A 64818-nucleotide genomic window follows, 5' to 3' on the forward strand; every position below is an offset into this window, starting at 1 on the left:
ACCCTTCAACACCTCCATTTTGTCCAGTGTAAAATGTGTAACACTAGTTTAGGGATCCTTTATAAGTGACGTTATATGTGAATCATGTACAGTAACAATATATAAAGTGCATAACATATGTATAGCTTATCTATAACCACTTATAATAGATTGTTTAACTGAAGTGTTTATTATAAAATTAACTTTATGAATAAAAGCAATTTGAGAAATAATTCTAACATGTGTAGAGATTAGAATTGTTTGATAATATACTTGTACAACAGGACAGTGGCAACTTGTTTTGCTGAGTGAGAAAACGTATGATTGTTTCACCATGCTCAGCTGTACTTATATGATTAGAGTCACTTATTTTTGTGCTAGTAAGCCCCTTTAGAAATGAAGTGTGCATGTCCCTTTCGGCACTGTCTATGTATTACGGCTGAGAACAGAAATACAGTAAACCAGCCACTGTCTGTCAAAGTGCCAACTGATTAACTGAGAATACCCATAATAAATCAAAAGAGCTCATATTAATGAAGACTTAATGTCTAAACGCGATGCCAATTCCATTCATCAATTTGCATTATTTATTTATTTGTTGCTTTTAATTTCACCCAAGCTATTAGCACATCTTTACCTCTGCCAGTGCTACAATATTAAAAGCATATTTGCATAAAGGTTGTTATCCATGCACTGCCTTCTGTTATTTGATGTCACCCTCTTGGGAAATCATTTCATCCTCAATTTTAGAGGTGCAAAATGTGCAGAGAATGTGCAGAGATAAAGCATTATGCAATATTTGTCTGTACTCATACCACATCCAGAGCAGGATTTGGTATATAACTATATCTGCATAAAAGGTGATTCAGACTGCCAGGTGGAAGGTCCTTATTGCAGTTTTAATCCAAATGGTGATTGCAGTCCAGTGACTTCTCTATTGCTTAGCATGCTCTGATGAATGTTGCAATCTGAAAAAAAACACATGTAGATTCAAATATTATTATTGCATATTTGGAAAAGGGAAAGTGCAGTAGTGCTGTTCATGCTGTCCTGAAAACAATTCCAAATAAAACAATACAAAAGTTAAGGTCTTAACTATAGTGGTGAAATAATCAGGAGTGTTTAAGATTTAAAGTAGGTGCATAAGCAGGGCACTAACAACCTTTATATTAGTAATTGTAATGAACATATAATTAATCTGAATGAGGTAGTAAAACGTGAGTATTAAACTCATGGTAACAAAATTATATTATCATATTTTAATGGCATGTCAATTTCCATCCCATACAACAACAAGCACACCCACATTGTTATTACCACTACAATTTAACTCATTAGACTTAATGGAAATTTCAATTTCCAGGAAATTTAAACAACAAAAATATGAGATGATTAATGTATTAACTCAAATCAATGGCATTAATTTAGGTGAAGTTGAAAATTTCTTTGGCAAGCTATTAACCCTTTCCATACTAGGCATGTTTCACCACCAGACCCTAAAAATGTGTCCTCAAAGAATGATAATACATTATCTTATTTTAGTGAAAGTGGCAGTTGACGTGCCACAGTCTAAAGCATTGGGATCTGTTAAGTCTGTGTTTTGATCTTTAGTGAAACCACTGTTTAATCTATTTTGGTTTCACAACAGTTGCAGTTGAGTTATTGCTTTAGGGCTGTCATACTACACAGTATGTTTAACACTGAGTACAGTGCCTATAGAAAGTCTACACCCGCTTTCAAAATGTTCACCTTTTGTTGCCTTATAGCCTGGAATTAAAATGCATTAAAATAGTTTTTTTTTTTTTTTTTTTTTGTCATTTATCTACACATCCTACCCTACAACTTCCAAGTGAAAAAAATATTACTGAAATAGTTTGGTTGGATAAGGGTCCACGCCCCTTGTAATAGCAAAATTAGTTCAGGTGTAACCAATAACCTTCAAAATCACACATTAAGTTAAGTGGCCTCCACCTGTGTTAAATTGTAGTGATTCACATGATTTCAGGATAAATTCAGCAGTTCCTGTAGGTTCCCTCTCCTGAGTAGTGCATTTCAAAGCAAAGACTCAACCATGAGCACCAAGGCGCTTTCAAAAGAACTCCGGGATAAAGTTGTTGAAAGGCACATATCAGCGGATGGGTATAAAAAAATATCAAAGTCCTTGAATATCAATTGGAGCACAGTCAAGATGATTATTAAGAAGTGGAAGGTGTATGGCACCACAAAGGCCGATCAGGCCATCCCTCCAAACTGGATGACCGACTAAAAAGGAGACCGATCAGAGAGGCTACCAAGAGGCCAATGGCAACTTTGCAAGAGCTACAGGCTTTGATGCCTTGGTCAAAGTGTACATGTGACAACAATATCCCAAGCACACCACAAATCTGGCCTGTATGGTAGGGTGGCAAGAAGGAAGCCATTATTCAAGAAAGCCCACCTTGAATCCCGTTTGAAGCATGCAAAAAAATACTCAGGAGATTCTTTAGCCATGTGGCAAAAAATGTTGTGGTCTGACAAAACTAAAATGGAACTTTTTGGCCTAAATGCAAAACGTCATGTTTGGCTCAAACCCGGAACACAGCGCATCACCCAAAGAGCACCATCCCTACTGTGAAGCATAGTGGTGGCAGCATCATGTTATGGGGATGATTCTCATCGGCAGGGACTGGGGCACTTGTCAGGATAGAAGGGAAAATGAAAGGTGCAAAGTACGGAGAAATCCTTGAGGAAAACCTGCTGCCCTCTGCAAGAAAGCTGAAACTTTGTCGCCATTGTTGCTAGCCTGTCCTGTTTGCTACTGGCAGGATTCATCAAGAAATCGGCCCATAGCCACTCACACACTTCACGAATTGCTTTGTCGGGGACTAAAGTTTTCTGACATGTTAGAAATTTTTGGGATGTCGTAAGAGCGTTGGGAGATCGCAGAAGCTGTTAACGGGGCATCATAGACCCTCTCACACTTGTCGACCATTTTGTCAACCTAATTTTGCCCCAGATTTTAAGAAATTAGTGATGCAGCAAACTTCCAGATTTCGATACTGTAAAGAATACAAATGTCCCAACCTAATTTAATCTCAGTGAAATAAAGTATTTAATCAGTGAAATAAAGTATTTAATGTCAAGTGAAAAAACACATATATATATATATATATATATATATATATATATATATATATATATATATATATATATAATTTATATTAGACTATTTAATAGTATATATATATAGATATATATATATATATATATATATAGCATATCACGTATAGTGTAATATATGGCTGACCCTTCATAGTTGAATGTATTGGGTCAGATGCTTCTGAACACTAAAAAAGTTGCAGGTCTGCAGGTCTTTTCCTCTCCTTTAAACAGTCTGTTTCATCTGGAGACAATTATACATTGGGTTTAAAACAAGTGCTACCGGAAGAATAAGTGCTGTCACCTATGCTCCTCTTCAAATCAATTTTCAAGCACATTATATACTTCAAAACACAGAATCAATTTCTGAAGCACTTCAGAGGTAATTATTAGAATGTTAAAAACCTATGCAGCTCAAGATCTAAGATATTTGGACTGTGTCAAGGGCACCATAGTGTTTCTGATATACACACTTGTACATACAGTAGGTGAACCGTATGCTAAACGTGTGCATGCATGTGTTCTGTTTGCTTTTCAAGCTGCTAAATTTTATTTTGACCACAATCATCATTAATATTACAATCACAATATTCTGTGAGAATAATTTTCATAAGTGCCACATGGTATTAATTCAAAGATGTATTAATTCTTGTAAAACTACTGTCAGCTTGAATCAAAGTTATCCAATTAAATGGACCATGGCACTTTTCTTGCACCTTCATTAATTAGAGCTTGTGGTATTACAGATTTTAAGTAATGCTTAATTGTTTTCTGTCACAATTTATATGTGATAAATTGGTATTGACAGCTAGCCTTGATACGTTTTAACTAGAAAACAGTCATTACCAATTCCCAGAGGATTAAAGTGTGGCTTAGGGAACCCAGCACTTACAAACCCATTGAAGAAAAAAAAGTTGTGTCTAAAGTGGTGTCTAAGAAGTCTTTACTCCAGCTCCTGTTGAAAGTTTTCATGGTTTTACGTGAGAAAAAGAGGATTTGTTCAACTTTATCTTTTTGTTGTGTAATCTGAGACATTGCTCTGAAAGAACAGTCAGAAGGAGGACCTAATATTACATAATACAGTACAGCTGTCTGCACATATAGGAGAACCTCCTAAGAGAGCATTTTGGCTAGAGAACACCCTTGTGGTGAAATGGATTTTTCCCATTGTAAATGCTCCGCCTAAAGGAACAGGAACTTTAGTTAAAAGAACACCTTTTTGGTTCAGATAGCAATTCATTGCCAATTGATTCAAAACTGATACAGTACTGTTTTGTAGCATGATAACTCAACATTATCAAACACAAATTGAAATGGTAGTGTGGGTAATTTATAACATGATCTGCCTACCTTCAAGATTCAAATTGGAAAAATGTTCGCCTGAAAGGGTAGATAAGTCATGCCTTTTATGTATTAATCAATCAATCAATCTTTATTTTTGTATACGCGAAAATTGCCCCCCCCCCAGCGGGGGGTCTCGCCACAGAGAGCTATTTTGTGCCATGTGTTATATATATAAAATTATGTAAATATATATATATAAGTCGCATAATATTTATATATTTTGTGTGTATTTTATATATAAATATCTATATATATATAATATATTATTATATATATATATATATATATATATATATATGTGTGTGTGTGATAACACATATATATATAGTATATATATATATATATATATATATATATATAATCAGTCAATAAAATGCACATACAAATAAATAAATAAATAAAATAAAATAAGAATGCAGAAGCGAGAGAATATCACTTTAAAAACTTGTGTAAGCCAAGTTATACAAGTGTGTTTTTAAACAAGATTTAAAAGCATAGGCAGAAGGAGCTTCCTTTATAGTACTAGGCAAGTCATTCCATAATTTCAGTGCAATGTAGCTGAAACATCAACTAAACATTTTAATAGTATGTAATTTCAAAACATAACTAACTTGTTAAGAAGCCTTTTTTCAATTGTTTATAAAGATCAATCCTATTTTTAACGTTAGATGCTAATTAAAGTTTATTTTGAGAGTAAAATGGCAGTTATTTTAAGGAAGTTGAATTAATGCTCACTATATAATCAAATGTATTCTCTTCAAATGTATATTTTTAGAAATGAGGTTCAAGTCCTGATTTTCTTTCTGCATATGTATACTCTATATGCTCATTTAACTGATTGCTAAACAGAGATTATATATATATATATATATATATATATATATATATATATATATAGCGTTATAAAGATATAATATATGTATAATATATATATAATAATTAATATCTAACTGTGCTTCAAAATAATGCAGACGTATTTGTTGTGTTCCCAAATGTAAAACATAAGGGGTTTAAACTGTTGGAGTCTGATTTCTGTAAAAGAAACCCCATGAGCACAGAAAGTGCTTATTGTGGTGCTTTGAGACAGCGTTATTAAAAGCTGGCCTGCAACTGTAATATGCTTGTCAAGTACAAAGACACTTTCATGGCTGTTTTTAACTTATTGCAGTGGCTTTTCAGTGTTGAAAACAATGTTTTCTTTGTTGTTCAACGTGTTTTTGTTAGGATTTTTTGTTATATTTTGTATCGATCGATGATATATATATATATATATATATATATATATATATATATATATATATATATATATATATATATATATATGTATGTATGTATGGCGGGTTGTAACAGAATGATTGATATCTAACGTCTCTCATCTTCCTCCCACTCGTCTTGCATACTTTATTGCAGCTGATCAATTAAATAGACTCAAAATAAATACGTTAAGGTACATGTGGGAGGGTGTGGGAATTCTATGGAGCATCATTTGTGCCAAAACTATCCAGCCATTGATATGTCAATTTGTTTGTCAATTCGTGAATTGGTCAATTTGTCCAGAAATTCGCCCAGAAATTTGTCAATTCATACAGTAATTCATAAACATATTTGTTAATTCATCTAATAATTCATTCATTCATTTGTCAATTCATTAATACAAAAGTCTGTACGGCCCTTTCAAATTTCCAATCAACCAGACAAACTTCCTAACAAACAGACAAACTTCCAACTGTCAATCTTGCACTGTGGCGAAAACACTTCAACCTTTCTAGCCAATGGGAGCACACACACACACACACACACACACACACACACACACACACACACATTAGTATTTTAATCAATGAAAATCCAGCCTAGCTCAAAACTGCTTCAGCCAATAATATTTAGAAGGGCATTTCAAAAGATATTCTATTTAACAAGATGCTCGACTCTGTTGATTTTCAATGGAGTTTTCCGTCTCACTGCGCATAAAGCATTAGGGTATATAGAGAGTAAGGCAAAAAAAAAAAATTCTAGGGAATGTTGCTGGGTTTCACCATGTTAAAAAAATGAATAAAACTTTTGAAGTAGAATTCACATTTGCCCAAGGCCTTTTGAAGAAAATGGCACCATTAGCAAACTATGACAATACCACTCAGAGAGAGGGAGAGAAAACACCCTCACCCAACCTCTCTGTGTCATCGCCATGAACGACAGACGAATCTTGCAGCGCCCCCAACCCCTCCTCTACAAGATCATGCATACGTTAGATAGCCATGCACAGGTCTCGCCCTGCTACAGTGCGTGATTTATTCATGTATTTTGTGTGCTTGTAAAAAATAATAATAGTTTAGGTGCTAATTAGAGCTTAAATCAACTTAATAACCAAACTAGTATCTAAACTGTAACTTTAGGGTTTATATTTATGGTTCAAGTGGGGTGGCAGTGGGGCTGTGAAATTTGACCAAGTGCAGAATCTAATTGCTCATCTAATTGCTCATTGCCACACTACCATGTGGGCAAACTATATGGTGACTTGTTTTAACGTTTAACAATTTCCTGTGCTGGCCTTATGTTAGCAGAGTGATTAAAAGTTTCTGTTTTGTTTCTAAGATGCACGTGGCATCTTCCAGTGATTGTCTCAGGAGCCACATGAACAATGAAGGCTTCTGTAAGAGTTTATGGCTGGGACCAAATCAAAACTTTGACAACCCGCTAATCGCACTTGACGAAACTGTATTTAACAGCGTTTTATTTTTATGGGTAGAAGAAATAAGAAAACATTACTAAATACAGTTTTGTTAAGTGTGATTAGCGGGTTGTCAAAGTTTTGATTTGGTCCCAGCCAAATCAAAACCCAAAAAGCAATAAATGCATTTTATTATTAAATGTTTGATTTGTCATAAGAGTAACAAATTGATCAAAAACACTGAGGGAGGGAACATTGAACACCAATTTATAAGCCAAGTTTGGTTTGCTAATCAATGTTGACCATCACTTCTTTACATTACAGTTTTTGGAGCCATATCAAATCAATCAATCAATCTTTATTTTATATAAGGCCTTTCCTAGTGGACCACCATCACAAAGCATAAACGGATGACATGGCAATACAAGAAATAATCCTCAATGTCATTTTTTTTTTCTTTAATTAGGGGTGAGGGTTGCTTACTGCATTATGCTTAAAAACTCTTTCATCTTAATGTTAAAATCTTTTGGAGACACGGATCTCAAGAGGGATCCAACTAAAACATGATTTATTAGAATGAGATCTTTATGCCATTATTCCAATACAGCAGCTGACCCAGGGACCTTGTCTCATTAGTGCAAAGATCAGAAATGTTAGCAATCGCCTGCAAATGTGTCATTCTATGACTTGAATTCATATCATGTTTTCTTGTTGGATGCTGTTTAAAACCTACAGGCTAAGATGAACTGACCTGATTATTTTTGCAAGGTTGTGGGGGAAAAAAAGTTTGTACAATATATTTTCAGCTTTTAGTTTCCAACAATATATTTATATTCTAAAGTATTACAAAAAGTTTAGTAATTGTTCATACCACTTTGTTTCTAACTGTATCTGAATGCCTTATTGCATAAAGCAGTAATATGAATAGTACCAAAATTAAGGTGTGTGTTAAACGTGTATGTTTTAGTCAGTAAATTTATTTGGCTTTGACTGTCAGTGTTCTTTTTGGTGTTTATATATATGAGAACTGACAACAATACCCAGCCATTGACATCATTGACCGCAAATTGTGGGCAATGTTATTTTCGTAACAGAAATGTAGAGTGCTTCAGTCATTGACGGGTCATTGTCAACAATGCCCAGTGAATTGCTGGCAATGGTGTTACTGTCAACAGCTCTCCTCTCATCAATCATTGTTTATAGCAGTGCATTGTAGGCTGTCATGCTGCAATAAGTAGCCTACACTGAAAAGAAAAAAAAATTGTGTTGTTACTAAAAAAAAAAAAAAAGAAAAATGTTCTTGCAAAATGATGTTTTACAATAATTATACCTAAAAAAAAAAAATCTAATGGTAAACTATAAGTGTCATAGTGACCTCTTATGTTGCAATGTTGATTTTAACACTAGCTCTGTGTTGTTGGTTCTATTAACATTGAATACATTTGGTTGAATACAGCTTTAAAAAGTATAAAACACTCATACACAATGTACTTTTGCCAAATCTCGCTTTTACTGTTTAAAATGAAAGATTTCATCATGGCATGATTTGGTTGAATAAAGCAGTACATTTGTACGCATTAGAACTACATTCTGCAACACCAAGTTTCATTCATGCTTCCTTCTCAAGACTGCTTTCTCAGCTAAGGTCTACTTTTTATTAAATCCCCTTTTCCATTACATGGACCTTTTTCATAACAGATTACACTGCTGCTTCCATTTAACCTAACCACAGTGTTACTCAATTTTCATTCAGGTCTCTACTGATACTTCAGCGACCAAGCTATTATGCATATTACAGATTGTGTCAAAACACATGCCTTGTTTTTCACTGATAACATTCTAAATGGGATGTTTTTGAAGTACAAATGTTTGTTTCATAATATTTCCCTTAGCCGATGTTAGATACATTAGAAAAGAAATAAAAATAAAGCAACATAAAAGTAAAAAACATGTCCTTGTTGATTGCCATTTAAAAACAATTATATCTCTAATATCGCAGCACTAATAACTTTAATAAGTTCTGCTAGCAGTGCAAGAACAAAATATTCATGCATTTTCTTTGTACCTAGAACGATCACTTCTCATTTTCACAGTAACCGTTGCTGATCTCATCTCTCGAGAAGATCAGCAATTGTGCATTCCAATGCTGGTTTACATTGCAGATCACAACACAGAGCTCTGCAGCTGTCACTTGGAGTCTGAGTAATTAGTAACCAAGTGTCATGCTGGGATATGCTAAGATGCCCAAACTGTATTTTGGAAATTGGAACCCAGAGCATTTCCTTCATTCTTTGAAATCTTGAAATGTCCATAAAGTACCATATTTGTGGTGTATGTGAGTTACAGCTGTTGAGCATTAGGTTCTATTGATGAGAAATACTGGTAAACACAATAATTCTGAATAATGACTCTCTATGTGTTTCCCTTATTTTAATTGTTAGCTCATAAATCACTAGAAGGGACTTGGTTTTGTAGAGGAAAAATAACTGAAATTTGACTTCTTTTAATTAACAATTTTTAAAAAAATACTTGAAGTTGGCCTGCACATGACAGGAGATATATCAAATTGCTTTAAAGATATATGAAGAAAACACCTTACTTTTTCATCATCTTTAATCCCAAGAAACTGTTTAAAGAGTAGGTAGCATCAGATCGCATTTTAATTCCTTTTTCACATTTGCCACATTTTACAGTGCTCATTGTCAGTGGCTCTGTGTTTTCATTATCATTTTGACCTATACAGTTGTGTGAACATTTATCAGAACACTCCATTGCTTCTGTAGTTTACTGGACTCCATGCTTGAGAAAAGTACCAACTGTATAAAATAAAGTCTGTGGATACAACTTCAAGAAAAATGTAATCAAATTACTCAAATTAAAAGTACACAGACACATGCCAAAAAGAGGCAGCTCTGTTATTTATGCTAAAGGTGGCCATACTAAATATTAGCATTAAAGACACTTTCAAGCATAACTGTGTTTTTAGTTTTTAATTAGTTTCATGTAAAATGAGTTTGCAAAAATGTACAACACATTTATGTAGTGCAAATCTCGATAAATGACCAATTGTATTATGTTTTATTACCTTTGAACACTATTGTAAGTGTCTTGGCTGTAAGCTTGCTAAATCTAGAATAAATAAAGGGTATTTTCCAATATCAAGAAAAATTATTAAAAAAAAAAAAAATAACCCTACTAAATACAAATAATTTACCACCACTTAATATCTGCATTATTTATTATTTTTATTTCCTGGATGCATTGCTGTGCCTTTTATATTTCCAAAGAAAATGTAGGTCTTAGGATCTGTTTACTTGTTTGAACATTCCCCTGGCACATCCTGCCATGTGCATACATTTGAATGCAGCATCACATCACCCTAATTATAATTTAAAAAAAAATGAAAGCTGTCAGATAATAGCTGCTTGGATCTATTTTATCATTCAAGATTGTTATCCTGTTCAAAACATTTAGGTAGGAGAAGTGATACAGCTGAAATGTGTTCTTTAGAGTCACAGTCAATAACCCTGCTGACCTTCTGCTCAAGTTTTAAGAAACAGCATGGCAAGTCTTACAACTGTCAGGCCTGTTGCTTAAAGGCAGGTTACTATAATCCCATGCTGAGCTGTGAGATACATCTGACAGGTCACTTGTCAAACATCAGTCAGGCATTTTCACAGAACATAATAAACAGGGGCGGTGGCAGAAAATAACACAGAAGTGGTACTGGTAATGTACTGTAAAACCTGGGTTTGTATAAAGTTTGATTTTACAAATACCTTGGTTACAGACCCATGGTAACCTGTCTTGTTGTTTGCAACGTTCTTCATCCCGGTTGTCAAGGAGAAAATAAACAAACCAACATTCTATCTGATATTTATAGTGTACAATGGTTCTGTAGCCATTATGGATCCACTTCAAAATACAGGTACTACAATGTAGCAAAACTGAACCTTGGTATATTATTTAATAAATGTAAATGATATGGTCAGGAAAATGTTTTTGTTAAATGCATAGTGTTAATGTATGTAACACTCTATAACAGAGAGCTCCATAACCTTGTGCTGAAATGTCTTTAAATTATGAACCTGTAATTTTCACAGGGAACTTTCATGGGAATTAATTTCAAATGTCTTGTTCACAGTTCACTCTCTCATTTAAATTAAAATCTCTTTCAATCCTCAACGGAGAGATCGGTTAATGAAATGAAACTAGATTCAGGATATTCAGTAACACAATTAAAGGAATGTTGATTTTGCATATTAGTTGAAATATGTTGGAGGCATTTCCCTTCAGCTTGTCATCCTCTTGAGTTGATTCAAGTGAATGATTACTGTCTGAATAACGGTGTTTAAAGTGAACAACGGAACAACAAAAAATGATGAGTGGAAAACCATTATGCTGAGTAGAAGGAATCTGGTCCTTGGAGCAGGAAGTGCTAGAAAATGCTACTGTTGTATGAAATGTTCCTTGATATTAATATATCAAGTAATGGATTATGAAAAGGTATAGGAACACATGAAATCAACATAAAATCAATGCCTTTCTTTTATATTGCAGTGCCGTACACTGTACTGGAAAGCTCAAACTGTTAGTCCTGCAGAATGAAAGTTGTCTTTTGGAAATGCATGCTGCAGTAATAGAGCTCCTTAAATTTATTATCATTTGCATTGCTGCTAGCTCTGGGATTTCACTTCACAGCACAGTGATCAAAAGAAGCAAGCAATGGGAATGAGTGTTGTACTTTCTAAATAGGATTTTCCTAAAATATAAAGGCATAAATAAATAAACATTGATTTTTTTTAACGATTTGGGGTGCTGATTAAATAAAGGTGGCTCCTAAAAGCTCCCTTGCTGAATGACTTAGCTGTGAGTTAAATCTTGGTACCAGATAGATTGTGTTTTGTTATAGACATTTTGTACGAATTTTGTAAACATAAACATGTGTACTTTTATGGTGTACTTTATAGACTGCTCTTTGTTCACTGCCAAACCAGGTTTTAACTAAATTAAAATGATTTAAGCATAAGTTAGTGTGAAAAGTTAATGGTTTTTTTTTGTTTGTTTGTTTTGTTCTTTTTTGAATGGAAGTCTGAGAACTGTCCAAAACTATTGTTGTCTGGCATTCTATATTGGTCAATGGAGTTACTCTGCATGATAGGGGAATGGTGAACACCGTATTAAAGCAATACACAATACTTTTCGCTTTATTTATTTCTTACTACTACTGAAAGACAACATACACAGAAAACACATTCCAGCCTTTTTCAGCTTTTAGCTGCTATTTTGTAAGTTTGGCAATTTGAGGATCGATTCTCCTTCTCTAATGACCCTCACTGTTAATATTTTATTCAGTGTTTTAAAGGTTATTTTTATACATTATAAAGAGTTTTCCTTCCTTATTTTAAAGAAAACTTTCATATCTTCAATGTCCGTTAGTGAATGTATCTAATTTTTCCACTGACTGCTCAGCTACTGTATATAATATCTACTTTTGCATCATTGGGTTTATCTGCTTAATGCTCATTCCCCCATTGCACGTTTCTTTATTTTGCCTTGTTTTAACATGAAATCCGAGTTTTAATCTCTTCTATAACATTTAAATGCTGTAACCTACCACCGTCAACTGTGTGAGTTGCTAGTTGACAGTCTTTGGCTTGAGTAAAAGTGCTCTTCTGTAGTGTTATTAAGGACAAACTGCTTTTTTTTTCTTCTTTTTTTAAACATCTTATCTCCTTTCCTCTTTTTCCCGATATGCACCTTTCACATGTTTCTGTGTCTGTCACATTTATATATATATATATATATATATATATATATATATATATATATATATATATATATATATATATATATATATATATGCTGTGGTCACAAGAGTACTTTTCTCTATGAGTAAATGCTGTGACAGCGATCTTATAGTATTAGTTGTAGGCACTTTTGTATAGTGGTTAGAGCAAAAGGGCTGAGAACGAAGAGATCCTTCATTAGACTTTTAGTCACCCAGTGCTTCACTGTGTGACCTTGAGAAAGTTATTTGACGATCCTTTCTATCTGGCTGTAGAATGACATAGAAACAGGATATGGTGGTAAATACGTTATTCTATAAACAAACGGCTGTCCCGTGTTAAAATTACAAATGTGTTCTGCAGGATAATAGATCACTGTTAATACTTGAAATAGAATAGTGATAATCTTGTGTTTAAAATAACTAATGAAATAAATCAAATAACTGAAAAATTCGCTCCAGTGGTTTTGTTTGGAAGAGATACAAGATACTCTCTTGGACTGAGGCCTAAGGCAGGTCATGAATTCATACCTGTGTTTATGGCCTGACACCAGTTCACATCCATTGAAGAATGAAATTGAAAATAACTTTTATCACTTCTGTAATTGACTGAGTCACACTGACCTGATGGAAACGCCAGAGACTGCAAAAGTTGAAAATGAGAACAGATAGGTCTGTTGTAAGGCTGAAACCAAATTCTTATTCAGATTTGTTACGGTTATGACTTCAGCCCTTTCCTGAATACTTATGAGCAGTTTTGGCCTGGTTTGGGCTAATCATCCTTAAAGATTCTCGCCTGAGGCCTGTGTTATCGGAGGGACTGACTAAGCCGGTGTCTGGCACAGACTGTCTCCCCCACTCTCTGTTTTCTAATCACATAAACTATTTAATCTGTGCTTGAACCACAGCTTCTGTTTATAGATCTGTTTCCTGCCGATAACAGCCTAGGTCGTGACACTACCCTGTCACTTGGTGTGTCAGTATTGGGATAGTGCCCCTTGTGACTTGAAAACAGAAGCTGCAGTTCAAGCGCTAAAATACACATTTGTTAAACACAAGAACAAACAAACTGGCACGAGGGCCAAAATAAAGATTCAAACAAAACCATACTGTATCCACACACTGCTGTCAGGCTGGGCATTCACCTTCACTGAACAGTTACAAGTAAACCAGTTTAACACACCAAACTCCCAGGCAAAGGATTTCTCTTCCTTTAAATACACGTGACTACTCCCCAGTTAGCACACCTGTGATTGCAGGCAGGGACAGATTTAACCTCATCCCTGCCAACCTTACATTCCCCCACAAAAAAATTGAATTAGGAAAACAAACCATAAGGTTCTACGTGTACACAGAAATGCATGAACACAAGTGCATACATTTGCACATACATATAAACAAATACACATACAGTATAAATAAACTAAACAAAAAACGAGAAAAAAAAACTAGTTGATCATTGAGTGAAGGAAAATAGTAACAAGGGAAAGAATAAAGGACAAAAAGGACAAATGTTCGATATTTTACCATTCCGGCACCAACAGAAATAGCCCTGGCACTTCTACTTAACCCTAAGCTGTGTGTTTTGCAAACATTAATAGTCACATTAAAAGTGTTACACAGAGGAAATGAAATTAACACAAAAGTTCCAACATGGAAATTGATATTAATGTGAAGGTGATATTCAGAATAACAGAAGTGTGCTAATGTCAAACTGTAAATGTGCTAATACCATCATTTTGCAGATAAAACCAAAATACACACTTGGGTACAAAAAAAAAGTTCACTCAGGACCTCAGGAGATTTGTATACTACATTGATGTAGCCAACTCCAGGTTCATTACTGGGTGATAATGGATGATAGCTACACAATCCAAGGTCCATTAGCACAGACAGGCTCAATGACTGGCTCTGGACTATTTAGCAAAGCCTGGTTCTGATAGCAAAGTCACTTCAAAATAATTTTGAAAAAGAAGAGCAAAACTATAAGCATGTATAACAGCATTTGGGCCTGCTTGTTTTTGGCACCTGACCACGCCTTTCAGTTGGGGAGAAGGAACTCAAAGCACAGCGCTGTGCTGTTAAAAGAGGAGGGTTTACATTTCCCAGGCTTGGTTGCTCTTGGCAGAAAATTTACATAAATGTGGAAATACAAAAATAATCCTATTATCAACCATATTTGCAGATGTATTTAGTTTCCTGCCTGAAACTTTGCATAGCTGTAAATTCTCCTGTACTTTTCATAGAATATTATTTAATTGGTATGTTTGTTTGCTGAAAGATTTTATGCCGTTCTTTCTATGTATCTGTTATTTTACATTATAAGTTTACTTTTAACATATATATATATATATATATATATATATATATATATATATATATATATATATATATATATATATATGTGTGTGTGTGTTTAATATGTTTATCAGAAGCCTTTTCCATTTATATCACATTATCACTGTCAAGTTTACTGGACGTGGGGAATCTGACGGGCACAGCAGCATGTAACTCCTTGGCTCATTTGTTGTCACCTTGAATGGTGATAAGAACTAAACGTTCTTTTGGCTCTTATCATGGAAAGGTCTATCTATCACAACAACATGTAGGTTTATCTAACTGGCCTGTAATATATTTTAGTTAATCTGATCAGTTAAAGCTTTCTGGCCTCCACTTAATGTACTGTGACTACATCTGAAGCAAGTATGATTTCTGGAACAAATCTAAAAAGCTGTAATGGACCATTCAGTAACTAAAAGACCCAGGTGGCCAAAAGCTATATCCAATTTCGAACCTCTTCTAATAAAAAACTCCCATCTATTTTCCAGTGCAGAAAGAAGAAAAAAAACAACAACCGTGAAAACATTTCAAAAGACTTATGATGCTTAAAGCACATCTCACAAGCTTGTGCAGCAGCCCTTCTTTATCTACTGCATACATCTATAACAATCCTAAAGAAGGAAGTGTCACACATTACCCTATAAAATAATATGGATGCGACTTTGTTATACTCAAAATATTTTTGGTTAAAATATTAAGCATTCATTTATTAAACACAAATGTGATTGACAAAGGAAAACTGTTTTGCCTGAAATGTCTAAAAGCTGTGTTGCACTTTAATACATTTTTCTGTGTTTTTTTTTTTTATTCACAATATTTCTCCATTGTTCTCTATGAGCACTTTTTATATTCAACGTGTCTCAGCAAACTTAAATTAATTTTATTACACCACTAAGTGGCGCTACAGCATTCATAGGAGTGCTTTATATTTTTATTTTGCATCTTACATGGTACCTGTAAAATTAAAGTAACAAAATGATGAATAATTTATACATAATTTACATTTTCTGTGTGCATTACAACAACTTAATGACAGATGTATGCACTTGGAAAGCTATGAATATGTATGCATGCTCTGGAGTATATTTACAACTGAAATAACAGCCGACCTCAGTAATTTATTTCCTTGTAAGGGGAACATAAGCTTTTGAACAGCACTACTTTAGATCACCCATGCAACTTGGTCTGCTTCATGCGGTGGTTCTACAGAATTTAAACTACCATTTATCTCTGCTGACATTTAATCTATACAGATACATCATTTTAAAAGGCTTTTTCCCATAGCCATAGGTTTGCTTCAAAACGACTAAAAAGAAAGTAAATATGTTGAAGGAAAATAAATTACAGCTGACTTTTTATGAGCTGTCTGTACATTAGCTTGCTGGGTTCCATTTTCTTCATAAATCTTAAAGGTCACTTCCCATGAGTACACATTTGTGTGATTTAGGAATGTGAAACAATGTTGTTTATGAATGCCTCAAAGTTAATTATACCTCAATGATGGTATTACAATGTTACAGTTTGTATTCTGTTTTCACATTTGCATAAAATGTGTTCCAGCTTGAAAAAAAGATAAAGTGGATCACTAGGCACGACTACATTTTGTGCAGGATGAGTTATACAGCCAGGAGAGAGCAAGTTTGCATCATTGTAGTGCCAAGCTGATGATCTTGATTTAGTCTTGCCCCTGACGTTCCTGTGGATTGGACTGTGTCACCTCACCACACTACAGTGGACCTCAATGGACAGGCACCTGCAGGGCTGGACTTTTAGAGGTTGATAGCTCACCGACATTTACTGTCAAGCCCTATGGTATAAAGCATTTGACTTGGCCGTGGGAGTGGGGGGTGCCCACTGTATTGTTATGGGATATCCAATGAAGGAAGATAATTAGACATAATAAACGGACGAGAACAAAAACAGGGTAAAATAATTGTTGTCAGCATTAAAAAAAAAAAAAAAAAAACATTCATCTTCATTTGTCACAACAGATGCAACATTGTAATGATGTGTGGCAAAACGGTTAACAGAGTACAGGTGCAGGAATGCAGCAGTGTTCAATGAACAGACAATGATAATTCAGGTGCAAGTATGTTTTATTTGTAAATCTAATGGTCTGATGACACAAAACATATTAATGATACTAAGCAATACAGCAGCGTTTATTGCTTCGTTGTAATCCACAGGATGGTCTTGAAATAATAACAGTCCCGATCTCTTACACCCACACGTAACATAAACACAATCATCAGTCCACAGTGTGTGCTCTCGTGCTCGTGGTGTAGATATAGTTTATTGTGAAACAAAGTGCAGTGTTGTCCGGGTTTAGTGCCGGTCTTTGGTGTCAGCTCCGGATTGTGTTCAGCAGTCTAATAATAACAAAGAGTAATTCTTTAGACAAGATAGAACAAAACAAACAGAACACTCACAATTACAATACACAGTCTCCTTCCGGTTCAGCTATAACCATACAAAGGAATGGATCACTTCGCTGCGCCCCCATTTGTACCCCTTGGTTAACTAGTGCAACCGCTCCTCCTCTAATCTGCGGCTGCTACATCTTTTCCCTTCCGGGTAGATGATTTAGTGCATTGTAGCTCCACCTCCTTTCTAGATGACCGACTTCCTTCTAACCCTGCGAATGAAATGTCTGGCCATCCAGTCCAGGGTACTCTGTTCCCTTTACACAGCACCCTCACTGGTCGGGAGGAAGATTCATACCAAGAATCATTCTGTCTCTGTCACATGATTGCATGGATTATTTTGTCAGTAAAAAATGACGCAATAATTACTTTTGACAAGGTTTTGATAGATGGTCAGCCTAAGAATAACTGAAGTATTGATTGGTGCTGCATCTTCTATTGAGCATTTTATCCTGCCCACAACTGATATCCCTGTGTCAGAACAACCAAAACAGAGTTAAGCACTAGATCATGTATTGCTGCTGTACCATAGCATGTGTCAGTGTATTGTATTATTGATGAATAATGAATTATGTAACTGTATAACCACAGCCTGATCATTTCCCTTGGGCTACTACTTCATACCTGACTGGTGTTGAGTGCTTTCAACCTTCTACCACCGTGCAAAGACACATTGCATTATACTGTCTAATGGTTATTTTCTACAAGCACCGCTGCTCTGCTTTGTTGTTGTGCACATGTGCAAGCGCACACACAAGCACAAGTTTGTGTTTTGTGTCATACTTTTGTTTTTGTTTGCAGGTATACCTATCAATATGTGAAAAGCTTTCTTTTTGTTTTAAACATCACTGTAAATAACTTAAAACAGTAGCTACACAGCTAACAGCTCAAGTCAAAGTGTCTCCTTGGGGATATAAATACTTACTTATTTATTTATTTTTTTTACTTATTGTGTGGCTTTCCTATTTGAAACATAACATGGATTTTTTTTATACTGAAATACATATTTTAAAAAGAAGTAAAATAATGTGCTGCAAGAAGAACGTTAATAAAGTAATGGCAAATAGTTTATTAAAGCTTTAACATTTGACAGCTGTTAAAGAAGCCAGCTGACAACTTCAAACCATTTCATAATTATCATAGTTTTATTTATATATAAACATATATTCATATCTTTAAATAATTCATGAGTTCAAGTTTTGTTTTCTTATTTCATTGCCAGTGATAATAATATGTCAGTTGTTATCCAATATGATATGTATGGGGTTTGACTTTCACATTGGTTGATAGAGGTTTGAATTAAAGTAAACTGTAATGTTTGCTGTGTGACCTGACACCAGCTGCGATGGGATTTGAGTCACATTGTACACTTAAATCATTTTATAGTAAGTAGAAATAGTATTTTAATGTTTTATTTGAAATGTAGTTTTTGAACTAGGTTGCATTGTTAGCAATATGGGAAAAAAGGTAAAAAAAACACAGTATTTCTGTTGCTTCATATACTAGTGCATAATTTAGGCTGATTTGCATGCATGTGATACGTTATACAGCCAATAACCTGGTGAGTTTTTTCATTAGCAGTGCTGTCACTGGTTTGATGTCCTTTTCAATACTAATGATCAGTTTTATAGAAACTCCACAGAGAGCATTGATTGTAATATTGTGCATACTGGCTTGTGTCTCTGGAGATACAGTGCTTCAATATTTGAGTAAAGAAAAGGGAAGAGGGAACAAAAAAATGACCTCATCAAAAGGGACCACTGGTTCAGTATATCACACATATCTAAATCTAGCATCCTACCTTTCAGTATTTACGAGCTTTTCATATACACCTTAGGAACTAGACTGACCAGAACATGAAACAAACAGAGAAGGACAATACTGATGAGATCCATTGAGGATTTACAAAGCCACAAATCTATTTGCTTCTTCTAATAAAGTTATTGTGATTGATTTTTGCCTGTTTTCTTTCATTCCTTCTGTCATTTTTTTATTTAAAATTTTGCTGACTTCAGAAAGAGTAATGAAAAGCAACCATCTTATTTGTATGATTCTGTATGACACACACATCCACAATGTTTAGAATTCACATCCTACCCTTGTATTTAATGTATTATGCCTGCATGTATTTTCTTTTTTTCTTGCTGTTTGTATTTAATGTACTATGCCCTGTATTTCATTGTATTTAATGAATTATGCAATTCTTCATCACTATCTTGCGCTTTGTGAACGTAGTCCACTATGAAAGGCGCTTTATAAAATAAATATTGATTCATTAATATTGAACACATCTTTTTCTGAACTGGGATTGGAGTGAGGTACTATTTTTAGTAATACATGGAGCAATACATGAACAGCAAACAAATCTATAATGAGCTTTTTTTAACTGTGTACTGAATAATGTGCCATTATTGTTTAAAGAATTACAATGTGTCATGTCCTTTTTATTTTAAAGACAAGGTTTACTTTTAACCTTGCTCTGGTTTTCAATGTAAAGGTCTTATTTATTTATATTAATGATTTTAAGCAAAGGTACCTACAACATATTATAGACTTGTTTAATGAAATAACCCACCATCATCGCATTTCAGTGTATATAGGGTGTATATAGGGTATATATGAACATGTAATAACATGGTAATAACTGAGTAACTACCAACAGTGTATGTTCTTACATGGTAGTTACTGATTTAATTAATGTGCTATTACATGGAAATGACCTGTGCCAAGGTAATTTAAGGTTATTTACAGAGCCATTTAATTACAATTACAAGGTAGTAATAGAGCAGGAGCAATTGGTAATGACTTGATAATTACAATGTAATTACATGGCTATTCATGGTGTTAATCTAAAGAGCTACCAGGGTTTTCTCTTCCTGCGTATTATTATTATTATTATTATTATTATTATTATTATTATTATTATTATTATTATTATTATTATTATTATTATTATTTTTACAAAAGCAAGTAGATGTTTTCTTCCTATTTATTTCACTTTTTTTGTACTGGTGTTTTTTTTTCACAGCTGATGGGCCTGAGGTACCCAGTTAAGTGAATCATTGAGCTGTGATTCAGCAAACCTTTGCGTCCCAACACGGTCACACTAGCCTGTTTAGCTTTCTGAATTTGTGATATCACACATGCATCTTTCTTAAAAACTTTTATGCAAAGCCAACACATTTCTTAGTTGTACAATGCTGTAAGGGATAACACATTACTTCCCACTTTAAGTCAGATTTGTATAATTTTAAATATGTACAGTACTGTAGATGGAGGTGGACTATTAAAAAGAAATTATAGTCCCACAAGTCCTGGCTTTATTTCTACCTTGGGAACATACAGTCCTCTCTATAATTGTAAATCCATTTTGTGAAACCCAGCAGTCACACCCTTGTTCCAAAGTAATCCGTATTCATCTCCATTTTAAATCTGCTTTTGACAGCAAATGGAATTTGATGCTGAGCAGTAAAGTAATAAAACAGTTCCCTGACTCTCTGGCACATATTTTAGAATTGGATTATACATTTATGTATTGTTGAAAGAAAATAAACCATACTGTATTAAATGCTTAAAAGTATGATTGTTGATGGGAATATAAAAGTTCAAGCTGACCAGTAATGACCCCTTTTGAAAGTACCCAAACTGGACACTGAAAAATAAAAAAAATAAACGAAAAGGCTGCAGTTTAATCTCTTCATTTGCTTTTAAATTATAGTCATTGGTACCTGTCACCAGCAATGTAAGCATTTTTTCATCATGCTTTATCAGTTATTTAAACACTGGTGATTTTGACTTTAAAAAAAAAATGCGGGAAGTTGAAGGAGATTTCAAATGTATTCTTTCTGTATTCTGTTTGGTTTCATTATTCCATTGCTGTGTGTTGATTTCTTCCCTTTATGGTGAATAAGCTCTGTACACCCGCTAATGGGTGAAGCTTGCTTTATTTTATTTATTTTGTATTTTGAATTTGTTTTGTGGAAAACAGAAATAAATAGCACACTTTGGAACAAAGCCAACCCCACTGTAGTAGCAACTGTAGGAATGTCATTGTGATTAAGAATGCAAATAAATGTCTTGGGTCACATATCTAATATCTCAGGTCCTCCTAGGGAGCCAGTCTACAACAGATCTAATATGTAGAATTAATTAGTTAACTGCTTTGAGCCCTGGTTGGAGGTATAATAGGTTCAGTTAAACAATTAAGAACATGACTGAAACAAATACCTGGATTGGAGGGCCAGTGTTGCCTATACCTCTCTGAGACCTTTTCCACAGATCTCTTGTCTCGCTGATAACAATAACATTTTTATACTTTACCTATGTGTCTTTGTTTAGTCATCAGGTGTTAACTGCTCTTACAATTATCAATCAGTCTTGATTGTGTTCGCATTGTCGTATAGATGTGTACTATGTTTTTTTTTTTAGATCTTAAACTGTACCTTAATAAAATAATAATCTTCCAAAGATACAGGGGAAGAGCCAGGGGCAAATTTAAGTAGAGATAACAAATGTATCTGCAAGATCTCTTCACACTAGTCTCTGGGTCATCCAATTAGCAGCTGAGACTCACTCACCTGCGACCATTCCCTAGACAAATGAGACACCCTGAACAGGACAGTTATTTTTAAAAACACATTTCTAGGTGTATGTACAAAGATAATTCCACATTGTGAGCTGGGTTTGAGATCAAAAGGTTAGTTGAAGTGTCCAATTAAAGCTGTGTCCAAAACAGTCTGAACTCCATGATGGACATGAAGGTAAATTACTTACTGAATAAGAGAAATAGAGGCTCCAAGAACACTATAGACGCCAAAAATCACCATTCTCCAAATTGGATTGTTTAATTCTCACCAACATCATCTGTGTTTTTGGTGTATCAGAGACTAAACTGTGATTTCTATGGGATTTACCTGATGTTCCAGAGTGTCTGTTTCTATTGAAATACCTGCCACAGATTGAATACAGACAGACAAGTCTATCTAGTGCACTTGCTGTTATTCAATTAGGAATGCTTCTTCCTCTTACTATAAAAGTAAAACAAGCTCTTAAGACCATAGCTTGAACTTCAGAGTATAAGCAGCCAGGCTCAATATGAAAATATATTGCTTGAGTTTTCCAAACTCTTTTTCAAAATAGTTAAAAGCATACATGTTTAACTATACCTTTATCTCAGCAGAACCTGCAGACTCTCCACACATTGATCTAGTTTTGAAAGTGAACTCTCCCGGGACAGCATCATTGCTTGGTTGGCAGGGAAATAAGTTTAACAGTCCAACCCAAACAATCTGTATAATGAAGTTCCATCCAATAAAACTGGACTGCCATTTTCCTATTCTAGTGAGCATAAAGACATCATACTCAGAGTCTCTTCACATGTTGACAACAATAGCCTGAGGTTAATGATGATCCATGACCCTAGAAAAACAATATAACACCATTGGAGGAAAAAAAAAAAAAAGGTTTGGAGTTTCAAATATAGAATCCATTTCAAATCTTTTTTAAGAATCCATCTCACTTAAAATAAAATCTTTGAAAGTGTAGGTTTCCTATATGTATTCTGATCTATCTCTTTGACTCAGTAATATGGCATTTTTTTATAGTTTCATACATCTAAACAATCACCCAGCCAAAGATGAGCAAATGAAGCAATTGACTACTTGATGCCCTTTGCCCCGAAAGCCATCTGATGGGAATTATTCCAATAGTAGGTTAAGCCAGGCATGTAATAGTTTTATTCACCTCAAGATAAGATGCAGTGGCCTGGTGTTGGCTGGTAGGAATTGTAGTTTCTTCAGAGCTTGGTTTTAATAAATCACTAATAATGTCCTCAAAGTATGAACTGGATACATTACCATTCATCAAAATGCAATATGTAAAAAAATCTACCTTAATAGCTTGCTTTGAATATAAGCCTTCAGTCAAAATATGAATCCATTATAATAAAAATGTATTAGTATTCTACAAGAATGCTTCCCTTGTGAAAAGGACTTTACTAATGCATACTGTATGGATAGGACACATGGTAATAATTCAGTACATCAATAATAAAGATTATGCCTATGGTATTTCTAGAGTGAGCTGCAGGACAACCATTACGTTTTAGAGGTAATCAAAACACCTGTTATCTGCCAGCAGTTTATAAAAAACACAGGTGTTACTGTTACATGTTAGTGAATACATGCTCTTAGGCCCTGTCCACACTATATAACCGATCTAGATAACCGTACTCGAAACCGTTCTAATGAATCCAGCTCAAAACGTCCACACTCAAGTACCATTTCATGTTAGTTGGACTTAATATGTCCATACACTATTAGAAGTGTTCGGTTTACAGTTTCTAGCTAAAAATAAATAAAACAAGTAATTTGGAAAAAGTAAATGCGAACACACACAAGTCAGGGTTGAAGTTTTCAGGTTTTATTTTTGATCGGATGATCCCTTTAAGCAAATTGAGCTGATTCCATTTTCATAATTAAACTCAGAAAAAAAGTTGTTAATTACAAAGCAATCTTTGTTTTTAACTTCATATCTTGCCTGCAACTAATTCTGGTTCCTTTAATTTTATTTCAAACAGAGTTGACAAATATACGTGAATTGTTCATCCTGATCCTAACTGGCATTTCATTTTTGCAGTCGTTTAATTTAACGTTATGCTTTTGCTATTTTCCCCACCAGTTTAACCGAGATGTCCTGACAGTTTTACAGCATAAAAATGAATACCCATTAGGCGCGCACACCTTCAGGCACCAGTATTTCGCCAAACATACCACAAAGCATTCTGGGATACTGATGCTACCTGATGCAATCTAATTAGAACCGGACTCGAGACTACCTCCTGAGGTGCGTAGTGTGGACGTAAACTGTATTTAGCACTTTTAAGCCAGTTTAAATGGAGCTAATACGGTTTAAAGCCATAGTGTGGACAGGGTCTTAGACTGTTACAGGTCTGTCTGCAATTATTCTATAGTTGCTGGGTTTCTTCATGCAGAAAGACATTTTACCCGTCACAGGCATCAAAATCACTGAAACTACATTAAAAGGTTACATGTGTTGCGAACCTCAGTTCCCGCAAGCAGGGGCTTCTCAGATGAATCTTTCGCTCTTAAGCATAGCGCTGATACTGCTGTACAAAAGAGCTGGGTTCTCTTTGTACATGTATATATCGGACTTATGTCTTCATGTTCTCGATTGCATCACCTACCATCCCTGACCCCTGCCCCCGTGCATGCTACAAATGTATACCTTTAAGGACTGAGTAAAATGTATGACGTTTTTTTTTTTTAATTGGGTTTGTCGACTGGTTATTCCCAGGAGCTAAAGGTTCTGAATTCCCCAATACTTGCAAACAAAAAATATTTTGTCTCTGTTATTGTTAAAAATGAATAGAAATAAAAAGAATAGTTTATTACAGCACTGTTTCTACAAACCCAACAATTACTTTACCACTTAACCTGCTTAAAAGCTGTATGTTTAATAAAAATAGAAAATAATTTGTATTTAGTTCTTGGTTTCCTACATACTGTTATAATGATTGAGTAATTAATGGAATGTCACTTGTTTCAGGTCTAAGATTCAGAGGTTACGTTTTTCTCATGACACATTTTATTATGTATTACAGCCCGTATCCTTATATATATGATCTGTTCCCAGCTGAGCAGGGAATTCAGCAACTTAAATATGACATAACACAAAGAGACGAACCTGGCAGAAGTCTCAGTGCACCAATTAAACTTGGTCATAATCGTGCACAACATGTTAGGATCACTGTAGCCCTCTCATCTGTGTTTTGGCTTTATACTAACCCGAATTAAAAATTGATTTAACAAAACTGAACCTCACACTGACACAAAGTGGTACGCCTGTATTCATATTGTTATATATTGACCAAATTATGGACGGAGGTTTGTAAACAACATTCTAACTTATTTCAGAAGAGATCTTAAGTGTTCTCAAACAACTCGGTGTTGCATAGATCTTATCTGGACTAACTCCAGCTCTGAAAAAAAATAATTTTTGAGCATAACACACTGTAAACCCCAAAGTCATTCTAAATAAATTAAACCAAGTTACACTAACTTAAAAATGCAAATTGTATTCATAACACTCATCCATTTTAAGTTAGCTGAACATTCAAATTTACTTTAGTTGTTCATGGTTTAAGTAGAATCATGGGACTAGATTCCAATCAGCTCTTGCGGGGATTGTACAATTTATCTTTGGAATTGTTTGTTGTTTATTGTGTTGCTGTTTTGTGTATGTGTTGCACAAGTGTGTTCTTCTTGTGTTGTGTATGGCCACCCCCATTCAGTGGCCAGTCTGCGACACTCCCTCCCTCCCTTCTCCCTCTGTCTATATCTCTGCATCTGCCTGGTTCCAGCAAATGCTGCCATAAATGCCTAAGCAGAAGTGTTGCACTGGCAACTAATACAATAGCTTGTTGGTTGCACATTCTGTTGCCACAGCTAACTTTTTATTGTTTAAATGAAATAAAAATTTTAAAAAATGACCATTAAGAACTTGACTATTAAAAAGTAAATCTAACCCAAATGGATTAAGTTCCATGAATATACATGTGATGAGTTTAGTCAGCCCCAGAGAAAGCTGTCCTAACAAAAATTAAATGAGTAGCTAAACTTACTAAACATACTAAGGCAATGAGTTGACTCATTTTTTTGGAGTAAACTTGACTTATCAGGATTTACAGTGTAGGCTCTCGAAAGGAACCTGTAATTTAATAATAGAATTTAAAATAAAGCAAGGCAGAATAACAGATAGAAACTTAAAAAAAAGTAAACTTTAACATTGTATTAGCTTTCCTATATTATAATTATTTGTATTATTATTATTGAGTCATGTTGGAAAAAAAAAAAAACAGAATAAATGATGTGACTGGAGGGTTATCCAGTGTTTCAAAATCAAGGAGGACTGAATTCCACTAGAGAGTAGAGTCCTTGTGTTTATTTTATTCATTTTTTATGATTAGTGATGTTTAGGTGTTATTTATTCTTTCTATAATGACCAGTGGGAAGGTTTCAGCCCAGTTGTTGAAATAAATACATCATCAATAAACAGTTTTTTTTGTTTGTTTTGTTTTTTTTTAGATCTGGTTAAATCATGTCAACATAATGTAGTTAATATAATTATAAATATAATTAATATTTCTAAGTGTTAGTCATGGCAGTTTCTGAACACTACATTTTAGGCATATGTAATGATGTAGTTATTCAGGTTGTTGGGGGTTTGGAGTTGATAAGCAGTGTCTGTTTATTGGAAAACATTAGAAAGTAAAGTATGAAATGTATACTGTGTTGTATTGGAATGTAGTAATATAGTATGTCTGGGGGTGAATCTTTGAATTGCACAACCTCTGTTAAAGCACTGGTGCTTGGTGACCATTAAGAAAGTGATAGCCTATAGGCATATTTCCGGGGCTCCACCCTGCTTTCCCTGTCAATCTTCTCCTATTTCCTGTTTAAGTTGAATCTCACATGGCTCACTGTCTAGCATTTTCAGTTTATTTTCTCCCCCTCCTCCTTCCCACGTTCCCATTGCATCAAGGTCTACTCTGGGCGGGTAAGTGAGGCTCACTTCCTCGATCTCTATGGCCGCCAAGAGGGAGTTCTCACCACGTGAGCCAGACGATAAAGAGCAGCTCCTGCTCTTTATCATACTCAAATTGAGACTGGGCTCCATTTACAGCTTCCTATTCTATCATTCCCTTTCCAGGTTCTTCAGCGCAAGAGCCTTTCCTCCTACATGACCGCCTCTCCGCAGAGCCTGCCCGAGGCTCCGCCGAGCCAATCTATCTTATGTGTTTCCTGGTTCCAGAGGCTGTTGAACAATCTGCCGTTGAGGCCGCTCTCTCCTCTAGCTAGGAAGGAGCCCGCCGGTTGGGAACTACCTCTCAAAGTAACAACCTTTCACTAAAGCCTCGGCTCTCGCCCCGTGTTAATAATTCAGGTGCAAGCTGGGCCTTAATACATACAGAAGGTAAAACTATAAAGAAACTATGTCATGTAGACAAGCTTTTCAACAAGATGTTTTCATCGGGGTGCTATAACATATCATGAAGGCTTTGGTGGGCCTGTGCCTCTTCCCATGTTAGCCCATCAACCCCCTCCCCCACCATTAATCCCACTAGCCTTTTTTTTTTTAATTCAACCTCTAAAGGTGTAATTTCTATTAATGCTGGTCACTGGTAATTTACGGTTCTGATGACAACTTTAAATTACGTGCCAGATTGAAATCCAACACTTTTTTTTGTTTTGTTTTGTTTTTAATGGGCTGGGTGTGGTTGACTTTGCCTAGTAACCATATAATAACATATAATACAGTACTGTAGCACAATGTGTACAAAGCATTATGTGCATCATGCAAGGCCATCTAGTGCATCGTGAAACATTTCTGTAAAGGGTTTTACATGTTTAATCTATTAGCATAATTTGTATATTATTTGTATGGTTCACATTTCAAATACATTATCCGGTGTTTAGAGTTAGTGGTACATCAGATTCGTAAACATCAGGAGACGCTTTATTTAAATAATTCATTTATGCTGGAAAGGGCATTCTGGGAAGATGGTTTCAATGTGGGTGCTAGATGAGATTTTTGGGCATCCCATATTTTTCACATTATTCACTACATTGTATATACTTTAAGAACCTTAGACTATTTATTTTTCTTCTTTTAAATGCATTTTTTTTTTTTTTTATGACCCAGGTTGTGATATTTAGTTTATTCTACAGGGCCAGGATTTACGTTCCCTGGGTTGTTATCGCGGTATAAAAGACATTTTCTTAAGATTGATTCATGAGAAATTTAAAAAATCCTATGAAAAGACAATAAGGCAGCCCATATCCACTGGACTTCTCAATGGCATAGAAAAAAAAAAAACACCCTGGAGGCTTAAACTAGAAGTACAGGTTGTGGGGCATCTTTGGGTTTTAATAACGTGTTCTGCTGGCAATCCTCCTATTTGTGCAAATAAAAGATAGTCAGGACACAGAGGGAGATCTGTACAGATTGTGTCAGGAACACTTACAGTGAGTATAGGGTAGTATAGTATAGTGTAAAAACTGCTTATTTAATTGATCCATATAGACGTTAATGAATTGAAATGCAAAGGAAAGGGATTACAAAGCTTTTAGGGGTTCAAAGTTAGTCTCTTATTCATTTTACAGTTTAATTTGTGTTTCTCTTTCAAAACAATACATGTGTCAATAACAGGAGTAAAAAGATTGGAGAATCCTGTCCAATTTGTTTGAATGATTTAATACACTGGACTTATTCAGGGCAATACTATACTATACTTCACTGGGAAATGTATGAAGGTGTTTTACAAAAATGACAACAATATGTTAAAATAAATAATTTCAAGCAAGCACTGAAATTGAATCAAACCCCTTATCGAACATAAAAAGTAACATTATCCCTTTGATTCTCAAATTATGGAAAGTCTGAGATAGCAATGATCTGGTAGGGGTTGTAGGAATGCAGTTACCGATATTTTATGCAAACAGAAATATTTATGGAACAATGCTGGGAATTAAACATGGTTAAAATCATTAAGCAGATCCTAAAGGTCATAGCCACAAATCACCAGCCAGGGAAACTCTGTGAAGCTATGACAGCTTGGACATGCTTGGGTGGGGACCAGATCCATGAAGGATTTGAGTGTCATTCATCTTGTAAAGCCTCAAGCAGATATTGCTGTGTTTTGTCTGAGGGTTACAGTACCTGCACCAATAACATGGCTGGTGGGTCCCTGCCTCAATGCATCGTTTGTTTTTGTAATGAGGCCAGGAACCTTGTCAATGCCCCTATCCACTGACCAAAAAAGCACAGCAGAGATTTAAAAGGGCTTCAGCCTGCCTACTCTATTTGTCCAATTTTTAACCAATTTCTTAATACAATGTCATATTTTGCCTGTCTTCATGTTTTTTAGACTGTATGTATAGCACAAATAGGCTACCCAGAATTGTCCAGAATGTAGTTCAGATTTTATTACGTTTTATTTTTGTTTTGTTATTATTGATTAATTTATTGAGAGCCATGAGCAACATACCAACAAGTGCACTAATGCAAAACGCGGTATGTTATGTTATCTGTTCTTACTACAGCATGATAGAATTGCTCTAACGCTGACTATGTGTTCACATTGGAGCATAATTTGCTGGCCTGAATGCAATGGTGAAGGGTGCCCTCTGGTGGACATTCAATTTTATTCTCAAGTACTGCGCATGCAAACAATAACACAATTGAAATCCAGGGATGAGAATTGTATCAGTAATAAAATCCTCATTTGGCCCACTAGTTGAGAAGTTCTGTTGTGATTACTGTATTTCAACAGCATCAGACAACACAAAATGGTACACTGTTGCTTACTTTAATTTATCAATCTTTCTTTTACTGGGTTTAAAAGTCAGTTTGATGGATACAGCTCTGACCAAATCAAAACAATGTACTGGTAGTTAAAACGTTATTCCTGTGATCATATATTGCATGTAATTATATACCGAGCATCAAAAGAAACGTATCATTATTACAACACGTTTATTTTAAAAGAAAAAAAAAGGTATATAAATGATGGACATTGATTAAATGTTTTTTTTGTTGTTTTTTTTTAATCACTCGATCATTCATCCTTGACCATGACACGCATGAGTGACTACGACTGAAGCATATGCAATTAATCACCTAATTAGTAAGACTAGACTGATTTCAGCTGCTGAATTGCAAGCTTGACTAAAAGCAATAAAGAAAATAACAGTAAAAAAAAAAAAAAAAAAAACACGTATGTCAAGAGAGCAGCGCCTTCGTGCAATTGACATATTGGAGGTTGGACTAGGTCGGCGTACTGTGGCTCGCCGTCTTGGGTGCTCACAGTCAGCGATTTCAAACCTGGTGAGGAGGTATAACCAGACACTGTTATTGACAGGCCACGAACTGGGAGATCAAGAGTCACAGCACCCGCCCAAGATCGACAGATCATTTTGCAGCATCTTCATGTTAATCAGCACAATAAAGTCACTGCACCTGCTCTAAAACAGTTTGTCATCTTTTTGATCACATCTGGTGAATTTTATCCAAATGTAAGTGATACGTTTCTTTTGATGATATCCCACTTAACGCTGATACTATATATTTTCTTATGTCGATTTATATTAAACCGCAGCTAAATATATAATATTTATATATATATATATATAATATACTTATCTATATATATATATATATATATATATAATATATATATATATATATATATATATAGAAATTATATTGTACTGCATTTGAAAAATTGACCATGTAACTACACTGCTTGTTTTAAACAAAGTATTTTTTTTCCATGTTGGCTCTGTTGTGCCATTTCTCCTGATTGACATTTTTTTTTCCTGTAAGTGTGAATAAGCTTTCAAAACTGGATTGTATTTCTTTTAAGGTCTGGAAATTGTATCAGCATAAAGACTAGGGGTTTTATATTGTCCATGGAAATCTGTACACTTCAGAGCCATTTTATTACATGAATATATCACCTGCACTTATAGAGTACTGGGCATTTCTTCTCTGTTCTAGGTAGCACTAGGAGTGGAATTACACCAGTAAGATGGTTTTCTTGACATAACTGCCTTAATGATTCATTAAAATAATTAGGAACATGCCTGTATTCATTGGTTACTACAATGAAATGCAAGCCTTACTCTATTCCTTCATGAGCAAGAAAGGTGGCAGAAAGACAGGTATTTTTTAGCACCGCATAGGAAAGGGTGCGATCCCCTGAATGCAAGGTATGTGTTTGCCCAGATAATTAAAAAAGTCTAGTAAAGCAAACACCATTTTACTCACCAATGCTAATTAAAAACAGTGGTTTTCTAGATGTTATAAATTGAGGCATTTTATGTTTTTATAGTTGTATCATAGCCCTGCAGCTTAAAAAGTACCTGTTAACTCCTCTGTTGACATAACTATATAGGTCACACCCAATTGCTTACTTTTATAAAACAAAAAATAATAATCAAACCAGTCAATAACCCCCACCCCCATACGGCATGATGGCCTTCCTTGTCAAAACTTTTAAGGTTAAACATTGAATAAAAAGCTTTAGAGATGACGCATCTGCTTATTTCCAGGTCTCTTCACTCCAGATGCAGCTGTTCCCACTTTTTTGTTGTTTCTCAGCAAGAGGAACATTAAATCAATTCAAACAAGTACGTGAAAGGATGATGTTCTGAAATAAACATTTATTTTCTAAAGAAAGTTTGAGTGACAGGTTTACTGGATGTATTATATAGGACACAGAGAGTATTATACAGGTCAGTGAGCATTCTGTATGAAGTTAGGACTGTCTGGAGCATTAACCCTACATTATAAAAGCATACTAGTGTCTAGATAAAATACTAGTGTCTGTAAAAGCAGCAGAATTCCATCTTGGATCTATTAGGCTTTTGTTCAGAATAGCAGCAGATTTCTAATCTCTTTCGAATCTCTTAATATGCATGTGTGGCTGTGTACCTAACTTTAAATTCCAAAGCTACTCAACGAAGGTTGGCGTTTGCACTTGCAATCTCCTGTTTTCATCATTCAGACACCAAAGTACTATCACTTGGCACACCATAATTACACTTCATAAAGGATAATTAGGATTACACATTGGCATACTACTGGTATTGGTGCAGATAAACACAAACATATAAAGGATCATGCTTTTTGCACATACAGGGTTAAAAAAATACAAATTGAAAGAAAAATTCCCTGTTATTTGTTAGCACCTTCCTTGTCTGAAAAGCCGATAGCTCCATTTCAGCTTTCAGTTCAGTCTAATAGTTCTCTAACACTTTAATATGTGCTGAAAGTTGTCTCAAGTTTTGTTTAAAAAATTAATCATCCATAACCATGAAATACTCAACAGTGCTAAATATATACTAAATGAAGCTTAAGACTTAAAATGTATAGTCGTATCTACCACCAAGCCAAATGTTAGTATCTAGAATACCCAAAGCACACTGTGTATGAAAAAGCACAATGCCTCATGAAAGCCATTGCATTTTAGGAATATGGGAAAATGACACCATCTTGTGGTCATGTGTCAGAATCCGAAGACAAACTTCCTAGCTTTCACTACTGACCTGAACAATTAGACGTCATATGGACCTCTTGTCAACTTAAATAAGTGTTTGTCTAAATCTTTCATATCTGTTAAGTACTGTGTTTTGTTAAATATTAACTTTAGAAAGAAGTCACATATAATATATAATCTAGACGTATGGCCCTATTTATCAACAAGCACAAGGGCACATTTTCTGAGAGGCTTGAAACTAGCAGGGATTGCTCGGAACCTGCTTCTAGCTGCAACCAAGTTGTTTCTTCCTAGTTGTATGCCATTTAAAGGATTTTATTCCTTATAGACAATGTGCCTTTGTCCTTTGGGCCCAGAAAGTGTATTTACTCGAGTGCAGGTGTGCTTACTGCAGCATGAATAGGTATTTGAAAACGGCTAATTGCATAACACTGCCATAGGCATAGTGCCAGTCATCCCTCCAGACTTCTGCAGCAAACACACCAGACTCCATCGTGTTTTTTTGGTTTGTTTTTTTTTTTGGAGGGGGGTGGGGGGGGTCTTTATTTTAAATACAACGACGACTATCTTTAACACTCTTCAAAAACAGCCGTTTCATGCCCCCCCTAATTAGCAATAGACAAATACTAGACAAACTCAAACGCAAAACCACACACTTTTATTGTGGTTAGGGTTAAAAAAAAAATTCATCTTAAATCGGCTGATTTCACAGACCACGATTAGCACTAATCTTGAGTTTAGAATGCAACTCCTTTTCAGAAATTAATCTGAAAAAGAAAAATGAGACACGCAATTAAATGTCCAGCCCGACTTCTATGATATTGACTATGGAGTAAATTCTGGAATCTCCTGCAGTTCATTCTGTGATGTCACTGACGATTAGTTTTCTCCTTTCAAAACTGACTCTAGATCACCGCTTTCTTTAAGTTCCTGCAAAAATAGAAAAAAAAACACAAAAGTAATGCTTATATACAGCCGTACCTGAAACACTTTAACTTCCTGTGCCACCAGCACTTTCAATGATTGCAACCCCTTTAACTCATATTAAACCCGCTGCTCTTGCTGTGACTTCATTTATATAGATCATAGAGTTCGCCCCCCCCCCCCCCCCCTACCCCGATGCATGCTTAAGAAACTTTAGGATCTGGTTGGATAAATACAAGCACTGGAATCTGTCCCGAGATCTGAAAATGACAACCCCTTGACAGTAATCAGCAAATGTTGATGTAGATTACATTTTGCTCTCAAAATAAGCAAGGGTTTCATTCATTAGGATGTTCGGTTTCATTTAGTTCAGTTTCCTAACCACTGAGGAACACTAGAGCGTCTTATCTGAAGGTGAAAGTGAGCTGGATTTTCAGAAACCCCAAAAGTGACCCTGATTAGAGCAAGATTGCGCAGAAAGACTGGCTGGTAGAATGACTCTCATTGGGTTTAATGGGGTACAACTTTATAGCCATCTGTTGGGGAATAGAAGGTATTGCAGATTTCATAATAGGAATTGGGTCACTGAAAAAAAGATTATTTGCCAACGAACAACAAATTATTCACACATACACTGCTGTGCAAAAGTCTTAGGCATGTTGCTTTTTTTCTACTCTAATGCACTATGAGCATCAACAACTTACTCAAAGCCTCCACTAGTGCCTTCTGCCAGTTTTGTTGTCAATTCAATGCTTGTCTTCTTTCAATTTCTTAAGGATATTATCTTCAAGTATTGCTCATCCTTGTTAGATAGCTTTTTGGGTCTTCCAGTCCTGGGTTTGTCAATTACAGATGATGTTTCTCTGTACTTGTTGATTATGCTTCAGATACCACACCTTGAAAATCAAGTGATGCAAGCTATTTCACTCAATGCTTTTCCTTCTTCATGCATGTCAAGGTTGTTATAGTAGAAAACACTAGTGGAGGCTTTGAGTAAACTGTTGATGCTCACAGTGCATCAGAGTAGAAAAATGCAACATGTCTTTTGCACAGCACTGTATGTTTTACGTTTCCTGTATGAAAAATAAATAGCACAGAAGTATAGCTGTCCCTGTCTGTTATGGTACAAGAAAATTCTTTATACTTTATACTATTAGTACAAGATCTTCTTGTCTGTCCAGACGGCTGTCTTGTACAGTATGAGACACTTATTATGTATAACATTATAGAATATTTTAACAAACCCATCCATGCTTTTTCAGATGTAAAAGGATTGATGCAATACCTTCACTATATCATGTCCTCCAATGAGTTCACCTTTTACATAAAGCTGAGGGTATGTTGGCCAGTTGGAAAATGTTTTCAGACCTTGTCTAACCTGTTAAAGAGTGCAACAGCATTAATGTTTTGAAACATTACATTCACTGAAAAACACCAACTATCCACAGTGCAGGAATGCAGACCAGCCGCACACTGCTAAGCTGTTTGTTTGAGATTTTTTATTTTTACACCTAAGCTTCTCATATACTAAACACAGGACATACAGTATCTGTAATGATGGCTATGCAGCATTATTGTTATTTTCCTACCTTTAAAGCATAACATTGTGTGATGTGTTTTATTACTATTCTTAAAAGTAAAAAGACCACTCGTTTATCTGCTACTGCAGTGAAATACGTTCACTCTGAATCCAGATCAATAACCTTATTTAAAAATAAAATGTATTCTAAAGACTTATAATGTTTACCCAGAAAAGACAAAATGAGAAAATTGCAAAAACATCAGTTTTTGTAGCTACCTTTAAAGTACAGTATAATAAAATATATTTTAAAATATCAAATTATAACTTACTTCCTCATCTTGCAGTATGTCAAAAGTATCATATTCAACACTGAAAAAAAGACAATGAAACTTAAAATCAATTAGTGGCTTGGCCATAATGAATGATAGGAGGTGGTGGCATGGATTTTAAAGCCAAGACACGGTAAATAAATACATAGATCTATAAAACAGAAACTGATATACATTAAAACTTTCATTAAGTAAAGATTTGTTAAGTAGATAGCAAGGTCCATGTGGCTGAGTGCAGCTCTCTTGCCAGGTTTTGTATCTCTTACTTGATGTAGCCAAACTGGAAGGATCTACAAAGGAAGAGCGTCACCAAGTAGCCAAGAGGTGTTTAAGCTCTTTGTTTAAGACCTTGAGGAAACATGTGGACTGCTTTGTTCTAAACACACAATACTATCCCACAACCCCCCAGTGATGTTTGATGCACAGCAAGAATTTGCAAGGTTGGGCAGGTTTGGAAAAATGCCCTGAAACACTCTTTCGATTTCAGTGGCTAGCTGTGGGCAGCCAAAACCTGTAGCACCAGGCACTGGAAACGAGGCATAAGTTTATGTATCACGAACCACCAACCACAAGGGAAACACCTCCCTCAAATGTGTTCCATTTGGTCTGGAAACACAATGGAATTAGGTTATCACCTGCAATGACAAATGGGGTCTCCACTCTTGGTCCTGGAGGGCTGGTGTCCCTCCTGGTTTTTGTTCCAACTGTACCCAAAACTACCTAATTGGACCAAGTAAGTGCTTATTGGAAGCTCAGTTGGTCCAATTAATTAATTTAGGGTACAAATGGACCAAAAACCAGGAGGGACATCGGCCCCCGAGGACCAGGATTGGACCCCTGATATAGCGCATTGTATACATACGTTCCATTGAAATACATCCATTTCTAATGGAGCATTATCTAGGGACATTGTGTGTATTTCTTTGCTATAAAAATCAAGATAAAAACGTACCCAGTGCTGTTCAACATGTCTATCATCTGCCGACTGAATCCACATTTAGCCATCTGAATAAACAAACAAGCAAAAGTATGAACAAAATCACACAAAAATATAAAAGATGGGAGCATTACAAAACCTGTGAATGCAAAGGACAGAAAAGTCAAGGTTGTGTAGCTAACCTCTACAGAGTTCTCTCCTACAGGTAACTAATTATGAAGAGCAAGTTTGCGATTTCAACTGTGAAGGAACTTGGTGTGAACATTCTTCAGCAAGTTATTGAGATTACCCTCCGTCTCCATGTCAAGCTTACATTTGTAGATACACTGGGTGTAGATCATGCTGATTTACTTTTTCATGTTTCTGATAGCTTTAATATTTACAGCAGTGGTGACAATGAATGTCACTGACTGTCCTTCCTTGTTTATTTTGAATAGCTGCTCCTGTTCTTCTACCTCAACGAAATATTTTACAAAATAATACTGCATTTCCCCCCCATAGGCAGATTTAGAAAATCCAATTTGAACAGAACAATTTTAAGCACGTTGCAGACTCATCACCTCAAATCAGCACCCTCTTGATTGTGTTGTCAGCTGTTTAAACTTTTTGTCATGTGTGACTATCACAGTTCTAAAGCCTAAAAAAAAATGCAATGAATTTCTGTTACTTGTCACAGGTCTGCAATTTAAACAGTAAAACCCGATTCAAACAAAACCACTCAGTAACACTAAAAATAAACTAATTCTAACTTTATGATAAAAAAGTGATTCTTACCTCTTTATTTCCTTTCATAAACAACATTACGTTGTTTTTACAGATCAGTGACTTTAGCCTAATAAACGAAACAACAGGCCCGATTAGATATTTACAACAATCAACAGATTTATTTACAAAAACATACATTAAAATCATTTCCTCACCTGTTTTCAAGTGTAACTGCTTTTGGACAGGTATTCTCCAGTTCTCCTGATTCTGCGAGTTCCTAGAAGAAAAATAAAAATAGCTCAGAACTAGACTTGGGCTAGAATTTCAGCCAAGTACAGCCAGTTCCTTCCCTCAGTTGTATACTGTGTAAAAACGATAGAACATTAGCCATAAGGAAGCCTTTGGCCATGCCAGCCCACCTTCCACAGCAGGGGTCCTTATTTCTTGAAGTAGGAACCCCCTCAGTGGGAATACAGAGCTTTTGAAAATGAACAAAACAAGGAAATTAACACATAAAAAACAAATTGGATCTATAAATGTACCCAGCCCATACGCACCTTTACAATATCCAACCCCCCAACCAGTTCTCCATTGACGTACACCTGCGGGTATGTGGGCCAGTTGGAGAAAGTTTTCAGCCCCTGCCGAACCTCCTCGTCCGACAGGATGTCAAAGCTGCTGTACTGAATGCTGTGCTGCTTGAAGAGCTCCACTATCTGTCTGCTGAATCCTTCAGAGAAAAATACAATTCACGTTGTTTACGCTGTCCAGCTCTTGCTAAAAATTGTACAAAAGTTAAAGCTGGCTCTGAATATGGTACTATATCAACTGCTTAGTGGCGATGTTTCATTAAACTAGCTATACTGTGCATGCATCGGTTAAGTGCACTTTGTTTTCAATTTAGTAACACATTACTTGCTTTTTTTTTTAAGTAAGTTTATTTGTTGCTGGTAAACTAACTCTGAAAGTAGCATAGATTGCCATTCTCTTCAAACAGTGGCCACATTTTGTTTTATTGGACTTGGATTTGCTGCACAGATACATATTATTACACAGATGCTATTATTTACCAGTTGTATAAGAGGGCTATTTGAGGGACAACGAAGAAATTATGCAGAGCCTATCAGATTTAAAATAATTAAATAAACAACAACGTGTTATTATAATTATTATCTTTTTTCCATATTTATTGTAATCCACGTTAGGTTTCTCATCACCACCTTAGTGGTGGACGGTGGACCTCTTTCAGTTAAAAATTTACGAAGTCACAAAAAAAGATGTTCCCCTAATTTTTATAATAATTTTATATATATATATATATATATATATATATATATATATATATATATATATTTTATATAGTATATATTTTTATATTAATAAGAGAAAAAAATTTTTATTTTTTGTATAATTATTCTCTTTCCATTTTATTAAAAATAAAATGCATGCGGTGCTTCTTTCAAAAAGTGACGATTATTAGTGCTTCCTACCGATAATCTTATTTTGGTTACATTAGAAACTCAAAGAACATTGCTACTGATCAAGGGTCACTCGGTTAACCAAAAAATATAAATGAAATAGCCTAAATAATATTTGCTAAAGGTGGCTGCTCTTCTGAGACTCAAATTCTCAAATTGTGAAATCAATGTTGACCCTCTGAATTTTATTGTATTACATTCTCCAAAAACAATGTCAACTTATTGTATAGCATTGTCTATATTTGTTTAGAATGCCCCCCCCCCCCAACCCCTCCCCAATGGATCCCTTCCTTATACTCAAAAAAGTAGTCTTACTGACAGGTACACTGATTCCTTGTTTTCATGTTGCAGAAAACATGCTATGCTAAAAAGAAAATATAACTTTGATCATCTTCATACAGCAGCTTCGGTGGTGTTACAGCCTGTGGGGTAAAAAAGCATTTGCTATGGGGTTTCATTGTTAAATAAGCCTCAGCATGCCCTTGTCTTCATCTATGATGTAAACTGATGTGTTTTATTTATATTTGTGTTGTCTGGACCCAACATATAGTGTATATATAGATAGATTTTTTTTTTTTTTCGTTCTCTCAAGTCGGGTGAAGTGTTTGCTTCGTGTAGAGCCTGCAGTAAAATACTGCCTCTGATATTTGCCATTCATCTGGGAATTCATTATAAAACAGCTAGAGGCTGGATGCTGATGGTTATTCAGCTGCCAATATATTCATTTGTTTCTGTTACCACACCAGGCAAACAACCAGTCCAGCTGCTTGCTCTGGCTGTAGGCAACAACAAGCAGACCTGGAAGATTGATCAGTGGGGTTTGTTTTTAAGGGTCAGGGGTGCACGCTGCAGACACTGTGCTTCAGGATAAGCAGCGCTGAAGCTTTCATTCTTAACAAAACAACAGTCAAAATATACCGCTGTGCAAACATTTTGAAAGAAGATTCTACATCATTCAGAGGCCAACCAAGTGAAATATATACACCTATATTAAACACTACGCATAATTAAAAACTCAGCAGCAGCCCAAAACAGTGTAATCCAGTACATCTTAGGTTATAATGGGTTTTAGTTATGTAATATTACAAGTTATTACTTATTCGGTTGAATATTGCATTACTGCAAAAAAAGTAACAGCTCTTTTTTATTTAAAAGCAAGTACCGTATTACTTAAATTTGGCGCCACAGCTTAAAAGAGGGCAACCTTTATTAATAATACTACGATTTTCAAATGCTGAAATATTTTATTACATGATTTATGACATTTTAGAAGTATTGCGGTTGCTAATATTCTGTAATATGGTAGCCTACCTGTATGTAGCAGTGTGTGGCTAACCTACTTTGACTACAGTACATTTATCGGTGACACTTAACAAGAGCCTATTAGGTGGAAGTTGAAAGGTCAGGGGAGTACTGTACCAACGAATCAGGAGCGTGTATAGGTTGTCAAGGGGCGGGACAATGCTGGTGTGACAGTTAAATCCAAGAGTGTGACGTAGATGTTTTTCTGGATCAAAAATGACCTCAGAATATCAGCTTGATCTCTGTATAAACTCAATATATCTGACTCGGTTATTCTTCTTCTCACTGTAACTTGCTTGTTTGTAATTTCTCTGCAAGCAAAACCGAAAAAAAACCTTCTCATAGATAGTAAGCACATTTTTTTTGTTTATTATTTGTATGGGTTTGAGTGCTGGAATTACAATTGAACTAAAAATAAAACAACAAAACCACCTATAAGAACTTCAGAAGGACTACTGTTCTGTACATAGTTTATATTGCATTTTCTTTCAGAAATGTACTACCACAAAACAAAATGTGCTTACCCCGTGTGTGTACATTAGTTTGTAATTTACATCCTAGATTGAGGCTCCCATCTCTTCGGCATACACTGTCTATACTATAATGTTCCATTTGATAAGCAACACTGTGTATTGCTGATTCCAGTTTACAGGATATTTTCCTCATACCCGCCATACACTACCATTCATATCTGACATTACTCTATTGCTTCTATTGCAATAAATAGAAAACAAACAATACTGAACAAGATTTTTTAAAAAACGCTACTGGGAGACGCACCCTTTTTGTTACACCCATGTGTGATGATAATGTTGATTTTATGATAGCACAAAGTACCCTATTTGCAAATGTTTTAATTTTTAATAGGGTTTTTTATTTTTTTTTTATCTTATAGGATAAACTGTTGTATGAATGGAATTCAAGTAAAGCTAACTGAAATATTGCTTGACATAAGTTTAATTTTGCACGAGTGGACTTAAATGGTGAATTTCCATTCCATAGCAAAAAAATAAAGACATAATAAAAGTTAAAAACACCCACACAATGCTTTTTGAGTTTGTGAATGGAAAACTATGGCCTCTAGGGTCTCTGGGTTCAACAGCATGATACAGAATGTGGCACACTAGATTCTGTGGAGAATTCATGACTATAGCAAGCAATGTAAAGTTTTTTAAATATAGTATTAGTTTCCTAAGTCAGGTGATTATACACTGACAGGACAAAAATTTGAGTGAACTGATACAGAAGCACATAATGCTTAGCTATTCGAGTGAAAACAGGTGTGCTTTGCGTGCCAATATTTTATTACCTGGTAGGTATGTAATTGTTCTTTTTTTATTCTATTAAAAAACTGGTCAACACAAGCGTACACATATGGTATTCTATATTACACTCCATCACAACCTCTATAACTAATCAGACTGTTTCGTTGCCGGAGGATATGTCACGGTACTCTACAGCTTTTGATTACTGCAGTGAGTGAAATGGAACTTATTTAAGCTGAAAGAAAAACATTCCATCAATACGGCAACCTTGGAGACTACCGCAGAAAAGAGCAAAGTAAATAAGAACATTGTCACGATTTATTCAAATACCCAAGAATAAAAAGCAAAAGAAAGAGAATAAAACACATTTTAGATAACGTAATGGTGTATAATAGCGATGATGTGTTTTTAAGTGCAGAGATAAAAAATAAAAAATTTAAATTCCCCGTGCCAAAACCTAAAAATAAATTACAGCTGAAATAACCTACTGGGTCTACAATATTAAATTAAATCCGTGCCCTGAGGGGTTTCGATGGTCCTCGCTTAATAAATAAGTGAATAAGCTATATTTACCACAGCGGGGATCCTGGGGTGATCCCTTCATGAACAGCATGCAGGGTGCTGCATTCACCAGCTTCTTCAGCCTCCCGTTTAGATCCTCTTTAGCAGCTACACCCGTTCCCATGGGGACTGCAGCACTGGAATGGCGATGAACCTTCTTGGTCAGCTCCGGAGCATTGGCACCATCTAATCTATCAACCTTCTGATTATTCTGTTAACAATGGAATTGGAAAAAAAAAAATATATATATATATATATCACATAGCACTTCCGACACACGGTTCCAATTGTATTTCTTAATCCTAATCGCAGGTACGACTGCCTCAACTATTTCTAATGTATTGTATCCTGATTTGGTGACGCAGACCTGCTGCATGGTTGAGCTGAGATCAACAAATCTTTCACTTGGGAACCTTGATATGGGGGGTGTGTCACCATTTTTAGAGAGCCATTATAGATAGATTTGTACAGTATATTATTTTAAGCTTAACCTTTTATTTTGATGTATAGAAAGACAACACCATAGTGTGTAAACTCCATTAAATAAACCACACTGCTGTTATTTGTGGTAATATTCAGAATAGCTACTGTTTCCTACACTTACCTTAAAGAACAAAAATGTTGGAACAGAACTGATTTCATATTTCTCGGATACCTCAGGCACAGCTTCTGCTTCAAGCTGTTTGAAAAGGAAACAGAACTGCCAAGTTAACTTAACTACAGTTTTCATGTCAGTCATATTGTTATCACTGAAAAGTACTGATATGCCGATTATTATTATTATTGTCTTTAATGAAAAGCCTGGCTGGCTATCTTCAGTAATGCAGATTCATCTATTGTCTTATACATATTTAATTGGAAGATAATGGCTCTACCGGTATTACTGTATTGAATTATCCAAAAAGTCCTTGCACATGTCCTTTGTGCTTGTTTGACACCGCCGTGCCCTACCTGCAGTCAGTGCAATGTCAAAACGGGTTCAGAGGTTTTTAGTTTACTGCACATTTCAAGAAATGCCTTCAGGCAAGGCATGAACATTTTGATGCACTACAGACCCAGTGCATTTGCAATCGTATTTAGCTACGAGATATTGAAATCCATAAATCACTGACCCCAGTTATGTCATGATTACAGCACTTATTTTTTCCCTCTAGCAAATTTAGCAGTTTCCCCCTATTGACAAAATCCATGGACCAGTACATCATAACTGACACACACAGACAAGCCCTAGCAATTATAAAGCAAACATAGGACTTTGTGTTGTAACTTAATAATGTCTGCTACATAACTCTTTAAGTCATATTTTACTGGACACAACCTGCCCTATTCATTATTTTTTAGAGTTGAACAAAATAAAGGTTTATATGCATGACACTGTTTTAGGGTCATTGTTAAAGAAACCAACAGCAGTCTAGAAGAATTTCATGAATATTGAACTTAATTTAATCCAGGGCTGTCCAATGGATAGTTCTTGAGATACTTATTGTTCCTTGAGCAATACAATTTGATATTAAATTTAGAGGAGGTGTTTATACCATTTGAGTCTGTTCATGTTTTTTAATAGACTGCCACTCTGCATTCTTTGGTAGATGAAAGTTAAAATGCCACAAAGTTGATGTGTCTTTTTATACTGTGTCTTTTAGTAATGCGAGGAAAAAAAGGAATACATTAATTACTAGATTAATTAGCCTGGCAACATAATTTGCATCGTTAACAAACAGAAAGGCAAAGGGGGGGTGTATGATGCAATACTGCACAATAACTTGTACAGTCGGCACTGGTTTATCAGGATGCCATAGGACATGTAAAAATATCCAGAATAAGCGGCTGTTCCAGTTAAACGTGAGACATTTGAGGCTACCTTAGTCACACTTTCTTGTTTCTAAATGAAAAGAAAAAAAAATTGAAATCACATTGACTAAATGTTAAATACTGAATTTAAAATACCAGTCAATTGTTTACATTGCTAAACACAATGAATTGCTTTTTTTTTTTTTTTTTATTTATACATGAAATGAAAAGAATAATGACATCTTATCACAAGGTGAGAAATCAGGGATGTTGACACATGCCACTGTGCTTCATGAGCACGTCCTGCTCTGAAAAGCGATCTCCGTTCACCATTTGAAAATCCCCATTTAAACAAAGTGACGTCACAAATAAACGACATAAATAACACTGGGAAGAACCAGAGTTGTATCCCATTTAAGCACAAATCCCGATTATCAATATCCTGATTAGGCAGTGCCAACTGTACTTATAAAAGTAAGAGTGGACCCAGCAGGCACGTTTAGGCACTACAGGGCTGGAAACATGGTAGAAGCTAAATGAAAACTGTGACAAAGGAAATAATTTCGCCAAGAAGCCACATTGTAGCTAATGGAAATGTTAAGATGCTACAAATGAGCAGCTTAAGGGTATTTATGTGCATAGCCTCGATAAGGCTGACATGACAAATCAGTGGATTCTCAAAACTACTATTACCACCAAGGGGGTGTCTGTTACTGTAGGACAGCATGGATCCTTACGATATATTTTATGTCATGCGTTTGCCTCAATCTGAAGATAATGAGATAGAATTGAAAGGGAAGGTCAGAGAGAGCTAGTGGCCCATGGAGTCAAGTCCTCTGGGGCAGTTGAGTGTTTTTATGGAGTTTTGAATAGGAAGTAGGAAGGGTTCAAGGTTAGAAAGAGGGGAAAAAAGAAAATCTATTAGGATGATAAATTATACAGTTAGACTCATGCTTCTATCAAGCTGACCTTGCAAAAAAAAAAAAAAAAAATAAATCAATCAGTGACCTGTGTTCATACTAAGTTACAAAACCAATCTGAAAGTGTTGGCTGATCAGATTTTAACATGGTCAGGTTGCCCAGTGGATGAAAAAAACCACGACATTTCGTCCACATGAGAAACAATTTTGAACTTCATAGACCAGTTCACCTGCTTTCACTGTTTAGCTAGCTACATACCTTAACGAACGTGACCTGGGCATTCTCCTTTGCTAGTTCTGCCATAACATCGTTCATTTGAGTACACTGCGGAGCCCATGGTGCCAGGAAATGGACAACTACAAGGGACCTAGAAGTTAAAACAAACACAATGCAATGTTTCAAATAAGCACAGGTATACGGACTAGAAGTTTACTTTTTGTCTATTGTCTGGCATACACTGTCTATACTATAATGTTCCATTTGATAAGCAACACTGTATTGGTGTTGTTTTTTAGGTTTGGTTTGCTATCCTGTTGCAGAGGGACTCAACAGCTCTGGGCTGAACTGCATTCCAAGTCTCAGTGGGCTTACAGTCTATTGCTACTAGCTTTCATCCTTTTATTTATTTATTTTTTTTATTTTTTTAACTCCAACAGTACTATGGGACCAAGCCGCTTACTGCATTTTTTCAAACCAAGCAGAAGTTTTTTTTTTATACTAGCTACACACACATGACTGTTGTTCTACGTTAGCAATACAATACATTGTTAATACAATGAAGCCAATACAAATGCCATCCTGTACTTGCTGTCTAATAGAATACATTTGGAAATAATGCGCCTGCATTGTCGATCGGTATAACGCCATGAATCAAGGTAATGCAAATCTGTCAGGTACACAGAGAAATATTGGAACACCTGTACATAAAGATTATGGGCCCAACTGCAACATGTCTTGTGTAAGAAAAAAAAAAAGATATACCGTTGGTGAAGACGCAGAATAGGGCACAAGCCTGTCGTTTACTCGTGGTTAGGGTTTTAATAACATTTCTATCAACCAATATGAAATTGCATGTATCAGATATGGTGTTAAATACATGAAATAAAAAATGGTCCTTTTTTTGGGGGGGGTGGGGAGGGGGGCAAATAACATGATCTTCACGCACAGTCAGTTTTGAGGCCTAAAAAATACAAACCGGAATAGGTACCTCCTTGAGCTTTTTAATGTGTGTATAATGTACACGTAATGAGTTGAGTCTTTAAACTACTAATGATTTATATATCTCCTGAGCAAAACCACAACACGGGTGTAAAATGTGATTCTGTACTGCTGTCTAATGATGCCGTACTGTTTGCAGTATAGACAGTTGTACGAAGATGCAGGACTCAAACAGACTGACAGCCATACTGCATTTAGTCCCCATCGTGTTAGATACATAATCCCAACCGCTTTAAATACAAACACGTTATATATATATATATATATATATATATATATATATATATATATATATTTGTTTGTTTGTTTGTTTGGAACGTACTTGCCAGCGTCCTGCAGCAGTTTCTCAAATTGCGGAGAAGAAGTAGCTTCCGCCAAGTTCGCCATGCTGAAAGACCTAAACAATCGAGCACAGTCGAGCAATCAAACACTGGCAACACCACATGCATTACTTCAGCTGGCAAAATGAAACACAACCTAAAACAATCTGAACACCGAATAAACACAACTTTCTTGTGTGACTTTGTGTGGCGCTGCAGGTCAGCTAACGAAATCTGCAGAAAAAGCTGGAATACTCTGAATTCAGATATTAAAACAAATCGCATATACCTTTAACACTGTATTTTGTTTGAACCCCTGACCCGAACAAGACTGGAATTAACTAATAGATCCAGATATGGCATAAACTGTGGTTCTAATTGCGTTTTCCTCGCAGAGTTCTCTCTATCGCGTGTCATTACTTGTTTTATTATGGTGTTTTGTCATGGGGAGGGATCGACAGAGACATGTTTTTTCTTAAAATAGCAACGGCTTTATTTAAACCAAAACAAAGGCATGCACATTCACCACCACTATGCTTTCTATTAACTTGAATCCCCATGAAGGTCTGCACATTTGGTGTTCTTGCATACTCTGTCTTTGCCCCTCACAAACATGTCTGCTCCCTTTGGTTTGGGGGAGGGGTGTTGCTCTTGATCTTTTGAACGTGATGTCGTCACTCGCCGTATGCACTTCTTTTCATTGGCCGGTCAGCGGCCTGAGCGCGAGAACGAGTTCCAGGAAAAGAAGAGCTAAAAGTATTAGAAAGAAGAAGAAAACGCGCTTTGCTAGTGCATGGCAGAGGATAACAAAAGCTGCAGGAATTGATACAGGAAAAAAGAATAAATGCCTCATGATTGCATAAGCAAAAATAATATTTGATTACGTTGTTTGTAAAGGCAGCGAGTCTTCGTTTCAGGGTCAGCAAAGTGTTGCTTCTTCCTTCCCTCAATTAAGTGGACTGAAAAAATTCGATTAAGAAAATATTTTTTTGCACATTTCATGGCCGTTTCGATGGACTGCATGGTCTCGGTTCAGAACAAGCGGCGCCATGAAGTTGAAAAACTTGGAAAGTGGGAGAATTTGAATCAGCCGACAGTGAGTATTGTATCGATACTAGTACTAATTCGTTGCATTGTTAACAGTACCACAAACCTGCTGCTGACTGCAGTGTTGGGGACGTGTTTAAGTCTATACTATTGTTTTCAACTTGAAATTCAACTTCAAGGTACACAAGTTCATTAAATAATTTTTCTGTGTTATACAGATGTGGGATACATTGCTTTGCACGCGCTGTATTTACTGCGTTATAGTGCACATTATTTTGTGGATAGATAAACTATCAATAAAACAATAAAAAAAAAAAAAAGAAAAAACAACTTTGGTCTTTGTTCTACAATAAGCGAGTCATCAGATGTCAAAGGGTACTGTTAACAACTGAGTAATTTTAGATTTGCAGGTGTGCTTGTATGATAACTGGGTTGGGAAGAAAACGCACTTCTGTTAAACTGTATTCATTTTTTTCAGAAACGGTTTTGTGGTGGATTGGAAAGCTGCATTCAGTTTGATAATGCCGCTGCTAGTGTCCAGTTGGGGGAATGCCCGATGGATACCTGGAACACCCAACAGCCAGTAAGCAGCAATGACCCTCAGAGAAACCAACATTCTAGTATGGTATGGAAATGATTACCGTGCACATGCTTATTCCAAGTAGCTTATGTTTGTACCTTATTTGTGGCTGGTAATATTTTCAATGTAGGTTAAACATGCACTTAACAGAAAAAGTTTAAAATTTAAAGTTTACAACTCACTGACCACTATTCTGAATCACGAGTGAGTGGGTTTTGGGCCCTATTTTAAATAGACCATTAGCAATTGTAAGGGTGACATGGTCTTCTAGTTTTCAATTAACAAAAATCTAATGTGTTAAATTGGACATTTAATGTTTTGTCACTGTCTTTTACAGTTGATTTAAAAAATGCACTTGGTTCAAGGTACATACCTATAAAACATTTTGAGACATGGAAGGAAGTGTTATATTTGTTTAGTTAAATAATTAGACCAATTGAGAGCATGGGTTGAATGAAAGCCAGAAGACACTGTGGCCTGCCAGGAATTGAGTTTGATGCCCCTGTCTGTACACAAGGAATTGAGCATCAGGTCAGCTGGTTTCTTTTTAAAGTAGAAAACTGACCATTTAGATGACCAGATCCAGCCTGTCAGTACATTGTAAACCTGTTTTGTGCATCTCATTGCAAAAATAACAAATGAAGCATTGTTTTTATTTGTGGGACACATGCACCTTAAATGGTTAAAAGCTGAATTTCTGAAATGGTTAACTTCAATTTCTGCCCAGCTGTGAGTTAGTAGTTTGAAAACCTCTATATATACAAATTTACAAAATCCACATTGCAGAAGGGACAACATTTCCAGGTGCACATACCGAATGGTCATTTTTCAAAGCACCTTTGTGTTTAGGAGTACTCTTTATGAATTGTAAATATTATGAAAATACAGAAATGTACAGTGTCCATTTTAATGGCATGCTATAACAATAGATTTCAAACTTGGTTATTGAGCGTATCAGAAACTAGAAGTGCTTATCCGTTTTGTGAGAACTTGTGAGAACATTCCATCATTGTGTAAAATAGGATGGATCATTGAGTTTTTAGTTAGAATATTTATATGGCTACTCTAATCAGTTTAAATGCCATTATGTTGAAATTTTAAAGTGCGCTATGAAATGCTTACTTCACAGATGTGGCAGGCTTTATTTTTAATAAGGGAACTACATACACTTGTGTTTCTAAGAATGGTTATTATTGTATTTGACCAGGTGTACGCCACTGGAAGTGGTTCAGTGCAGCCCTGCCTACGATGCATGGCTGGAGAATCTGTAAGTAATTCTGTTTTATTTACTCCATTAGTTGATTTGATGGTTACACTATTGTTTGCAAAAACTACTTTATTCAATGGAGATTCTGTTACAGCCATTTATTGAGCACTGGAAAACAATTCAGTTCCATCAGCCAATCAGCTTCCAGCTCTAGTGGTCTCCAGTAGACGGTAAATGCCCGGTGGAACGTCTGAGCACAAACTGTGAATCAAATTAAAAATCAATCCGTGCAAGTGCTGGCCTTTTCTTTCAGCACGGAGAATCCGCAGTGTGTTGATTTTATTAGTTTGCAGTTGACGATGGTTTAATGAGCTGCGATGGGTGCACTGTTCCCGGTGACTGATGGGCACTCGGGGCTCGAGCGAATGATAAATTTGACCGGAGGCCTCATCAGTGGGTGCTTGACAGCTACCTGCGTAAGGCCGGCTAGGAAAAACATGGACGATATCATGCGTCCCAGTGCTGCAGATAGGAAGTGGCTGTGGGCCACCTCCTCCCAAAAGACGAGGCCGCCAAACCATGAATGGAAAAATAATAATAAATGATTAACGCAACCCACAGTGGTGCACGGCCACTTGCCCTCAAAAATATGGAAACATTAATGAAAATGCGCTGAGGGAAAGAGCCCAGCCTCTGCAGCCTGACCACGCAGTTCAGTAATATTGCTCCGTTCATATGATTCAGGAGACAGCCGCTTTGGCTGACAGTAGAAACATGTTGAGTTATGAGGCATTTTAGAGTGGTATTTAATGAGATTGTCTTGGTAGTTAAGACTCCATCTTACTCGGACTGTTCAGTAATTGCTCCTTTCATTCCTTAGGCAATGCCCTGATTATAAATACGGGTTTAAAACCCTAACAAGTTAATACAAAGTAATAATCGATTCACTGAGTAAAAGCTCATTGTTTTTCTCTATGTATGTCATCCTTGTTCTTTTATTTAAAAACTATTTTTTTAGAATGTCTTTACTCAGCAAAGTTCAAGGTGAATCTAGGTTTTAAGGTGTTTGTTTTCTTTATCCAAAAAAACATGGTAAAATTTTCTAATGGCGATGATGGCTGTACAGTGCGATAGTTGACTTTGACTTTCGTTATTGCCTTCAGCTCAGGACACATAACTCCCGTCGCAGTCAACTATCAAACTGTAGAGCCATCATTGACGTGCACTATCACTTAATTAGTATATGGCAACACTTGCTTTATTAATCCTTAAGTACAGAGATGTGATGTCTTTAAATATTGGACAAAACTTCAGAGTGATAAAAAGCATGTCATATTTCTCAAAACCTTTAGTTGATGGGCAAGTACAATTCTGTGCCTATTAGAATATAATTAGTTAATTTATTTATTCCTGTGTTTGTTTGTTTGATCTAATACTTATTTAGCTTAATTTCATGAAGCAGGTGCAAGTTTGAAATGTTTATCTTGTGCTAGTGTCAAGTAAAACATTGGCTTTTTTAAAATTCCACCAAACCTGTATTTATACAGTTTAATATTTCTCTTTACAGGGTCATATTAACCATATTATGGACTTCTGAGAGATAACACCAGTGTGATTGTAGCAGAAATGACTGGATCATCAGTGTTGTCTCTTGCATGAAGAGGGTGCAGTTGTACTGTCGGAAGTGGAATACAATGTGAAATACAGTATGAAGCAAAATTAATCTGAAGCTCACATTATTTAGAGATTTCATATTGAGTATTTAATGTAAATACCTTATCACTACACCACTCCAAACTTGCAGCATGTTTTTATTAGTAATATTTTTTTAGAATATTAACATACTTGCCAGACTCAGGGTTACCCATTGTTTTATTTTAAAGAATAGACATTGCAGTTTAACAATGCATAATTGATTTAAATTAATGATAATCGACTGCTATTTTCCTTGTTAAGGAAACGTTGCCTTATTAAATACAAGTGTGTATATTTTGTTTAATTTCAGACACTGATTTTTATGGTACTACATGGACTGTTCTTGGTTTGTTACTACAAAACATCTGGTTCTAATGTATAATTATATGTAGAAAAATCAACAATAATGAAGTTGTAGTCTGTTTTTTTTATAGTAGAGATTGTTTTATTTTTTTTTTTTTTAATGTTCCTGCTCTGGTATATTTTGCATACAAAGTATGCAGGCCTAATTTACTATTCTCAGTAATTTTATTAAACAACAAAAAAAAAAAAGATTATTCAGTGTGGTGTGTCGTTATTTTTACAGGTGTGTTTATATGATGCACATTTCGAATTGATTTGACATTCAAATTATTATTATGGCTTGAAGCCTGTTGTAATTTTTTATTTTTATTATGTCGGTTTTTCCATCCAAAAATTTAAACTGCTCCTGTTCACACGCGGTGTACCCAATTAACATGTATCATCCTGTGTAAAAAATGCGCTTCTGCATCAACCAAGATGGCGGCCTGACGCATTTTTTGGAAAAACCTTTCAAAATCTTCTTGTGAACCGATTGATATGAAACTTGGCATGCGTCATCAGCAACCAAACCCGCTTCGTTTGTGAAGCAGAAGTTGCTATGATAAATTTTACTATCAAAGTGGCTGCCACCAAATTCGCCAAAACGCTCCCAAACATCAAACTGCTTCTGTTCGCAAACTGTTTAGCTCACTAACTCTTAGCTTGGTAGGCATCGTCCTGGGGACAATGGAATTAAGATATGGAATATAAAACAAGATGGTGGCCAGACCTACGTTTCATGCTTACATTTAAAACCTCTTCAGTTGTAAAATGGTTTATTTGATTAACTTCTAGAGTTGACAAGCATCATCTGTGTCAATACAATTGACTTTTTTAAAAATCATGTTTGTGCACAAAGCAATACGGCCACTTGATGCAATTCTTTAAAAAACTTTCAAAATCTTTGGTCAAATGTAACGCCTTACAAAGTGCAGTTAGGTTAATGGTTACTATGGAACACAGGAAACTATATGTGCTCCATCCAAAAATGACCTTGCCTGCGACCTCTGACCTCTAAGTTAAAATGTAAAACTAGCTTATAACTCCTTACAGTGCACATAGGATTATGCTTACTATACAACACATTTAGAAACCCATATATGCTCTATCAAAAAATTACCTTGATCGTGACCTGGGACCTCAAGGTTAAATGTAGAATTAGCTTATAACTCCTTGCAGTGTAGAAAGGGCCATGGTTGCTAGGGTGTTTAAAGTTCTAAAGCATTGTGAGATAATGAACTAATGCAGTATTTTGAGTTGAAACTGCTTACATGGTTCATGTTTTCTTATCTAGAGATGGGATGCATATCCATGGCAACAGGGATATAATGGAGGCGACTGATTGTCAGTATCTTGTGTAAATATTTCTTTGTGTATCTAGAGAACTGCTTGTCCAATTGCAATGAAACTTCAAGCACATTTGTTTGCAAAAGTTGTTTGGGGGGAATTATCAGAATCTCGGGAGGTACCTCTATGTACAAACATTCTTCACGTCACATATATTTTCATAGGGTTTATACTGTGGGTGTAAATCATGTGGGGTTTACTTTTTCCTGATACCGATGATTTAATTTAGAATTTGCTGCCTTTTGCAGGAGATCTGCATTCTAGATGGTGATATTCGTATTATATCCATGCTCAACTTGGATAGGTATTTAATAATACAAAGGTTATGGATAATGCCAAAGAAAAGAAACAAGTGTACAAGATAAAGGATGATTCTTGTCATCTAGTGCATATTCATAGAAATGTATCTTGTGTTCATTCATGGTAATGGTAGATTTGCCAATAATATGTAATACATGCAAATTTCATATTAAATAAGGGACTTTTTGTCATGTGCAAAGTTGTACTATATTAGGTAAATTGTATTATCCGTAATCTTTTTCCCTTGCTGTTTGAAAGGCGTCATGAAACTTTTTGTTTTTTTCAATTCATACCAACTGTTTTGGCATCTCTATATCAAGGAGAAACCTTTTATCAAATGTGTATTGCATTGCTATGTAAAATAAGGTTTTGACCAAGACAGATGAGCAGCTGTGAATATTTCTAATAAACTTGATTTTAAAATACCAATGACTTAATATTAAAACATGCAAGATGGATGTTTGTAGAAAATTTGATTTTCTTTCTAATATGTCTTCAACAATCTAATGCAGCAAATTTCTAACTCAGGCCACTCTATCATAGTTACCTGGAAGAAATAATATAGATCTGATGAGATGCAGACAGTTAAAAGAGCAAATCTAGACGTGTATATTCAAAATCTTCATTTCTATTACTTAGTATTGTATCTGCTGTTGGGTTGTTTCATTTACCAGTAATGTTTTCATCAAAATGCGACAATTTTAACTAAGTAATAGCGTAATCTCAATAGCATGTTATTGGAATTCAACAAGTCAATTATCAATTAAATTCAAAAGTAAAGAACCACAAAATCAAAGGTGAAGATAATATTTGTATAGTGTCGTGGGGGCGGAGATAAGTACAGGTTTTTGTCAAGATTGAAACTTTCTGGTCATTAGCAAAAAATTAAAAACACCTATTTATTTCACTAGTAGACCCAGGTACCACTTTATCTGTTAAATAGATTTGTCTTAAAGGAATAAAATTCATGGAATATGAAAATGTATATTATTCAGAACTGGGAAAGCAAAGTATGGATATGAACAAGGACTGGATTTTGCCCTATCAAATATTCCTGAAAACTGGCCTAATTATTTTTAAACTTAAAGGGAATTCATGCCAGTTGAGAAATTGATAAATTGATAAATAAATTTCAACAAAGACAATTAGATTTCAGCGAAGCTGATGGGCAACTGCAACTTTTGTTTTGTGGTAAACCAACGTTGTGAAAGGATCAAAAGTATTACTTATCTGTGTTTATCCGTAGACCTGATATTTCACAAATACTGATTCCAGATAAAGACTCATGCAAAATACTGTAGAGGGAAGAAAATGCTGAGATTACACTAAATGTATACTTCAGCATTTCTAAATGATTTATTTATTTGGTAACTAAGCAGGCTTTTATTACATGCCAGCACCTTTAATAGCCTGCTGTGTTTATCAGTCTTGTTTCAGCCTGACTGGAAGAGCTTGTGCTGCCACCTGTGCTCCTTTAATTACTGGTTTCATTGCAGTAGATGTTTGAAGTTATCAGGGAATTAAATGTAACATAAGATTAGCAATTGGGAAAGGTTGAGGTTTGTAGTAAGTCAACTAAAATGGATTTAAGTATTACTGGCACAACCTTCACCGTCTTCCCACTATACATGGAGAAATGAGAATGTATTCTCAGAAAAAGCTCGACCTCGGGGAGATGAAGATTGTGAGAATGAAGATTTTCAATAATGTAAGACAATAAAGCTTAGGCTTGTAACCAGCTGCAATATGGTACCAGTATAAAAAGCTTAGTAACTAATAAAGGGAAAGAGTCTTCAAACTCATATTTGAAGATCAAGACCCCCAAAAGGACACTTCATAATGCGCATTCAGTCTGTGATGGAAACCGCGTGCTGCCACGCTGACCAATTCTCTGGAAATTGTCTTTCACTGCTCTGGATATTGCGTCTTCAGTTGATTTCCTTTGGGTTTTTTAGCCTGCATAATTGTACATCTGCTTATTTTGAATATATATATATATATATATATATATATATATATATATATATATATATATATATATATATATATATATCGCCTATAAAAAAAAAAAAAAGTGCATACCCCTTTGACATTTTCATAAGTGGTCTGGCTTGCCACTGATCTCTGGAGGCAATAGCTATTAAAGTTGTATTGAGGGAGAACACGGGGTGTGCGAGATCAAAGACAGAAAGTTTCAATTTTCACTTGGTAGACTAATAAAATATATAACTTTTATTAATGTATTGTGCTGTGTATGATTAAACTTAATTGAACAATATTAAAGATCCACCATGCTTCATTTTCTCTGGGTGATCAAAGCTGTCAACAGGGGATGCAGTGGAAGTAGATGCCTGCTAATTTTTATGGTTTTCTTTATTGTCTAAAATATGAGATTAGTTAGTATACATAACATTAAAGTTATTAATTAATTAACATATAATTAATCATACATGTATAAGATGGTTATTATTTTCAATCTTAACCCTTTTAATGCCCAGCTTTTTTAAAGGACCTGTTCAACTCCATACAAACCAGTATATTCAGGTTAAAATTCAGGACTTTAAAGACAACAGTACATAGTCTATATTTATTATTGGGAGGTGGCTTTTCAACAGTGTAAAATATACAAGCTGGTATAACATAACATACAGTATATAAAGGGTTCATTAAACACTATTATTGTAATAGGTTGCAGTTTTGGAGAGACAGTGCCAATCCTCTTGGGACAAACTTATTTTCAGGGGGTGGAAAGCTAGATTGACAGCTTTTGATTATTGATTGTGAGAGTGTCTCCCCTTCCCATCCAAGTGAATTACTGCAAACGTTATCACACTGAATTCTGAAACGGTTTGGTGTACAAGGTTGGTCAAGCTTTTATATCTCCCATACCTCTGTAGTATGGATGTTTGTTAAATCAAACCCTGTAAAAGTGCATGCTCAACTGAGCCTTTTTCAGCAGTGAGCAAAAACCTGTGTTAAAGAAGCCAAGGTTGATAGCATTGTACATTTTAATGTGCATCTGAGAACATATATTACAATATCTGAAACAACATAATTCATAACCCTTCCTTTTCTTTTCTTATATTAACTTCATCAAAATGGGAAATACAAATTAACACTCTTGCTCTATGGTTACCCTAAGTGTCTTCTATACTTCCTAAACCTTGGCCTTTTCTTTTATGCCTGTGCCCCTGACTGGATCACATATACGCTTACAGCATTTCCACCTACTTTGTTTATGAGTCTTTGATCAGCAATATTCCAGTTAAAGTTACACTCATGGACTGCAAGATGAAACTTCCATCATTGTTCCCTATGGGAACTTTATACCCGTGGAGCCTTTTTCTCTAAAATGTAGTCGTCGTCCGTCTCCCCCCCCCCCCTTTAGTACTTGAAAACTACAAAGATGTAGAACAAAAGACTATGCACAAAGACAACATTTCATGTTCTTATTGATGGTACAATTTTGTTCTATTGCAAAAAAATCTTACAGATTTCTCCCAAAAATATTTTGGGGTAAGTATGTATTTAAGTTCACACAAGCCTATTTTTTGTTTGTTTGTTTGTTTGTTTACATTTACATTTTCATTCTAGGTCTAGACTGAAAGACAGGTAAGCTTTATTTTCAAACAATATGAAGTACAAGTATACAGTTCACAGCGGTGACCAGTTTGATACAAAAGAAAGACAACTATAGTATATGCAACTATGTACTTAAATCTGTCCCAGCAAGTTTATGTTTTTAGAAAGTTTGTGTAGCATATTAAAATATGTGTTTAGCAAACTGATGAAACACTTGCTGATTTATTATATTGAATTCTAATTATTAAAAAGTGAAACACATATGACCATTTTGCCTGTAATGTTTGTGGTTGAAAATCTTTGGATATAGAAGATGCCTTTTGTATTACTATAAAAGTATAAAGATACATAAATATGTATAGACATTCAAGACTTGATTGAAAACAGTACATTTTTTACTTTTAATATGTTCCTATTTTAAATATTTAATTAATTATACACAAAGGGCAATACTATTACCAATTCATCTTAGAACAAAAAATACACAAAATAACATGTGTGAGTGCTATAGGATTTTTATATGGTTTTTATTTATATGTGGGTTAATTGCAGGTATTGATAATGGGTGAACTACACTTTTATAATGCAAATTGAAACCATAAAACAAAGCCAGGTATTGCTTGCACTTATATGGTTACTGTTTAACCTGACTGGTGATAAACAGGGTGGTGTGGTGGTCTATGTCTAATAATAATCAGTTGCTGAAGCTGATCTTGTAAACTTGTCTAATCTGATCTTACCATGTTGTAATTTTCCAGATAAATGGGCAGTTGTTTCCACAGTTCCACATCTCAAGGTCAATTATCCATATAATGCAGACAATTACAGAGGCATTTCTATCACGTTCTCCATAGGAAAACTTCTTCATAGTGCAATGAGTAATGACAGATCAATTTTAGCTAGTGAGTAACAGAAGATAGGAATGCATCACAATTATACAAGCAACATGACTTAACTGTTAATGATGTAAGGCTCACCTAAGCCATCGACAGGATTGCTCTCTTATCTGTACATAGTAACATCATGAATTCAAATTGACTATCAGAAGCATGTTGTATTCACTGTGAGTCCTTTATTATCAAACGTCAAACGAATTAATTAAGAAGATATGATTAAGAATACTGTAAATATGTGCTAAATAAAAGCCTGCTGACATGTGTTTTTATTCATTTATAAAATGTGTTTGGACCGTTCATCTGCAGCATTCCCTTTCCACAGAAGCATGGAGTTAACAGCATCCAATATACATTGCAACATGTACATGGAGTAAACTGACAAATTCCATCAACCCTGTTTGCAACGCGTTCGGTTGTTTGTTTGTTTACATGTTATTTTTTTACAGTCGTTTACATTGCAAATATGCATCTGATTTAGAAATTAACAGGCAATGGCAGAAGTGGATCAAGAACATGGAGAAAAGCAGAAATTATCAATTAAAAAGACCCCCCAAAAAAAATGATTGGAGAAAAGATGGAATCTACCACAGCAACAGACCTTTGCCATCAGAGTTAGAAGACAGTATTGACAGAAACTGTAACTATAACTTACACTTGTGGAATGAAAACCTCAAATAGATGTTCTTTAAAATGGGAAGCTGAAGGGTAATATGGATACTGACATTTTTAAGGTTATTTTACTTAACTGGAATCACCTTTGCAACGTTGTTTTGCCTTGACAGTGCTCTGAGCCTATCCTCTAGCCTAGAGGAATGCTTGAGGATGTCTGGATCTTGTGGGCTGCTCTGCCTCTGTTGATCTGTCTCTCACCAAACACATACTCTTACTGGGATAGGTGCTTTAATGTGGCAGAGTGGATGCAAAAATAAAGACCTCATATATGACAGGCAAGCTGCTATTTTAGATCAAAGTACTTAAAAGACATCTGCTGATAATTGGGAGAGTGGGTAAAGGCTACAACATTAATCTCTGCAAAATTATGATTCATCAGGCCACCAAATCAAATAATGATTATATTATAAATCAAGAATACAAAACAACTCAACACTATGGGCATGAATGAGTTTAAAAAAAAAAAAAAAAACATGAGGATTTGTTAATCTTGTGTAAAGGTTGAATTAAATCCAGTTCTAACACAGGGAGACTCGAACTATCTCTCAGGATTGTTAAAGGTGAAAGGAATTATGATGCATTCTGCCTGCTGCTTAAGAACAATTATGCCACAGATGTCTCAGTTAAGAGTAGTGGGGAGAATGATATACCCATTAGAAGGTTATACAGATGCCTCATGTAGGTTCTGACTTACATACCTTTCTACAGACATGATATTATATATATATATATATATATATATATATATATATATATATATATATATATATATATATATATATATATATATATTCCTTTTTGGCTGTAGTAATTTGGTTTCTTCACAAAATAATTTATCACAAGGAACATATTACAAGCCATTATGACTTGTTTCTGGTTTACATCAAGCATCCAGTACCATTTCCCACTACACTGAACCTTTAGTAATTAGTAGAAACAAAATCAATTGAAAGTTCCATAAACACAATTAAGAACACAACAAAACGTCACCCTTCGGCAGCACCATAAAACCATCAGCTGAACATTCCAGTGGTTTGTCAAGAGAAGTAATTACAGAGAGGTGGTATTTTCTGTATCAAGTGCATATCAAGAAAACTGATAACAGCGCAGGAAATAAGCATTGCAGCACGTACAGATAAAGAAACCATTAAATACACCAACACATTTGACAGGTACAAAATGAAATTTTAAAGAATAAGCTGATTGGCAGTGGTTATGAAAAATTATTTAAACACATATTAAATGGAATCAATAAAGTTACATATTCAACAAACAGCTAGTCATTTGGGGACTAATTAGACAATTAAAGGATTTAGTCCTCTTTCTTGGCTTTTCAACCAAACAAATGTGTTTAGTGTAAAATATATTGTATTTGCTTGTTTGCATGGAATTTACTTGACAAATGCTAAATATGTCCATTGTCTGTTCCATACCATGACATTTATTTTCAGAACAGTTACAATCTGTAGACTCTCAAATTGGTACAAAGATAAAAGAGCCTATTAATGTGCTTAATTTCAGTCTAAATATTCTTTAAAATACAGCAAGTATCTTCCAGTTTTTTTTTTGTTTGTTTTGTTTTTTTTGTTTTTATCAGGGCAGGGCATATCAACTATTATTAGTGTAACAGATTTGTATGTATATGGACCAATCTTACGGAACTACCACAAATTATTATTATTACTATAAAACAAAACATGTTAACTGCTGTTGCCACATCAGCAACAAAAAATATTGTCATTAATATGCAATCAACATGCACTGAAACCATGTGACTGCCACTCACTTCATACCCAATCATGGTTTAATTGTATACGCACTGGGTATAATAAGTGGCTTAAACAGTGAGCACAGAACTGAAATGTCATCACTACAAGCACCTAGCCCCCCAAAGCAGCATGTATAATACAGTGCCTATAGCATCAGAGCAATAGGTATCCTTGCAGAGTACTACTTTTTAAGTATTGGGTTCTCGCTTCATTTTTGATTTGCTGTTACAAACAAAATAAAGCATTGCACGGGTATATTTTATACCAAGCAGAAACAATATTAAAAGAGAAATATCAAAATGGATTCAATTGTCATTGTTACATGCAGACAAGGTTTCACTTTTTTTTTTTTTTTAAGCTCTTCTCAAAAGTATTGACAATGATCTGTGTCACTCTTCGAATCCCATCTAACTCTTCTGTTTTACATTCTCTGTAAGTAGCAGGAGAGAAGTTGATCCAAGAACAGTAGAAAACTGTTTGATTAAACATGCAGGCTCAGTCTAGTCACTCGACATGCTGTTTGCATTTAAAACCTGCTAATAAAGATCACTCATTTGACATGTACAATGTTTAGGTTGAAATAATATTGAGAACATAATTCTTATACAATCAATACTGTGGTGCTGCAGTCTGTTGCTCTTTGCATACTAGATGTGTTACACTGTTTCTGATTGTGTCGCAAAAAATATACAAATACAAATAGTATACTGAAGGTTCAGGGTAGCCCTTTTCCTGTGTGACCCAAATGTCTGAAAGCAGTCTGATGGCCTGTTGTTTTCCAGTTGTCATAGTGCACTGCACATTCCCAGCCTCTTTTAGGGTTGAAAATATGGACTGCCCATCAGATCTCAGTATTGAGTTGCTTGGGTGTAATGAAAACTATGTGTGTAGCACGTGCACTTGTCATTTGGCAGTCTTCAGCTTTGACTCTGTTGTTATTCACATAGAGAGCAGTGCATCACAACCTGCAAATTCAGCAAGGTCCACAAGTTTGTGTTTGATGGGGTTTCAACATGTTTAAGAAAATAATTAAAAACAGGTGCCTATGGAATCCCATATTAACCAACATTAGTTTTACACACAGCAGGGAAGCAAATAAGACTCCAGTGCATTGCAATGTGGTCCATGACAGGTTATAATATGTCTAATTACCTACAATGTATAGCTAACCAGCTCAGGTATCACTTATTAGGCTCATAATAAAACCTGGAATAGCTCAAAGTAATATGTACGTTCCATCCCTGTACACCATATTCAAATACGACAAGGGCACCATAGTCTAACATTTCACAAATACTATTGATGAGTGCTGATAGATGACCATTTCAGGTACTAAGAGTTTTCTGTACAACACCTAATAGATATAAATGTGAACCTGATTAAATCAGCTGCTCTTGGTGCCTGACGAATATAGTCTCTAAAGACAGGTGGCATTTATAAGCTGTTCTTTATTTGCAGATTGATTTAATCGCACTGTAACTGCTCGTTTATGATATGTACTGTTACAATGTATTTTATGGCGCTAGTTGTTAGAAAAAGTTAGTTCAGAAAAAAAGGAAACTGAACATTAATCTTGTATTGATGAATGTATTTATGCCAATGAACATCCAAATAAATACATTAAATGTCTATTGATTTCAGAAATAAAAAATGTTATTATATGTTGATGTTTTGTTTGGTAAACTCTTCTATTACTCGGTTGTAATAGTATTACTTTCTATCCCCAACAAACCCTGATGTTTCCACAAATACATCTTCTCTGTTCTACACGCTTGACAAGGCTGTAGGAACTCTGCAAGTTTTCTTACGATTTTGTTTTTCTCGGTCCCAAGTGGAAACTGCTGCCACATTTTAACTTGAACTCGGGGTCACGTGATACGTGAACCCTCACCTCCTGACCCCATTTCCAATAGGTCTGTTAGCAGGGGAATTCGCTGTTTGGGAACTAAGACAGTTACTTCAGGAAGTGTGGCAGAATTTCAGTCAACATTCTCTCCTATTCCTGACACTTTTCACTAGAATATTTAACCTTTAGCACTTCAGAAGTTGACATTACATTTTGTATGTTTTGAGGATATGACCTTTTCTATCATGGAACCTTTGCTCATTCTTATTCAGAATAAAAAAAATAAAAAAAACAGCTATACGGTATTGAAAGCTACTAAGGAAACAAGTTTGGTGCGTGACAGAGAGTGAGGGTTTTATACAAATAAAACAGTATACCTGTGTGTGTGTGTGTGTGTGTGTGTGTGTGTGTGTGTGTGTGTGTGTGTGTGTATGTATATATATATATATATATATATATATATATATATATATATATATATATATATATATATATATATATATATAAAACCCTATTGTAAGTGACTCTGCAGCAGCAGTTGTTAATGCATAGTTCACCCCCTAGTCTCTGTAAGTCGCTTTGGATAAAAGCGTCTGCTAAATGACTAATTAATGTTAATGTTGAAATGCTGGTCATCTTTTCCTCCGTCTTTAACACAATGAGACTGGGCTGTTCGACATAAAAATAACTGTTTTTTTTTTTTTTTTTTTTTGTTGCTCGTTGTTTTTTCTTTGTGTTTTTTCCCCATCGTTTACAATGAAATTAAAATTTTTTTCAAAGTTTGTTGGTTGCACCTTCCTCAAAGAATAATAAAACATTTTTGTATTACCCAGATGTTACCAGTCTCATCTATACATACAGTATCATTATATATATATATATATATATATATATATATATATATATATATATATATATATATATATATATATATATATCCCATCATCCCCTCTATACCCACCTAAATGAAACGAAGGCTAGTTATGGGAGAAAAAAAAAAAAAACATATTCTTGAAGCAAACACTTAGGGCTTTGCTATTATTATGTTCTGGTATATAGCAGATATTAAATTAAGGGGAACAAATGGTTGACAAAGTTCAGTGTACAGCAAGTGAAAGCTATTACTTTTTTTTTTAACAACGTTCATTGAATATGGTCATTTTTTTTAATTTATTTTTTTAATTGGACAATCGAATAAGGAACTCGCTTTTTGTTTTACGTTTGAAATCCACCGAGTTGATGTGAACCTTGCTCGAAACACAAGAAGCACAGGAACCGTAGCATTGCATTCCATCTAACCCCGGGAGTAACTATAGGGCGCATGCGCGATGGCGCTGTTTGTACATCATTTTACTTCGTGAGCATTCCTGCACTATCACAAGGTAAGTATTCTATTGAATAACACAAATCACAGAATAATCTTTCCCGGCACAACAAACACTGCATTTAAGATTCGGAGATGTTATATTTTAAAACAACCCGTCTCATGGTTTATTAGTTAAAAAAAAAAAAAAAAAAAAAACTACAGGATTTCAGTGCCCTTCAAGCTCTTCACTAACCTCTCTGGACGGCACAAGGTATACAACTTGAGATTTTAAGTTGTTGGTATTTTTTTTTTAATATGTTGTACCAGTTTATTATGATAAGAAAATAATAGTATATCCCTACTTTTTGTTTGTAATAATATTCACAATTGTATTGTCAGTAGCCTACTTGTTGAAGTTAATACTTAAATGGCAATATTGTTGCATTATCTGTTATGCTTAGTTATCATAAACGTTCAGTCAATGACTATACTCTATAACTGTTGACAATATATATATATATATATTATGATATATATAATATATATATATATAATATATATATATATCTATATATATATAATATAATATATATATATATTCCAATTATATGTTGTTAATAGCATATAGTATACCATATGTTAGTTAATATACTTGAACAATGTTACAGTTAAGAAGCTCATTGAAGTTGTTTCTTGGATAACGTTGATATTATCTGTTTCATAATTGTTGTGCAGACAGTAAGTGTTTGGTTGAAAAGTTATTTTCATCCGTGTTGTAAATTGTGACGCATTCACTTGTACTTAATGACTTTTATCTAGGACATATTTTCATGAATGAGCAGCAGGTACAATGCGGTGTGGAATATAAAGACCAAGCGTCCATTAAAACGCACCGTTTCAGATTAACAACCGCAAATTGATCTTGCTGTCATAAACTGTTGATTTATTAAAACCTTCTCATTTCCTTCGTACAGAAGATTTTGTGCGCAATGGGTGAAACTGAGTTCACTCAGCAGCATCGAAGAAGATTGATGTTTCAATAGAGTATAAAAACATATTAAAAGCTGAAAACAACAACAACATGGTTTTAAGACATGATTCTCTTGGGATATAAACTAAAATTTTACAGTTAGGGTAACAGATCAACATAACTTCCTTCAGTGTTATGGATTTCAATCTTTTGACAAGCAGGTTTTTTTTTTGTTTTTATTTTTTTTTATCGGTTACAATAATGGGAAACGATTTGGATATTTACAGTACACTATATTGTTTAACAACGGGGGCAGTGAGTGATACATGCCTCCATTCATATGGATCAACATTTACATGTTTAGTATCTGAAATAAAATGTTGAGTTGCACAATTCTATGTAAGTTGGCTAGGACTAGTTGTTTCATTTTGAATACTGTAAGTATTGTTTCGTGACTACACAATACAATAAATGTCTTGACAAACCGTTTCTACAATTCCTCTAGGTGGCGCAATATCACCACAATAAAATGGAAAAGGAGAAAAAGATATTGCAATTTTTACCCACAGTGGATAAGTAGGACTATAGTAAACCCGAATTTTCACAGGCAGAGACCGTTTATCCATTTTATATCAATGTGCATTTTATTATAAATTATAGGTTTTGTTATAGACTGGTATATTTGTACAATATCATATCTATAGTTATATGTATAGTACTTTTTTTAAAATCTTTAAATCTTTAGCTTTATAAAAATGTTTGAACCTTTACATTTACAACAGGTGTAATACTAGTACTATAGTTTGTATTTATTATTATTATTATTTTTAATAAGGATTGGTGCACAGTAGTACTTTCAATCTCGATTTACACTGGATAAATTACATGTTAATAGGAAGAGCTATGTTTCTTTCTGCCTCTTTATAGCTGCATCGCCGCCGGCTATGCTAAGGGCATCCAAACCGCCCAGCAGTTCTTCCTTCATTTCAATTGCCGAATGAGAATGCAGATTTTGTTTTTTTGTTTTTCTTAACCGAGACCGGGCCTTTGGCAGAGCCAGCTCGCGTGTTTCTTCTATTATTACAGAAACGTTTCACAAATGATATATTCTTCTATAGTGAACGCGAAAAGATTAGCTGAGATATCAGTTTTACAGTATACTTATAATATTGATTTATTACAGGTTTTTCATTTTTTCAATGTACAGTTATACAATATAATCTTAAA

General features: G+C 35.1%; 1 protein-coding gene across 2 annotated transcripts; it reads right to left on the reverse strand.

Annotated features, from left to right (window-relative positions):
- Positions 1-31903: 31903 nt before the first annotated feature.
- Positions 31904-46109, reverse strand: LOC121321922 (glutaredoxin-3-like). Of its 2 annotated transcripts, XR_005950989.1 has the most exons (12): positions 46035-46109; positions 44753-44861; positions 42387-42461; positions 41795-41993; positions 37734-37906; positions 37392-37453; positions 37246-37303; positions 36487-36539; positions 35535-35574; positions 34969-35061; positions 33019-33689; positions 31904-32982 (listed from the first exon to the last, which is right to left on the reverse strand). XR_005950989.1 is itself a non-coding variant. In XM_041261314.1 (11 exons), the coding sequence occupies exons 1-11, from the start codon at positions 46097-46099 to the stop codon at positions 33639-33641; spliced, it is 978 nt and encodes a 325-aa protein (XP_041117248.1). In that variant the 5' UTR covers positions 46100-46109; the 3' UTR covers positions 31904-33638. The 2 variants fall into 2 exon arrangements, 1 of the variants encoding a protein (XP_041117248.1); XM_041261314.1 differs by having other exon boundaries at positions 31904-33689.
- Between the last annotated feature and the right edge of the window lie 18709 nt (positions 46110-64818).

The sequence above is a fragment of the Polyodon spathula genome, chromosome 10 (assembly GCF_017654505.1).
Source record: "Polyodon spathula isolate WHYD16114869_AA chromosome 10, ASM1765450v1, whole genome shotgun sequence".
Lineage (NCBI taxonomy): Eukaryota > Metazoa > Chordata > Actinopteri > Acipenseriformes > Polyodontidae > Polyodon > Polyodon spathula.

Excerpts from the sequence above, each read along its gene's own strand:
- LOC121321922 (XM_041261314.1), bottom strand. The coding sequence starts at position 46,099 with ATGGCGAACTTGGCGGAAGCTACTTCTTCTCCGCAATTTGAGAAACTG. Across the intron at positions 37,907-41,794 it reads ACCCCAGGATCCCCGCTGTG|GATTCAGCAGACAGATAGTG; the intron begins GTAAATATAGCT and ends TTTTCTCTGAAG. Across the intron at positions 37,454-37,733 it reads GGGGGTTGGATATTGTAAAG|GAACTCGCAGAATCAGGAGA; the intron begins GTGCGTATGGGC and ends TTTTTCTTCTAG.